This window comes from Quercus lobata, chromosome 11, assembly GCF_001633185.2.
Source record: "Quercus lobata isolate SW786 chromosome 11, ValleyOak3.0 Primary Assembly, whole genome shotgun sequence".
Taxonomy (NCBI): Eukaryota; Viridiplantae; Streptophyta; class Magnoliopsida; order Fagales; family Fagaceae; genus Quercus; species Quercus lobata.
Genome location: NC_044914.1, coordinates 21,132,464 through 21,204,552, shown reverse-complemented (window position 1 = coordinate 21,204,552; position 72,089 = coordinate 21,132,464). Strand labels below are relative to the sequence as shown.

Genomic DNA, 72,089 nt, shown 5'->3' with positions numbered 1-72,089 from the left:
GCAATTTTGTCTGTTCAAGATTAATTTTATTGGGTCAATGTTTGTAGTCCATTTGAAGCAAGATGTATTTTTAACATCATCATAAATTTATTGGACTCTTCTTATAATTGAATTTTTTTGATAATTTCTTTGATATCTTCGATTCTATTTTGCTTTTGCATAATTCAGGAAGAATTTTTGACAACTTTTTTATGCTTTCCTCTGCCTTGTCCTTTTAGCAGGATGGTGCTAGTTTCATTTTCATTTCTTAATTCCCCCACCCCCTTGTGATTTTGACTTGTTCTGTTATATTGTTTGTTTTTGCTGTCTTTGGGACCCATTTTTCTCAAGATCTTTCAAAATATATAGTTGAACACTTTTGAAGTACTGATACCAAGGGAGCTTAATTAAATTTATGAAATTGGTAAAACATCTGTTGCAGGTGTCCACACCAGTGTCCTTTAATAGTCAATTGGATCTTTGCTCTCTAATTTAACACAGTATTCTTCATTAAGATGATCACATTCTTTCCAAACTTTAATGAATGTCGATAGGAATAATGCATGTTGGGCTCACCTTCTCAACAAGCTTAAGATGTGGTGTTGTTATCATGAATATTGTATTGATAGGCGGACCACTAAAGATCAATTTTAAAATAGTTGCATCTCTTTTAGCCTGCTCTTAGGGAGAGCCTTGTCTTCACCACTGACGTATATCTGCATAGAAGCTAATTAAATTTTTCTGTAAGTCAGATTGAGTTAAGTGTCATACATACCAATAGAAATTACTGTGCAAAACAGGAAATGTAATTTGGATTACTTAGTCATACAGAGTGTTACAAGCCAGTTATTGATTATTAATAATATAGAGCACCAGAACTACATACTTATGCCTGTTGAATAAACAAACATTTTAGGAATTATTCATGTTTCTCTAATCACAATTTGAGACAAATATGTGAGATGGGAAAGTAGGGAAGTAAGTTATACTGAAGAAGAATGGATCACTCTATAAATGGAAAATTGTTGGTGTAGTTGAAATAGAAATACTATAATATGTTTGATTTATTTTTTTATAATAATTAAACACTATGTGGCCTGAGTGGCAGCCAATGTGACTTCTTATGTAAAGACAAATAAGGTGCACACCAAGTTTTTTTTTTTTTTTTTTTTTGTGCGCGTGTGCATGCGCTTTGTATGGTTTAACTTACTGATGTAGATGCAATGAGATGAAGATAAGTGACCTCCTTTAATGTGTAGGGAAGATCTCTTGATAGTTTTTTGAGTAGAACATAACTATTTTGTTCCTAGATTCAAGTTCCATTCATTGAAATTGTATGTTAGTTATCCCTTCTTTTCAGTGGATGTACCAAACTATAAAACTTGAATTGTTCTTCTCTGGGGACAGCATGTTTTAGCAACCATTGTGTCTGCTTCTGGATATTGCTGCCAAAGTATATGTTTACGAGTTTCATTTTGTAAAATATCTTGCAGAGACGGTATGGTTGTCGAGCAATGATGCTGGAAACAGTGGCAGCTGTTCCTGGTATGGTAGGAGGAATGCTGCTGCACCTAAGGTCTCTCCGCAAGTTCCAGCAAAGTGGTGGTTGGATCAAAGCCCTGCTTGAAGAAGCAGAGAATGAGAGAATGCACTTGATGACCATGGTGGAACTTGTACAGCCCAAGTGGTATGAAAGACTTCTGGTTCTCACCGTGCAGGGAGTCTTCTTCAATGGCTTCTTTGGTGTATATCTTCTCTCCCCCAAACTGGCCCATAGAATTGTTGGTTACCTGGAGGAGGAAGCAATACACTCATATACAGAGTATTTGAAGGATATTGATAGTGGTGCAATTGAAAATGTTCCGGCTCCTGCTATTGCAATAGACTACTGGAAGCTACCCAAGGATGCAACCCTTAAGGATGTTATAATTGTAATTCGTGCTGATGAAGCTCACCATCGGGATGTTAACCATTTTGCTGCTGTGAGTATTACTTTCCTTTCCCATGATCATGCTCTATATTTTTTTTTCACAAATTTGTTTCTTCACATTTTTTATGTATATAATTTCTGAACGTATCTGGTCTCCTAAAATATGTCGTTATGTTTTATTCTCCACTCTATATAGACATATAACTTGCATGGTACATAAGATTTTTTAAAATCTATTGCTGATCCAGAGATAATATGACAAATGAGAGATTTTGCATGGGAAAATTTTTAAAGCATCCCCTGAACTTTGGGTCAAAATCAAATAGACCCCTTGTACTTTGATAATTGTATAATCAACCCTTCTGTTAGCTTTCTGGTAATATAATGGATGGAAAATGCTACACATGCACTGCATCTTAATAAAAAATTATTCAATTAAACTTTAATAATAATAATAAAAACTTATTCTAAAGCTCATTAAAAAATTTCCCCTCTCCCATATTTTTAAATTAAACTTTGATAAAAAAAAATTATTTTGAAATTTCCCAGTTTGTAAATCTAGATTTAGTTAGAATCATATTATTAAAAGAATTAATTTGAAAACAGAATATTTTACACCCAAATATGTATGGAGGTTTTTTTTTTTAAAAAAATCTCTAAAAAAAATCTCTAAAACTGTTTTTCCATGTGTTATGCATCTTTATATCTTGTGAACATGTAGATGCACTTCCTAAAATATCTTCCCAATTTCTGGCATCTTGTTTTGCATAGAAGAAAATGATTTTCTTTAAGAATTCATGGTGAAGTGAATTCATTTTTAATTGGGATCCACTTTTTTATCTGTTTTATTTATTTCTTTCCCATCTTATATTGGCTTAGAATCTGAGTTTTGTCACTGGTTTTCCAATTGCACGTATCAATTCATAGCATCTTGTTTCATACTTTTAGCCTGCCATTTTTAAATAAAATTTTATTTTTCAATGACCTGGATGCTAGCTCATTTTGGCGTTAAAGACTTTTCCTAAGGTTGGTAAACCAATAAGGGAGATTTTTTTAATGAAATTTGTAGGGATATCATGTTCATGGTGTAACAACCCTATGTATTGTATGAAACAGCTTCCTCTCTTTACTTGGGATGGTGACTTTGGTCACGTAGGCTAGCTGATGGGGTATTATGAAATTCTGTACTTCACAAATAGGGGAATTCCGTCATTACAGTCATTATTTTGTAGTGCCTAAACGGTATCAGTTTCCTCCTTTTACTGGATCTTTTCCATAGAACATATAAAGACTTGATAATAAATGTCTTTTTTGTTTGGTTAACAGTTAGTTTTACAAATTTTATCTACAATTGTTTATGATTTTATCTGCATATTTTTACCTACTTTTTTCTTTTGAAGGCTTTGTCTACTTTCTTTCTGAAAATACAATTATGATTTAACTTAATAGCATTGAAAACTGTGTTTGATTGGACATCATTTGCTTTGGTATTTAGTACTGTATTGGTTACAAAGACAGACTAGACTCTCTATGGCTTACAAGTGTGGGTGGAGGGTGAGGCTGAGCTGCTGAGTGCATGTGTAAATTACCAATTAAAAAAATTCACCGTAAACTAAGCGCTGGGTCAGCAGACCCTTGATCAGTATGTTAACATTTTTTTTTTTTGATAAGTAAAAGGTGAGGATGAAGGGGAATAAAACATAAAGAGATGTATGTTAACATTTGAGTTAGGAAATTTGCTGACGTCTTCCAGTTTAGGTCTCTCAGCAATTACTCTGTACTAAGGGGATAGGAAGGCAGCCCAAATGAGGCAAAAAAAGAAGCTGTTTCTTCTTTGTGTTTCATTTTAAATTTCAGTTGTCAAATAACTTACTAATTTTGTCTCTTTAGTATCTCCTAGATTTTGTGTAGAACACAGCAGGAGTTTGTTTGATTACATCTTTTATTTTTCTTTTTGTGATTTTATAATGTTCCATCTTTGTTTCGAAAAAGACAGGTAAATAGAAAAGAGATATGGAATATTGTAAATTTCTTGTATTAGGTTTGACTAAAAGCAAACTCAATTTAACCTATGGATAGCTTTGATGGAAAAATGACTTTGCTTAACTGCATTGAATGTCTCATTGTGAAAGGGTAGAGGTGGGTCTTACGGGTAGGTTTTTAGTCTCGGTAAAATTTATTGTTTTTGTTATTCTTGGAAGTGTCTAATACAATATATCAAGCATGTCCTTATTTTATTGAAAAATAATCCTGATGCTTATCTTTCGTCTACTTTTTATTATTTGAGTTATGACTGTACTTTCTCTGCAGGACATTCACTTTCAGGGAAAGGAATTGAGAGAGGCACCAGCCCCTCTTGATTATCATTAAGATGTATTCTGTGAAGATTCAAATAGATAAGGGGGTGTTTGGTACATGTGTTTGAAAACATGTGTGGAAATACGTGTGAGTGAAAAAGTGTAAAAATGCGTATAATGTTGTTTAAAAACTGAAAACATGTATTGGAGTTTGTCTACCAAACAGCCCCTAAATGTTCAGACATGTATAATCTTGAATTGCTTATGGTGAGGACATTTGTGTCTATAGGAGCATGTATTGTTTTGTCAGACAAGTTTGAGAGGATGGAATATATGGTATGTGGATTTTAAATCCAATTTGGTTGGCTTTAATGACAGCTTCTCTATAATGGTGATTTGTAATTGCATGTTTTTGTTGTGTCTATCAAGCATGTCAGTTTTTTTTATGGAAGCATGTTAGTTGTCTGCAATCAAGATGGAAAGGCATGTTATTTACTAAAACAATTGTAAGTGGTGATTAGTTGTGCCTGTGGGTTGCCTTTAAATTCATTCTCATTTGCTTCTGCTTTATATGTACGGCATTCGTGTTATTATCATAATTCATTGAATGCTTTAAAAGTTAAATGTCTTCACATGTACCATGTCAGGGCTTCTCAGCATATATATATATATATAGAAACCATTCAATTTAACTATCTGTTTAGAGAGTATTACACGGATCAGTGAAGGGCTGAAGGCATTTACTTTCGGATTACAATTTTTGGTCCCATGGTTGCTCAATGATTAGTTAAATCTATCATTTCCTGTCTTCGCGCAATTTTTCTGAATTTTACATTATCCTCTGGCTGTTTAAAGGGTTTTTTGATAGGAAAATACACTCACATACTCGTGTATTGGATTGAATTCATGATTTCATTTCCACTTTAGCGTAGAGGGGCCTCATACCTATAGCTAAATGTTTATGATAATCGGACTATTTTTTATTTACTGTGTGCTATCAAGTCATTCAAGTATCCCAACCGGAGGAAAAGAATGTTGATGCTGGATTTGAGATTGAGCCCTGGGTGGTCACCTCCCAACCAACCACAAAAAATGACAACGATCGAATATCCTAGAAACCAAAAAGGATGTGCTGCAGGGTTCTTCAAATCTGTTTGTCTTGTTGTGTCATGAGTTTATGCAATCTTAGCCTTATTTTTGTCATAATTTAATGAGCATACGGTTGTTTACCTAATAATCACGTAGGATCTTAGGCAAACAGGTCTTTGGTGTTAACCTATATAATATGCAGGAGGTGTTCCCAGAACTAGAAGTAGTGATTGATCATATGAGCACACTTGTAAGCATCTCGAACATCAATCTTCAAGGTTAATTTTGATTTCAAGTTTGGAATGTCGAGTTTAATGGCTGAATTGTACTTTTGAACGCGTGCAAGCGCACCACGCTGTTCTTGGCAGAATTCTTGAATTCTATAGATAATATTCAACAAATGCAAGAACTAAATTTATTTGGTTAACAAAGCAAGTACATGATTTCTGTTCAACAAAAAAATAAGCTAATCTAGCTGCGATCTAATCCCTCGATACAACAGTAGTCAAATCATCGACTACACTGATGAGTTCTGTATCACTTCCCAAAGATCAAAGTGAATGTCCTGGCTGATTTTGATTCTGATTCCGATTCCCGCTGTATCGAAATGAAAGTAATAAGAAAATCCCCTAGTCCCAGCAGTTGAGTCACAAACAATGTTTTGTAGTAACTTATTAAACTTAATCATATTTGCATAGCTTGAGGAAAGGTCTTCAACAAATCGATGCCAGAACCAATGGTCTTGCCAGATTTTGTCCATTTCTTGTAAAGGAAGCCCCTTATTCTCCGGCAAAAAGAGCCCCACAAAAACGGTCATTATCAGAACCCACCCGGCGTAGAACAAGAACACCCCATATTTCATCTTACATAAGATGGACAAGAATGCCTGAGACAGGATGAACGTCAACAAAAAATTGCTGGCAATGCCTATGCCTTGCCCGGCTGGTCTGACTTCCAACGGCAAGATTTCACTTGGCACAATCCACGTTAGAGGTCCCCATGACCACCCAAATCCGGCGGAGATTATACACTATCAATATAGATAAACTGCTAACATGTCTAGTAAGGTCATGAACTAAAGAGTTACATTGTCTACGAATATGAAAAAAACTAAGAAAACAGAAGATATATGTAAATAATTTGGCCTCAACAATAAGGTGACCATATGAGGCAAATGACTCATCATCACTACTAAGAGCTTTGATGGTCACTTCGAGTCACCCTCCAAAACAATGGATAAAAGACTGAATTCCTAAACATAACTTAAAGCTCTCACTGCGGCCATTGCTTCTACATAAGCTACACTACAGAGTGGGGTAAAAGTATTTTCTCTACCATGAACGCCAAAACCAAACCTCTGTTTAAGGGTAAAATTATCATTTCATGACATAAGGTTAAAAACATAATTTTAACTGTTGGATTTTCAATAGTTCGTTGAAATAATTTAGAAATCCTTACGGTCAAACCCATATATCATATACTTCGATTAGATTACCAGACTAAAAGTTATAGTTAGAAACAAGATTTAACATTTAATACATTCCTACAATTAAGACGGGATACATATGATTGTGATTAGTTAATTTTGTTTGGCCCTTTAAAGATTTAATTATTATTAAGGGTGCACCATTAAGAATAGATTATTTAATTATAATGGATAAATAGTACAGCTTTTGTTTTTTTATAATTAAATTAAATTTCTTAGAAATATGTATTTAATTAAAATCAGTCATATCCTAAATATCTGAACCTGAAAAGAGTAAATTTTAGGTCCCAAAGTCGGATTAAACTGAAAAACTAATGTCTTCTGAAAAAACAAAAAAATTGAAAAACTAATGTGGAAAAAGTTAAAACTGCAATAAAATTGAAATTGATCTAGATTGGAACCCTATGTCCAAATGTCAATTAACATTTGGATTTGGGCATGAGGGGCGGAGCTACCTTATTGCTTGGGGGGGGGGGGGGCATGCCTTCTCCCCAAATTTTAGGATCTGTTTGGTAGTATTGTTTAAACAACAGTTTTCATTGTTTAAACGACATAACATGTATTTTTACAATACTTTTTCATCCACACGTATTTCCACAATACTTAAATAACGTTATTAGAACAACATTACCAAACGGACACTTAATTTTCTTCTACTATTATGGTAGTTTTAGGTTATAGGTCTAATCCAACAAGAAAGTAATAGGAAATGGGCCCCCTCAAAAAATATGACCGGCCCCCAATTATTCCTAAGATCTCAACAAAGTCCAATAGATATATGATTCAAAGTCCACAAATCCTCAAATAATATACTAGCTAGCCCCTAGTTGTCCAAATGATTTGTTGTGTACCCAATGCATAATAACATACTATTTCAAAAGAGCATCATTTAATCACTTCTTCAAACAAAAACTTACATTTTTTCGATTTTTTTCAAATCTCAAGAAGCTATCTTTAGAGCATTAGCATTGGAAAATTCCAATTCTACTCTATTTTACTATTCCAAAAAGTCACTTTATCATTATACCATACCATTTTACAATACCTCAAGTATCTCAAAACTCTATTTTTATTAAAATATTATTTTTTAATCTTTCTTTATTATTTCTTTCCAACTGTCACTTTTTTTCAGACTTTGGCATGATTTGATTTTCCTGGGCTTTCCAATAGTATTTTTTTTCCTCTCTTTCTCCCTCAACCTCTAGCATCAGTTCAACACACAGAGCCACACACACAAACCCATGATACATCGATCAACCTATCCAAACCCATCACCACACACACAGAGCCATACACACACACAAACACAAACCATCAAACCATCAACAAAGCCACACACACAAATACAAACCATCAAACCATCAACAGAGCCACACACACACAAACCATCAAACCAGTTGGAGCTAACAACGGCCACCACACCCACCACCCAAGCCACCAATTAGCAAAACCATGCCATCGATCAGAAACCCATGTCGCCGATTTGAAACCCATTGGAGCAAACCCATTAAAAAAAAAATCACAGGAGCCACCATTGGAGCTACCGATGATCAACCCAACTGATCCACCCACCGATCAACAGATCCACCATTTCAAACCCACCATCAACTGATCCCAGCCCATCGATCCAAACCCAACTCGTTGATCCACGATGAGAGATGAGAGAGAGGCTGTGTGAAGCTTCAGCGATGAAGATGGGTGAGGGTGAATCAGGTGAGAAATTTCGGAGATGGAGATGGGTGAGAAATTTCGGAGATGGCTATGAAGCTTCAGAGATGAGAGAGCAGATGGAGAAATAGAGAAGGAAAAGAGAGAAGAGAACATAAATAATGTGTTGATGAGAGAGAAATTTCGGGGGAAAACATCATAAAATATATATATATATATATATTTTTACAATACTGCTACAATGCAATTCTATGCTTAGAATTGCACTGTAGCAGTATTGCAAAAAAATTTGCAATATTACTGTTTACAATTCTTTGATACAAGAGTTTTTGAGGCTGCAAATTCCAAATTCTCATTACATTTGGCATTAACATTCCCTAATGCTAATGCTCTTAGTACTTCTCCCTATTGCTGCTAGCCTACATTGGCCTCTCTCAAGTCAATATGTTAACTCACTTTTCAACACAACCAAATAAACTCAAGCATATGGGCATTTAGATTTAAGTTTGTTATATATATGATAATGGTCATATTGTTTTGTTTTTTTTGTTTTATTATTATGATATGAATCTGACCATATGAGTTTTTGCCTTTCTAATTAGTTTAATGAATACGTTTTGTTTATCAAGATTTTGTTCTTCAATTTTTGTATTGCTATATTATAATATATTTTATCTCTCTATGTCATCATTTTTTTAAGTTGATTTTTTTTTTTTGAAATTAGGTGTTAAATAATTCATTAAAAAATTAAAATATAGGAAATTTTCAATATTACAAATAATGATGGGTTGATAGTTTATAAAACAATAGTGAAATTTTTTGTATATATCTATAGTGATCTAAATAATTGTTGAGAATATGATAATATATCAAAGTTGATAATTCTGTATTCAATAAAATTTTGAATTATGATTATTGTATTAATACTACAATTTTTGTAGTATAAATATAAATTCCTAGCTACGTCCTTGTTGGGCACTGAGTGCCATTGACATTTGGTCACCCAGGACAAGTGCTGATATTTAGTGCTCATTACCAGCCAATAGGCACATGCGTCTCTGGCTTCAAATTTCCAATGTCTTATCATATGTATATATTTTGTTTCCAAACATCATCTTATCAAAATCTAATTTGATAATCCATTATCAACCTTGAGGTGTTAGAAACTCATTTAAACTCATCAATTCAGGCTTCAATCACTAAATTTCTTGCTCTTTAACTAGGTCAAAATGCAAAACTCAACTTCTAAGTTTCACCACTTTTCATTTGAATTCTCTAAGTTTGCATTCTATCATTTCAGTCTTCTAAGTTTTAATCCTCCTCAATTCAGTCCTCTATTAACATTATATCTATTCCTACCATTAACTTGCCCAAAAACTATGTCGTTTTGGCCTTAATTTAGAATTGGTTATTTCACTACTAAAGCATCTTTGGTAAGAATTGTGATGTACTACAACTACTTTGAATGTTCAATTGAAAACCAAAATCCTGCTCTACCAATATACTTCAACCACTCTGGTAAGATCTAGGTTATTTCACATATGAGTTATGACACTTTTCACCACATCAATTTTTTATGTAGTACATATGAGTTGGAAATGGGTTTTCAATTCTAGTTGATTTTCTTCCTAATGTTACTTAGCCATGAATTACGACACTCAAGTAGTGGTCCTAAATTGTAGTTGTATTGTACTTGTTTGAGAGATCTAGAGACTAAGAGGGAGAGCGAGAGACAAATCGAGGGAGAGAAAGAGGACGTATTTCACTAGCTCGACTCAAGCCAATACTCGGCGGCTCCGCTCAATCTGTCTCTTGTTTTCCCTCTTGGTCTCTTGGTCTCTCTTTCTCCCTTTTGGTCTCAATACTCGGCAGCTTTGTCCTCTCTTGTTTGCTATTTTAGGCCTCGTTTGGTACACCCACTCAAACACGTTTTCATTTTTTAAGTGCATGTACCAAACACCCCCTAATGTCTGGGTTTTTATTTTTATTTTTTATAATTAACTTTTTTTAATTAAGAAATAAATAATAAAATAAAATTTAAATATTAAATTAAGGCCAAAACAACGTTGTTTTGGGCAAGTTAATGGCATGGGTGAATGGAATGACTGCAAAGGACTAGATTGAGGAGGATTGAAACTTAGAGGACTGAAATGATAAAATGCAAATTTAAAGGACTAAAATGAAAAGTTGTGAAATTTAGAGAGTGAGTTTTGCATTTTAGCCTAAAAACTGTGTTCAATTCATCCTAAACACATAGTTGCAGTGTTAAGATCAACTTTTTAAACCTAAATTGATTATCAAATCCTTGCATGCAGGTAGAAATACACCAACCTCTGGCTGTTTGATCTTTGATTATTGCTTCCAATTTATCCTAAAGACTATGTTCAATTCATCCTAAACACATAGTTGTAGTGTTAGGATCAACTTTTTAAACCTAAATTGATTATCAAATCCTTGCATGCAGGTAGAAATACTCCAACCTCTGGCTGTTTGATCTTTGATTATTGCTTCCAATTTATCAAATACATGTTTGTCTTTGCGAAAAGCTAAAAGTCTGTGAGTATCTAATATCAGCGGTGCATGGTTTGACTTTGTGATTGTCCATGTTTTAAGAATGCCGTTTGCAAATGAGTTTGATATCCACTCTTTATTGGCAAAGGCTATGAGAGAATAGAGAATAGTGTTCATAAACTTATTGACAAAGGCTATGACAAAATAGACACAACGGTGTTCATAAAAAAAAAGTGGGAGAGGTACACAGTTTTTAGGGATTGGGTGCTAGAGGAATTATACGCATGAGGGAAGTGTAATTATTTGGGTGAGGGCACCAATAACATAGCTAGCCGAGTCTCTCACAATTACCCTAATTCCAACAGCAAAGGAATCACGATGTTGGACCACCAGAATTTACTTTGTAAACTGGGTAGTAAGAGGGATGCCATCTCTTTTCACTATGGAACGCTAAAGGAACCTATCTCTGTTCTTCTTGAGCCAAGAGAAATTCTTGGAGGTAATCAATTAATCATTGGCTTTGAGCCAAATCTGGTGCATTTGCATGTTTTCATTCCTAACTCGATCATAATTTCTTTTGTTCCATCAAAAAAGATATTAAAACTTGGCCCTTCTCAACTAAAATTTTTTATTCCACCTTGATCATGTGAGATACAAAATTAATTATGAGTAATGCCACGGTTGCAACCATTTTATAATATTTTTACAAACTGTTGAAGTGACTAACTTCTTATTGGTTTTCATCAAAACCTACTATTAACATCATTTTTTCATTTACTAATAATCACTCATCACATCAACGGTTTGTAAAAATTTTTGTAAAAAAAGTTAGTATCTCTAACATTACTCTTCTTATATATATAATTTGATCCTAAAGCAATATATATATATATATATATATATTTTTTTTTTGTGGGGGTCAAAAACAACCACTAAGAGAAAAGTAATAACAAAGATGATTTACCCAACTAATTTATAAAAAGATGGGCAAATATTCCACAATGGGAGATCTAAACAGCAAATTGAAAGATAAGAAGGACTAAAGAAGACTTTTATGGATATAGAAATTGGATTTCAGAGATACAAGGGATAGGATAAAAGATTAAAAACTCTTAGACATATTGTTTTATTACAACTTTCTCTCTCTTGTTCTTCTCTAGGCTTACTCACCAAATTTTTTTGAATCCCTTCTCATGTTGTACCTCTCCACCTTTTATAGTCATTTTTCCCTACCCTCTCTTCCTAGCTGGGCTGTTTCCAGCTGGATTTAGGGGATACTTGTCCCAACATCCCTTTGGTCTGCCATTCTTTGATCATGAAATAGGACTTTTAAGGATGTTTCCACTATTCAAACTAGTCAATCAACATTTAAAGTGGTAGAGATTATGTGTAAAACGTTATTAATGTGGAGGTGATTGTTTTAGTGTGTGTTTAGCAAAAATTAAAAAGCCAGCTTATTTTATTATTCAGCTTATTTTTGTTACTGTTCATGGGTCTCATTGTACTATTTTAGCTAACTTTTACTTTTATCTACAATACTTTCAGGAAAAAGTTTTCAGTTTTAGCAAAATAAGTGGATCCCAAATAGACCCTTAGTGGTGCTTATCCCTTTTTTGCGCTTCCTGGGGTGAGTTTAATGGAAGGTGGCACCTCGGTTCAAAGGGGAATTGGTTACTCATAATCCTTTCTTCAACTGTCACGGGAGGGCTTAGTTCTTCACCTCAGTAATTGTAGTAGTTTGGGCCTTTGTGGAAATTATTTTGGGAGGTTCCCTTTTGTCTATTAGATCACTTCATCCTCATTCGTGCCTTTGGGCTGGATTTACCCTTATAAAAATGATCTTATTGGGCTTTTGCACTTTCTAAAAAAAAAAAAAAAAAAAAACTTAAACCATATGATAATTTCATGTAATTTTTTGTTAGCACTTATTTTGAATATTCTATCATACAACTTTAAGGAGGTGTTTTGATCCTAATTAACCTGTGTATAATTATAATTTGGTCAATAACAAATATTTATCATTTTACTGGGTACTAAAATGAAATTTATCATGCCCACACAGAGCTTCTAGCTGGTTACATAGTCCATAAAATGCCACATATTATTCCAAGATCAATTTTAAGGTGGTTTAGATCATAGGTATTTAGAAAAAAAAAGGATTAAATTAGGTGTATGATTGGTTTACTCTTTGTTTTTTTTCAATGAATAATTAACTTGGTGTAATTTTTTTTTTTTTTAGAATATGATACAAAAATAAAATTCTTAAATTAGACACGTGACACAAAATTGGACTTTATATAATTGAAATTATATATATATATATATATATATTTATATATTTATATATATAATTACCATCTTAACAAGTTGTGAAAAAAAATAGTGTTTTTAGCAACATTGTTCATTGCCTGTGCCACTAACCACACAAGAATCAAGATTAGAAAAGCAAACTCAAACCTAGGGGTGGCAATTCATATTCGCAGGTTGGGTTTGTATCGTGTCAAGCCATGAGTATTCGGCTAAACGTGTCAAGAATCCTCAACCCAAACATGACTTGTTTATTAAACAGGTCGACCCTACCTGACACGTTTAATTGACAAGTTATGTAAAAATCAATACAAATAACCCGTTTAATAATCTATTTGATTAATAGGTCATACCTAACCTATATAATTTTTATCAATTTTCATATATCTAAAATTAAAATACAATTACAACCATAAATATAATAATAAACATATAAAAACAACCATAAATTAAGCAATAATATAAAGAAAAACTAATAACTTAATAAGCTAAACAGGTCAGACGGGTTTGCATGTTGAACACGAACCTGACCCATTTATTAAACGAGTTTGCTGTGTCAACCCGAATATGACCCGAACCTATTTAGCCTCAACCCATGATCTGTTTAAAAATGAGTTAGTTGTGTCGAGTTCACAGATCCTGTCAGATTTTGCCACCCCTAATCAAACCATTTAATATTTTTTAAATTTTAATTGAACCTTTATTTATTTTAGATTTGTTTAATTGAACCTTTAATTATTCTAGATTTGTTAATTATTATAAAATAAGTTATGCTGACGAGTGCTCTTAAAGTATTAGTTAATAATTTAATTAAAGAAAATTTTTATTAAAAAAAATAATTAATATTTTAACAATTTTTTTCATTCCCTATAAAAATAATGTCAAAACTTATCATAAATAGATGGTTAATTAATACTATAAAAGCACTTCTTAACTTTTCCCTTATAAACTTTCCTTAATTAAATGCATGATTGCTCCTAACTCCTAAGTCCTTCCAAACCCCTTAGAAGTCAACTTTGGTCGCCTGAGCAATTAATTTCCTGACAACTCCTTTTTTTAGTAACACCTGTGGCATGGTTTGCCTGCCACGTAACAATCAGCACTGTAATTTACACTTTACGGGTCTTGACCTCGACAACTCCTCCAATCAAGTTGGAATGAAAATGAGAGTAGTAGAGTTGTAATTTCAAAGAGAAGACAAGGGTACATACTATATACTCGTACAAGGGTATATTGTCGGTTACTCACCGAGAATGTCGCTCTCAGTGTTTTATAGCAGCTCTACTAGTCTACAACCCAAAAGCATTCTTCGTCCTATACAACTCAATCATTTGCCCTAGTGGAGCCTGCAGGAAACGATTGGGTCCCACATAATCAATCAGTTGGATAAATTACTTGCTTTCTTCTGTAATTATTTTCTTTCACACATTAGGTAATTTATTTATTTATTTTATTATTTTAGATAATTTCAACTCATATCGTCGGTTCTTAATAATAATTTTTTATCATCAAATTAAGATATTAGTCAGTTTTTGGTATAAATAGTGATTGAATCCTGATTTCTTATTCAATCATTAGAGATTTTATGCAATTTTGTAACTCATAATTTAGTTAAATATGCAAAGCATGTTAGTGATTATTTAATATAAATAAAGGATGTTCCTACACAATTTCATGACGTTCTTCTTATTGAGTATAGCTAAATTTTCATGAAAGTTTGAGGTTTTTATCCTAAAAAGAAGTTATTTATATTTGAGTGATTTATTTATTTTTTCGTATGTAATTATGGTTAGAAATATGACCTAAATTTACCTCCACCTCAACCTTGGGGTCTTGAACCACAATCTTATTATTTATGAGTTTGGATCGCGTTTATAAGCTAGTTTTTCTTTGTTTGTCTTTATGTATTGTTTTTGAGTCACACTACTTTTCATTGCAAAGTAATATAATTTTGAGCTTTTTGAAAATAAACTAGTTTTTTATTTTTTGTTTCATATTATGCAAACAAATTATTGGAAATACGCAATTTTCAAATGGACTATATAGCCAACTCTTAGAAGTTGATACTATGTTCCTAAATGATCCACATAATAACATTCCACTTTTTTATTTTAAGGTGAAATGTCAATTATTTGTTCGTGTTAGCTTGAAATATGGGGAGGAATGTTAAATATTTTGATCATTTGAAAAACAGAGTTATTTCTTGAAATTTTGTTATTAACTAATTTAATTTTGTTGTACCTTCCTCAATAGTCAATGGGGGTAAATTGATCCTCTCAATTTGAAGTCTTGTTTGATTTCTTGATTCAAATCAAATTTTATAAATTTATAAGTGCACAGACTATCAAGTTATTTAAAATTTTAAAATGATTTGAGAGTCTATACATTATTTTTTAAACCCAAAATGTGTTTATTGAAAATCTCAAGAGATACTAAATAAAATAGAAGTGTAAAATATGAAAAAAAAAAGAAGAGAAAAAGATGGATAGAATAAAGAGGATCCTTATAGATGGTCTGAATGTTTTCTAAACAAAGAAATTAGTGAAAGTGGAGAGTAGAGGTAACAGAAATAGAAACAAAAAAATCAGTAGCAGATAATCCGGTTTTCCAAAAGCAACCGTCACACTCCACTCAGATTGGACGATACAATGTATATATTTATATGATATCGCCTTTAATCTAATCATCTAAACTCATCTAAACCGACAAATGCTTTGCCTAAAAAAACCAAACCAAACCAAAACCCATACAACGCGAAGCACATTACACAAACCCCGAGTCTATGTGAACGTTTGGATAGCTAAAAATCTCATGTCTGCGTTTTGTGTTGCATTTTTTTTTTTTTTTTTGGTTAGTTGTAGCAGGGACAGCGGTTACTGTTTATAAACAGTAATGGTACTTTTCTTACTTTTTCGTCACTTTTATCAGTTCTGTAGGTCCCTTGAACAGTATATAGGACCCACAAACATCACTTTTAGCATATTTTTCATTAAAATGAATTTCACAGTACTATTCACATATTTAAAAATTATTTTATTACAGTATTTTCAGTTTTCAGTTTCAATCAAATAAGAATGCGTTTGGATTGGGATGAAAACTTCTGCGTTTGCGTTTGCGTTTTTTTTTTTTTTTTTTCACGCGTTTTTGAGCGTTTTGAGTGTTGCGGCTACTGTTCATGCACTGTTCAATGAACAGTAGCTGCAAACTTTGACTTTTCAAATTTTTTTATCAATCACAGCATATCGTGTACTGTTTATGGACCCACAAATTTCACTTTTTAGCAACTTTTTCATTAAAAATAGGTCCCACGATACTATTCATACATTTAAAAATAATTTCGCTACAGTATTTTTCAGTTTTCAATTTTCAGCAATATTCAAACAGACTCATGTATCTGTTTGGACCCGCGTTTTGCGTTTTCTTTTTTTAGCGGCATGTTTTGATTTGTGTTTTCACTTTTAAGTTTCAGCCAAATAAGTTCAGTCCAAATGGTCTCTCTCTCTCTCTCTCTCTCACATACATAAACACAACTGCTCAGACATCTCTCCGAACTCTGAGGAAACAAAAGAGATGAAGAGGTTTGTGGCGGGGAGTCTGGTGAGTGGGCTGATCAGCTGCGGCGGCGGCGGTTACATGTCGGCGGCTGAGATGATGGCGAGGCCTGGTAGCATGCAGGGCGTGATGATGAATAAGCAGCAGAGTCAACAGTACTACTACTGGAGGAGTAGAATGATGAGCTCGGGGGCGGAGAAGAGCAAAGAGGTTGTTAACGGAGGAGGAGTGGGAGCGATCAAGGAAGAAGAGAAGAAGAAGAATGGTGATGAGGAGAAAGGAACGGTGGATAGCTATTGGGGGCTGTCTAGGCCTAGTATCAAGAGACCAGATGGTACCGATTGGCCTTGGAATTGTTTCATGGTGATAATAACTTTTCTCTCTTTTTCTTTGGGTGATTCTATGGATCTTTGTGTACTTGTGAATGAATTTTTTTGTGAGTAATTGCATTTTTTTTTTGTTGTTGTTGTTGTTGTTGTTTTGACTTGCACTTTTTAGCCGTTGTAATTGACTATAGAGGTTACTGTTATTCTACAACAGTTCTACGCACTTTTAAAAAAAAAAAAAAAATTTATTTATTGTAAATCTTAAAATGGATTGTTGATTGTTCTCCTTTTTTTTCCCCTTCTTTTAAGAGATCTTTCAGATTTTACAACTTAAAAAAAAAAAAAAAAAGGAAAATCTACCATGTGTTGTTTTAAGTGAATAGGAATAGTGTTGAAATTTTAGTGGAAGAACCGGTCATAGTTAGTTATATCAATTTTAGACCAGCCTTCTTATTCAAGCGTGGTAGCATTTTGGTGGTTCTAGCTAACTCAATTGGTAAAATTTTTGATAATTGAATAAGAAATCTAGTGTTCAATCTCTGTCTATATCAAAAACTGATTAATGTCTTGATTTGATGATAAAATAGTGCAATTTTTAGAAACGGACGTCATAGGTTAAAACTCTATTAAAAAAAAAAGGTAGCATTTTGAGTCTTCAATTCATTGACTGACATAGATATGTTACTCATTTTTCTAACCCTCTGTTTTCAGCATTTCTTCAGTGAGATAATTTTCAGCTGCAGATTAGGATTTACTCATTTAGTCAAAGTGATCTGAAGAGTCAATCTACAAAAATGACAAGTATTTTAGATACATTTATAAAACCATCTATTAAGTTTGATAATGCAACAATTTCAATAACCAATATATGTGGCATTTTCCCGAATGTTGTTGTAACATTTAATTTGGAGATGTTTTCTATATTTCGTTATTCCATTCTTTCCATGCAAAAACAAAAAATTTACTTGTCAGCCACATTACGTATTATTCTATTCTCTTGTGAGTTTATATTACACGGAACTTCAAGAAATTTTTTTATAAAGTGTACATACTGCTAGTTTCTATTGACTGATTTTCTTTTCTTTTCTTTTCTGATGTAGCCATGGGACTCTTATGAGGCAGACTTGTCAATAGACGTGACAAAGCATTATGTGCCAAAGAAGTTTTTGGATAAAGTTGCGTACAGGACCGTGAAACTTCTTAGAATTCCATCGGATATGATTTTTAAGGTAAGTCACCTTTGTTGTGTGTTGTATTGTATTCATCAAAAAGCATACTTAACTTTTACTCGTGTTTTGCTTTTAATTCTTTTTTCCTAGTGAAATATTTTTAACACTGGCCGTGTATTTCCTAGAGTGTAAAGACTCTTCTCTTAGGTAGAATCCAAATTTTGCGAACTCAAGAATTCTCTGTTGGATGGTGCTAGTTTCATTTTCACTTCTTAATCCCCCCACCCCCTTGTGATTTTGACTTGTTCTGTTATATCGTTTGTTTTTGCTGTCTCTGGGCCCCATTTTTCTTAAGATCTTTCGAAATATATAGCTGAAGACTTTCAAAGTACTGATACGGAGGGAGCTTAATTAAATTTATGAAATTGGTAAAACGTCTGATGCAGTTGTCCACACCAGTGTCCTTCTTTAATAGTCAATAGATCTTTGCTCTCTAATTTTACACAGTATTCTTCATTAAGATGACCATAATCTTTCCAAGCTTTAATGAATGTCAATAGTAATAATGCATGTTGGGCTCACCTTCTCAACAAGCTTAAGATGTGGTGTTGCTATCATGAACATTGTATTGATAGGCAGACCACTAAAGATCGATTTTAAAATAGTTGCATATCTTTTAGCCTGCTCTTATGGAGAGCCTTGTCTTCACCACTGACGTATATCTGCATAGAAGCTAATTAAAATTTTCTGTTAGTCAAATTGAGTTTAGTGCCATACATACCAATAGAAATTACTGTGCAAAACAAGAAATTTGATTTGGATTACTTAGTCATACAGAGTGTTACAAGCCAGTTATTGATTATTAATAATACAGAGCACTAGAACCTCATACTTATGCCTGTCAAATAAACAAAAATTTTAGGAATTATTCATGTTTCTCTTATCACAATTTGAGACAAATATGTGAGATGGGAAAGTGGGGAAGTTAGTTATACTGAAGGAGAATGGATCACTCTATAAATGGAAAATTGTTGGTGTAGGTGAAATTGAAATACTATAATATGTTTGATTTATTTTTTTATTTTATTTTTTTATAATAATTAAACACTATGTGGCCTGAGTGGCAGCCAATGTGACTTTCTATGTAAAGACAAATAAGGTGCACACAAAGTTCTTTTTTTCTTTTTCTTTTTTTGTGCGTGTGTGCATGCACTTTGTACGGTTTAACTTACTGATGTAGATGCAATGAGATGAAGATAAGTGACCTCCTTTAATGTGCAGGGAAGATCTCTTGATAGTTTTTTGAGCAGAACATAACTATTTTGTTCCTAGATTCAAGTTCTATATATTGCAATTGTATGTTAGTTGTCCCTTCTTTTCAGTGGATTTACCAAACTTTAAAACTTGAATTGTTCTTCTCTGGGGACAGCATGTTTTAGCAACTGTTGTGTCTGCTTCTCGATATTGCTGCCAAAGTATATGTTTATGAGTTTCATTTTGTAAACTATCTTGCAGAGACGGTATGGTTGTCATGCAATGATGCTGGAAACAGTGGCAGCTGTTCCTGGTATGGTAGGAGGAATGCTGCTGCACCTAAGGTCTCTCCGCAAGTTCCAGCAAAGTGGCGGTTGGATCAAAGCCCTGCTTGAAGAAGCAGAGAATGAGAGGATGCACTTGATGACCATGGTGGAACTTGTACAGCCCAAGTGGTATGAAAGACTTCTGGTTCTCGCTGTGCAGGGAGTCTTCTTCAATGGCTTCTTTGGTGTATATCTTCTCTCCCCCAAACTGGCCCATAGAATTGTTGGTTACCTGGAGGAGGAAGCAGTATACTCATATACAGAGTATTTGAAGGAAATTGATAGTGGTGCAATTGAAAATGTTCCGGCTCCTGCTATTGCAATGGACTACTGGAAGCTACCCAAGGATGCAACCCTTAAGGATGTTATAATTGTAATTCGTGCTGATGAAGCTCACCATCGGGATGTTAACCATTTTGCTGCTGTGAGTATTACTTTCCTTTCCCATGATCATGCTCTATATTTTTAATTTGTTTCTTCACATTTGTTATGTATATAATTTCCGAATGTATCTGGTCATGACCTAAAATATGTCATTATGTTTTATTCTCCACTCTATGTAGACATATAACTTGCACGGTGCTTAAGATTTTTTAAAATCTGTTGCTGATCCAGAGATAATATGACAAATGAGAGATTTTGCATGGGAAAATTTTTAAAGCATCTCCTGAACTTTGGGTCAAAATCAAATAGATCCCTTGTACTTTGATAATTGTATAATCAACCCTTCTGTTAGCTTTCTGGTAATATAATGGATGGAAAATGCTACACATGCACTGCATCTCAATAAAAAATTATTAAATTAAACTTTATTAATAATAATAAAAAAACTTATTCTAAAGCTCATTAAAAATTTTCCCCTCCCTTATTTTTAAATTAAACTAGATAAAAAAAATTATTTTGAAATTTCTCAGTTTGTAAATCTAGATTTAGTCACTGAGTCATATTATTAAAAGAATTAATTTGAAAACAGAATATTTTGCACCCAAATATGTATGGAGGTTTAAAAAAAAAAATCTCAAAACTGTTTATCCATGTGTTATGCATCTTTATATCTTGTGAACATATAGATGCTCTTCCTAAATATCTTCCCAATTTCTGGCATCTTGTTTTGCTTAGAAGAAAATGGTTTAAGGAATTTATGGTGAAGTGAATTCATTTCTAATTGGGATCCACTTTTTTATCTGTTTTATTTATTTCTTTCCCATCTTATATTGGCTTAGAATTTGAGTTTTGTCACTGGTTATCCAATTGCATGTGTCAATTCATAGCATTTTGTTTCATACTTTTAGCCTGCCATTTTTAAATAAAATTTTATTTTTCAATGACCTGGATGCTAACTCATTTTGGTGTTAAAGGCTTTTCCTAAGGTTGGTGAACTGATAGGGGAGATTTTTTTAATGACATTTGTAGGGATATCATGTTCATGGTGTAACAACCCTTTGTATTGTATGAAACAGCTTCCTATCTTTACTTGGGATGGTGGCTTTGGTCACGTAGGCTAGCTGATGGGGTAATTATGAAATTCTGTACTTCACAAATAGGAGAATTCCGTCATTACAGTCATCATTATATAGTGCCTAAACAGTATCAGTTTCCTCCTTTTACTGGATTTTTTCCATGGAACATATAAAGACTTGATAATAAATGTCTTTTTTGTTTGGTTAACAGTTAGTTTTACAAATTTGATCTACAATTGTTTACGATTTTATCTGCATATTTTTACCTACTTGTTTCTTTTGAACGCTTTGCCTACTTTCTTTCTGAAAATACAATTATGATTTAACTTAATAGCATTGAAAACTATGTTTGATTGGACATCATTTGCTTTGGTATTTAGTACTGTATTGGTTACAAAGATAGACTAGACTCTCTATGGCTTACAAGTGTGGGTAGAGGGTGAGGCTGAGCTGCTGAGTGCAAGTGTAAATTACCAAAAAAAAAAAATTGAATGTAACCTAAGCGCTGATTCAGCAGACCCTTGATCAGTATGTTAGCATTTTAGTTAGGAAATTTGCTGATGTCTTCCAATTTAGGTCTCTCAGCAATTACTCTGTACTAAGGGGATAGGAAGGCAGCCCAAATGAGGCAAAAAAACAAAAATGCTGTTCTTCTTTGTGTTTTCATTTTAAATTTCAGTTGTCAAATAACTTACTAATTTTGTGTCTTTAGTATCTCCTAGATTTTGTGTAGAACACAACGGGAGTTTGTTTGATTACATCTTTTATTTTTCTTTTTGTGATTTTATAATGTTCCATCTCTGTTTCAAAAAAGACAGGTAAATGGAAAAGAGATATGGAATATTGTAAATTTCTTGAATTAGGTTTGACTAAAAGCAAACTCAATTTAACCTATAGATAGCTTTGATGGAAAAATGACTTAGCTTAACTGCATTGAATGTCTCACTGTGAAAGGGTAGAGGTGGGTCTTACGGGTAGGTTTTTAGTCTCGGTAAAATTTATTTGTTCTATGTTTTTTTCATTCTTGGAAGTGTCTAATATAATATATCAAGCATGTCCTTATTTTATTGAAAAATAATCCTGATGCTTGTCTTTCATCTACTTTTTGTTATTGGGTTATGACTGTACTTTCTCTGCAGGACATTCACTTTCAGGGAAAGGAATTGAGAGAGGCACCAGCCCCTGTTGGTTATCACTAAGATGTAATTTGTGAAGATTCAAATAGATAAATTTTCAGACATATATAGTCTTGAATTGCATATGGTGAGGACTTTTGTCTATATGATCATGTATTGTTTTGTCAGACGAGTTTGAGAGGATGAAATATATGGTATGTGGATTTTTAAATCCAATTTGGTTGACTTTAATGACAGCTTCTCTATAATGGCGATTTGTAATTGCATGTTTTTGTTGTGCCTGTCAAGCATGTCAGTTATTTTTATGGAAGCATGTTAGTAGTCTGCAATCAAGATGGGAAAGGCTTGTTATTTACTAAAACAATTGTAACTTGTAAGTGGTGATCAGATGTGCCCGTGGGTTGCCTTTAAATTCATTCTCATTTGCTTCTGCTTTATATGTACGGCATTCATGTTATTATCATAATTCAATGAATGCTGTAAAAGTTAAATGTCTTCACATGTACCATGTCAGGGCTTCTCAGCATATGTATATAGAAACCATTCAATTTATCTATCTGTTTAGAGAGTATTACACGGATCAGTGAAGGGCTGAAGGCATTTACTTTCTGATTTCAATTTTTGGTCCCATGGGTGCTCAATGATCAGTTAAATCTATCATTTCCTGTCTTTGGGCAGTTTTTCTGAATTTTACATTATCCTCTGGCTGTTAAAAGGGTTTTTCTTTATAGGAAAATACACTCACACACTCGTGTATTGGATTGAATTCATGATTTCATTTCCACTTTAGCGTAGAGGGGCCTCATACCTATAACTAAATCCTAAATGTTTATGATAATCGGACTATTTTTTATTTCCCATTTGCTATCAAGTCATTCAAGTATCCCAAGCGGAGGAAAAGAATGTTGATGCTGGATTTGAGCTTGAGCCCTGGGTGGTCACATCCTTTTTGATGCTAGAAACCAAAAAGGATGTGCTGCAGGGTTCTTCAAATCTGTTTGTCTTATTGTGTCATGAGTTTATTAAATCTTAGCCTTATTTTTGTCATAATTTAATGAGCAGACGGTTGTTTACCTAATAATCACGTAGGATCTTAGGCAAACAGGTCTTTGGTGTTAACCTATATAATATGCAGGAGGTGTTCCCAGAACTAGAAGTAGTGATTGATCGTATGAGCACACTTGTAAGCATCTCGAACATCAATCTTCAAGGTTAATTTTAATTTCAAGTTTGGAATGTCGAGTTTAATGGCTGAATTGTACTTTTGAACGCGTGCATGCGCGCACCACGCTGTTCTTGGCAGAATTCTTGAATTCTATAGATAATATTCAACAAATGCAAGAACAAAATTTATTTGGTTAACAAAGCAAGTACATGATTTCTGTTCAACAAAAAAAATAAGCTAATCTAGCTGCGATCTAATCCCTCGATACAACAGTAGTCAAATCATCGACTACACTGATGAGTTCTGTATCACTTCCCAAAGATCAAAGTGAATGTCCAGGCTGATTCTGATTCTGATTCTGATTCCCGCTATAGCGAAATGAAAGTAATAAGAAACTCCCCTAGTCCCAGCAGTTGAGTCACAAAGAAAGTTTTGTAGTAACTTATTAAACTTACTCAGTCAAATTTGCATAGTTTGAGGAAGGGTCTTCAACGAATCGATACCAGAACCAATGGTCTTGCCAGATTTTGTTCATTTCTTGTAAGTGAAGCCCCTTAGTCTCCGGCAAAAAGAGCCCCACAAAAACGGTCATTATCATAACCCACCCGGCGTAGAACAAGAACACCCCATATTTCATCTTACATAAGATGGACAAGAACACCTGAGACAGGATGAACGTCAACAAAAAATTGCTGGCAATGCATATGCCTTGCCCGGCTGGTCTGACTTCCAACGGCAAGATTTCGCTCGGCACAATCCACGTTAGGGGTCCCCATGACCACCCAAATCCGGCGGAGATTATACACATTAGGACCAGTACCAGAATGGCTGATCCCTTTGAGAAACTTGATGTGCCTGCAGTCCCTAGTTCTGCTGAAAATATATATGCCAAGACCAACTGCACCACGTACATAATAACACAATTAATTAAGTACATATCAATAAAAGTTAGGGGAAAGTCCAAAATAAATAATCAAAATTTTTATTTATCATGAATGATGCTACGAGAGATTGAGCCTGAAATGACAAATGAGAGTTTTGTATAATGGATAGGATATTTATGAGTGATACTAGTAATTACTACACAATAAATTTAGTAATATCTTTAACATATTTTTAATTGAAAAATTATTAGTTTATATTCTACACTGTAAACCAATAATTTCCCTTTTTAACTTACTATTTCCTTGTGACATTAATCATGTTTATTACAACTTTAGTTTGTAAGTGGTTTTTCAATAAATTGTTAGTGATTATTGAAATTTTATACAATAAATTTAGGAACACAACATTTTTTATAATTTAACCTATCGTAATCACCTTCTCCAAAAAAAAAAAAACTTATTGCGATCAATGCTTTCCCCAAAAAAAAAAAAAAAAGGTGCATCCTAAAATTGGTGTCCATGACAATCTTAGTAAGGGGTTTTTTTTTTTTTGTAAATAATCTTAGAATTTGTTTGGAAATAATTTATTTAGCTGAAATCAAATTTTTGTTGTTGAAAGTACTGTAGATAAAACTAAAAAGTAGCTGAAATAGTATAGTGAGTCACATGAATAGTACCAAAAAGTACAATAAGACCTATAAATAGTAGTAAAAATAAGTTGAATAATAAAAAATATTGAATTTTTAACCCAATGCTAATCACAACCTTAATAAGTTATTAAGTCACGGTCAATGTTGCAAAAAAAAAGGGGTGGTGAAAAATGTCATTCGATTCCCTAACCTGGCAGAGGATAATCTGGACACCAGCTTCCAAGAACAACAGTCTTCGTCCAAACCTATCAACAGAATAAGCTGAAACAAATGTAGACGAAAAATTGATGAAATTAAGTATAATAGCTCCAACCAAAGAACCATTCAAACTTAATCCAACAGAACGAAACAAAACAGGCGCATAGAAGGCCACAATGTTGATCCCTGTCAACTGCTGAAACGATGGAATTGCTGCTGTCATCACAAGGTGTGGACGATACTTTCTTTGGAATATGGTCTTGTAAGGTTGCTTAGTGGCGGCTTTGGCTGCTTCATGGTAGTTGATCAGATTGTTGAGCTCAGCTTCAGTGTCCGAGTCCACGCCACGGACTTGGTTGAGGGATTGCCTGGCTTTTTGAAGCTGACCCCGTTGGATGAGGCTACTGGGTGTGTCTGGAATGAAGAATGCACCCACTGTCATGATGATGGCAGGAATTCCGGCACAGCCGAGAGAAAATCGCCACCCGTTTTCGCCCATTTTAGATGCAAACCAGTTTATTATTGTTGCAAGTAGCGCCCCTCCGCCGAGGAAGGATTGGAAGGCTGTGGTAAATGCGCCTCGCCATTTTGGTGGTGCCATCTCTGTTATGTATATTGGGGCTGCCTGTGTACATATAGATTAGTCTCATAAAATGTTTCTAAAAATAGTTTATAAACTGATGCCCTTAGTATAGAGGGCAAAACTTGAAGGGATGTTGACACATGTCTAACTCTTGTCATTTGTCAGCAAGTGTGCAGGACACTGACCCAAATCCAATTCACGTGTAAAAAGAAACAAGAAAAATATTTACAGGCCGTTTGGTAACGTTATTCTAGTAACATTGTTAGTGTTTTTTTGAAAATACGTATGAGTGAAAAACTGTGTAAAAATGTGTGTAATGTTGTTTAAAAACTGAAAACATATTGTCAAACTTCTATTCTGAACGACTCCTTAATTTGTAAGAAAGTATACAATAAGCATTTTAATTAAGTTGGGTTTGGTTTGTAGTCGACTAAGAATGTGTGGATCTTACAACTGTACGTACATGCTGACATTACATGCATGTTTTGATCTTGTATTCTAATTTTATACATTGGAATATTGGATGGAAATGTTGTCCTTTCACATTTACACAAGTCATGGCTTCACCTCACCTTTGTTTAATACATGGCAAGTAAGGGTTGTTATTGTATACACGTTATAAAAGATAGGCTATCATTGGTTAGAGGGTGACCTGATTTGTGAAACCAACCCCAAATCCAAGGAGGAGGCGTCCCAAAATGAGCATTGCAAGATTCACGGCAACAACACCAAGTAATGTACCGATCATGAAGATGATGCCACCAATAATCAAAATGCCCCTACGCCCTGTAGTTGTGGTGACACGACCGGCTATAAGAGATGACACCAAACCAGATATGTACAATGAGGACGTAAATGCAGTAAGGGCTTGACTGTCGAATATACAATATTGATTTGGCTTTGCCTCTGCCATTTTCTTTGGAATTGATGGGAAGAACTTCTCCAGAAATGGTGGCATTGCTGTTATACCTCCTGCAATTCAAAACATATACATATATTTTGGCTTTAATTCAAAATAGCACAACTGGAAGTAAACTGAAAACTCAATCTTTGTGTACATAAATCCTAGCTGATTAAAGTTACAAGTTTGTGATTCTTGTGAATTAGCATGAAGAGAAATCTTGGAAAAGATGAATGATTAGATATTCAGTAATATATTGTTACAACTAAAAGATAAAAACTACACATTATTGTACAAGTTATATTGGTTCGTGCAATTTCGTACGAAAATCCAATGCCTATGGTGGGTTAGTTCAACTAAAAGACTTGTGTTTGAATCTCACTCAGACAAAAAATTGATTGACGTTTTGGCCTGATCATAAAGAATTATTATTATATAACAAGCGTCATTGATTCAAATTCTAGTTTAAAAAAATCCCATGCATGTGTAGAGAGAGAGAGAGAGAGAGAGAGAGAGAGCTGTAATTAACCAGAAATGCCAACATCGTAGCCAAAAATCAACCCAGCTGAAGCCGCAACAATGCAGATTATGACTACGGACCCCGTTATAGCTCCATCTGCTGCGTGCCTAGGGTGACTTCCTTGGGTGGCAAAAGTCCCTCCTGCCATTTCTTCAGTTTCTTTCCTAACTTGCTGACTCTGGCTAGTATGGAGACCAGAAGTTGCTAATAGAAAAGTAAAAGAAAAAGAGGAGATCGATTGTCTAACTTCAGAAATTTCTAACCACAATTTTTCCTATTTATCACACTCCAAATAGTTTGGAAGACAGGTGGTTCAGCCAAGTATATATATAATTCTATTTTCCGCATTTTGTGCAGCTGAAAAAGGTCACGTGTGGATCCTAAGGGACCTGAACTTGCTACCAAAAAAAAGAAAAGAGGATGGGAGAAAATGGTGGCCTCTAGCATAATTGGATATTTCTAACCATCAATTTTTTCTTGTTGATATCCAATGTTTCTAATTGAAAAAAGTTGGTTCAGCATTTTCCAAGAATAGAGTTTAGTTGTAGAGTAGTTCTAGAACTACAAATTATTTCACAATTTTTTTTTAATTACCACAACTTTGACGTGGTAGATTATGAGTGGTTAACTATCATTTACACATAGACCTATTTTTTTATTTATTTACCAATTACACTCTGCCACGTTACAATTGTGGCAAGAAGTCGTGAAAAATTTTGTGATCCTAGACTTTTCATTAGTTATATTTCCATTTAACTGTTTTCGCAAATTCCGTAGGTGGTGGATCATGATAGGTGGTGGATCATGATTAAAGTAGTACATATTATTTTCACTTTTTTTTTTTTGAGGCAAACATTATTTTCACATGAGTTCACCGTTAGTGTTACTTCATTATACACCAATTAGTCGATTACAACCCACAATGTCGCCAGTAGTTATGAAAATTTATGAATTTTCTGATTTAATAGACTAATATTAGTACTCCTTTTATATCAAGGACTACGTTAAGTATCCTCCTTACTAAAGGTAGCCATCGTGAACTTTTTTCTGATTTAGCTAAAAGAAGGAACAATTAAGTGGAAGTTAAAACTAGACAGTTACATGTAGCAACTAAACAAAGTAAAATGAAGTATTAACAGAAAAGTTGACCAAAAAAACCGTTATAAGACTTTTTAAACTGTCAAGTTAAAAATAACAAATAAACTAACTATAGCAACAACAAAAAAGACAACATATATTGTATCAAAAAGAAAAAGAAAAAAGGACAACATATATAAACAGAAAATTTGACCCAAAAAAAAGAAGAAGGGTTTTTTAGAAATTTAAAACTAATATCCTGAGGAACTTATTGTTTGTAGTGCTGTATATAGAACATTTTCTATATAAAAAGTAATTGGTCATTCTTATTCTTGTTGGAACCCCAGGTCCATTTGTTTTAAAGACTTTTTGTTTATAAAATTGAAAAATAATACATTTCAGCATATGACAAAAAAAAAATGTTTTAAGACATTATAAACTGTGTAGTTAAAAATAACAAATAAACTAAGTAAAAAGCAAAACAGGAAATATAAACAGAAAAGTTGACCCAAAAAAAATTTACTTTTGACATTTAAAACTAATTCTGAGGAGCTTATTGTGTGTAGTGCTGGCATATAGAACATGATCTCAATATAAAAAGTAGGGTAAATTACAAATTACATCTTTAAAGTTTGGAGGTGTCTGAATTTTATATTCTGAAATTTCAGAATTTAGAATTTATCTTTTGAAGTTTGGGGGTGTTTGGAATCCAAATTCTGAAATTTCAAGATGTAAAATTCAAACACTCCCAAACTTTAAAAGTGTAATCTGAAATTTAAAAAGTAATTGCTTACATAGTTTCAGTTGTCTTGGCCCTAATTTTTAGTTAGGGGTCATTCTTATTCTTGTTGGAACCACAGGTCACCAAGTGTTTTAAAGATTTTTTTAAAAAAAAAAATCTAAAATTGAGAAATAATACATTTATGAATGTGGCTAGATAGCAATGAGGAGACCAATGAAATTCGGTCAATAAAAGAAGAAATTGACCAAAAAAATAATAATAAACACAGGCTATACATTCAACAAATTTTATTAACTTAATATTTGTAAAACCTGAATTTGTTTTATTTTGGTCATCAGAACATGTCTTTATAGCTCTCTTCATAATGCATTCTTTGTAAGGGAAAAAAGAATTTGTGACATTTGTATAGATCAATGATGCAAGGACAAAATGGGCTTCTGCCCTTTTTGGGCAAATTCTTTCCAGAATTTTTTTTTTTTTTAAACTCGATTTTGAGAAACTCGATTTTCAAAAAAGGGGCATTTCCCTATTTAGTTTGGGAAGAAGGACAAAAGACTAATTAATTTGCCCAAAAAGGGCAAAAGCCCATTTTGTCCAATGATGCAATCTTACTAAGACCACATTTGAAGAATTGGTATCCATGCTCATAACCTTCGACGTTAAGGTCTAATCCCCATAAGCATTTTATCTTCAAAGTACGATTACTTTTTATTTAAAAAAATGCTACACTTATCTTTTAAATAGCCTATTCTATACATGATTTTGAAACTTGAACCATTTAATGAACTATAAAAGGGAGAAGTTCAAAATTTTAGAGGTTAGACTGAGGTTTAACCAAGGTTGGATCATGATGACATTATAATTAATTAATAATTAACTAAATTATTAATAAATGAAGAATTTATAATAAACAAATGAGCTGTGGGAGGGAGGAATCCGAGGAGCAAAGATACGAGGCATTAGGACATCTCGAGGAGAGAATTGGGCCTCATTCTTCATCAGATTAGGCCCAGCCCATATGAGGCAGCCAAATGCCAAAAACTGAATAAAGTGTTCAATTCGAGGAGCAAGCTTCCCCCGAGGAACTGAGGTCCCAATCCAAAACCAACGTGATAGGCGATTGAGGAAGAGAATAGAGACATGCAAACAAGATAAGAAGGAAGTTTCTTGATAAAGCACCTATAACCTCCGCATTAAATACACTGTATCAATTCAGTTTGCCGCATTTAATGACAGAACGATCCCCAAATAGTGTTTTTATAGCTTGCAACCTGCTCTACCACTACCGGCAAGGTATTGATGGGACAAGTATCCAATGAAGTATCTATATATAGTGGCGGAGGCAAAATTTTAGTCTAGAGGGGGCAAAATTAAAAGATGATATTAAAAGTGAAATTAATCTAAAAATTATTAACCAACAATAATAACAAAATAAATAAACAGTTGTAAGCAAATATGAATATATTTCATATTATTAAAATAAATAAACAAAAATAACCAATTCATAGCTACTAAAAAATTTATAAACTGATGGAGTAAGAATATGATTAGTGTTACTTAAAAAATATAATAAATAAATGTTAGAAATTATTTTTTGTGATTGGTGACATGTCAATTTGTAAGATATAAATAGTAAAATTTGTAATATCTCTAGCATCATTCAAGAATAAAATGCTATGAAAAGGATCATAAATATTAAAAATGGTGTAAATAATGATATAAAATAAAAAATAGTGAAACAGGTGCAAGTTGCAGTAGGACAAGACAAAAGCAATGGTTTGGTGACTTTCAAACAAGTGGAAGTCCTTTTTTTCAATTTTTTTTCTCCATGTCAGAATGTAACTACTTTTTTTTTTTTTTTTTTGAGAAAAGAATGTAACTATTTTAAATTACTATTACAAAATTTTTTTAGGAGAAGTCAGGGGGGGCAGGTGCCCCCCCTCGCCCCCCTCTGGCTCCGCCAGTGTCTATATATAGCAGCCCAAGTGGAGGGCTGGGATAAGGCACCAGCTACTATAAAAAGGAAGGAAGCTCCATTAAGAAGAGGGATAGAAAATTGATAAGGAGGAGATAAAGTGTAATTAGAAGCTTTGTAACCGAGAATTGAATATTATATGAACTAGCGGTCCTCGGACTAATCCGAGGAAGAATTAATACAAAAATCTTTGTCTTTCTTACTGTTAATCTCTTGTATATCTGATGACTTAAGCATTGGATCTCTTTTTAAATTACTTAATGAAACCATTAAGGCTTGAAAAGGTTGACCTTGACAACCTACCTCTAAAAATTAATTGTATTGGGTCATCATACAATATCTATCCATCTAACTTGGGTTGGGCTTCTAATTTCTGCCCCTACATGAGCAATCTGGAATTATATATATATATATATATATATATCTAAGCAAAATAAATTATTATTTTTACAACTTATATGAGAAAGTTTATAAAAATAATAAGGCATAAAAAAAACATTAAACGTTATAGTTAATTATTTAAGTATAAAACTATGAATATATTTGAAGGATTTTAATTATAATTATTTCAATGTATATTCCCCCTTTTGAGATGTCTAATTAAAATAAATGATATAATAAAATATTATTAATCTTGGTTATAATATAAATATATAGTAATGAAAGTTTAAATTATTCTTATTGCATTCTTTTTAATATAGTTCAAATAAATTAGTTTGCTCACAAGGAGCATAAATAACCAACCTTAGCGTTGTGGTTAGGGGGTTGATTAAAAATTGCTCTACTAGGGTCTAAATGAGGTGCAAGCAAATTATTTTTTTTTTATGACTTAAAAACCAAGCTTTGACCGTGGTTGAACTGTGATCGGTTCTGTCAAATTGTTTAGTCTAATCAGGCTTCAAGAGGTTCATTGATTATTTAATAATTGCAAAATTTTTTTTGAGAAAGTAAAAAAGAAAAAAAAAGAACCGTAATTATTAAATAATAAGGATACGTTTGGTACATTGAATGTGGATTACAACATGAATGGTAATTGTAAGGACTCAATTTGTAACGACCCCAAAATGATATTGGGTCCGCACGTTAAGGGCCCAAACAATATTATTTGTAGAGCGTGGGCTTGAAAGGCTAGGCCTTGGTCACCGTACGGTGGGTGGTCATGGTACTCATACAAAGATGGACCATGTTTGCTCAAGAAGTCTTTCTCCTCAGCATAGCCTGGGAGGCTCTAGTTCTTAGCCCTTATTTCCTAGCTTCCTTTTTTTCTGGATTGCTTACTTCTCCTTTTATATTAGCCTTTACCCCTCCTCCAACGTCCACGTGTAGGTTCAACTTTCCAGGGCTGATACTTGTCCCATCAGCCTATACCCAAAGTGGTTGGGGGTGGTAGTAAAAACTGAAAAGTATTGCTCTGTCTAGCGCAGAGTATTTAATTGCAGTAATGGCAGTCTTTCCTTTGTTCTTTGTCGCCAAATTGTCTAGGGGTCCTTTCTCCATCAACGTGGATGTGTTCGATTTTTCCCTAAATTGTTCCTATACCGTTCTTGCTCTTTCTTTTAGGAGTGCTTTGGGATGCCGAGGACAGAATCATTCTCAGCTATGTCTCAAGGCTATTTGGACTTTCATTGTATGTCCTCGGCAATGCCTTTCCTTGGCTCGGGCCTTGAGCCCTAAAGCAAAGTGGGTCGGGGTCACAAGCTCTTTGGCCCCACAGTAATCTTTATTACCGGGAATAAAACGTGTTGTAATGAAATAATTAAAACTATTCATTAGTTTGGTTGTGAGTTGTAACATTAGAATAGAACTTATGATCTATTTTAGGAAATATCTCATTCATACAATTATATTTCCTAGAAAATAATATATTTTAAATTTTAGAGAGATGAGTTATTTTTTGATGATTTTTTATTTCCATAATTGTTAGGTGGATATAGAAAGTTTATTTATTTGGAAATATATTAATGTTAGAAGTTATTACATCTACTAAAGAATAACTATTACAACCCTTTTAGAGAGGAATGGTTATTCCTCATTTTAAAGAATAACTATTCATAAGGAATGACTATTCCTTGTAATAAAAACATAACCAAACTATTGAATAGCTAAATCATGGGAATAACTATTATATTACAGTGCCTATTACAGTCTACCAAACGTGTCCTAATTACGGTTCTAAATGCTTGAAAAACTAGATTTCAATCTGGTTCTCAATTAACCCGGTTGTTAAGGGCCATTTGTGAGAATTCAAGTAGACAGAAGAAAAGCCCAACAACAAGGGTAGCAAAGAATTGGCAAGCAGATAGCAAAACCATTAGGCTCAAGCAGCAGGAATAATGGATCACAGGCCCATGAAATAAACAAATGGGCATTGAAGAGGCAAGTGGGCTTAAAGAAGCCCGGAAAGAGAGAAATAGCATACCCATGGGCAGTATATGAACCCCAATGATGAGCATAAGGTAATTGGGTCAGGGAAGCCCAATTAACTTAGTAAAAGGGTCAAAGAAGCTCAAAGAAAGCAAGTGGGCCAAGGATGCCCAAGAGAAAGACAAAAGGGACACAGGAGCCCATAAGTAGGAAAACCAATGGCCATACCAAGCCACTGGGGGAAAGAGTGAACGGCTGGCCTAAAGAGGCCCAGCAGGATTGAGTCATTACAGCAGGAGTAACAGAATAATATGGCAGGAAATGAGGACAATCAAGAAGTGGGCCAAAAAAATATAAGGCCCATTATCAAATAAGGCCCAGCTCCTGAGAGGAGCGGGAAATCGAAAAGCAGCCCACATAAAAGGTCAAAGAAAACAAACGGCAGGTTTTGCAGGCAAGCCTCCAGACCACGACAGACGAATGAGTAGCAGACAGATTTTAGACACATATGGAAGGAAGGCACACGCAAGGCCCAAGCACCACCAGCCTGTACCCAGCCAATACAGGGCATGATGAGGTCGGGGGTCACAGATTCAGAGGGCATGGTTTGGTGGTGAAGAGAGGGGAAAAATCTATTTTTGAGGTTCCGACTCAGGTTCTTTCGGGTGAGTGTCCTGTTGGGATGACTTACTACCCAAAAGAAATAAACTGAGTTGGAACCACTAAGTGCATGTCATGAGGGATAGGGAGGGAGAAAGAACTTAGTCCGTAGTAGGAAAGGGTGCCACGGCAGACAAACAAACAAAATACCCTTCTTTGTCTGGTGATGGGGGGGTGGCACACAAACGAACCAGTGGTAGTCGACTAGTACACCCAGACCAGACAAAGGAGGTTAAGGGCTAAAACAGTAAAATTTGGTCACGGCAGGCACTATAAAAAGAGGATCTTGCCGTGAACAAAAAAACAGAGCAACAACAAGAACCATAACTAAGAAATAGGAATTTGAAAATAAATACCAAGAAATAGGAAAGAAACAAGTGGGAGGGAAAGAAAGAAAACAACCAGAAAGAAAATAAAGTGAGAATTAGAACGGCAGACATGCACCGGTAGATTGTTTCCCTCTCTCCCTCGTGAAATCCTGCTCTCTGTTAAAATCAAAAGGGGTCTCTGTGCATAAACCATTCAAGTTCGTTTCTCTCAGAGCAGTTAATCTCTACGGCAGGACTTTTCCTGAGAGATTAATCGCGTTGAGAAGAAACTTTCTTTCCTCTTTGGTTTTGCTCCTGCGGACCAGATTTTAGTTGATTTCTTCATCTTCCGATTAACCCATACATATTACTATTTGTCCCCTTTTGTTCTGTTCTTTTATTTTTGTAAAAATGATTATTATTATTGTGATTTGTGTTTGGGGATTGGTAATTTCCTACTGAGTAGCCAGATATTTTATTTTATTTATTATTATGTCTGTCTACCACAACTTGTCTAAAACAGCTCTGCCTACCGCGAGCACGTTCCTGGCAAACCAGGCTTAGTTTGCACACAAGCCGAACCAACTTGAGTTGCAGCTGGACCGGTCCCAACTCCATTATCCAGAAAAACTTGGGCCTAGTGCAGCAGGAAGCAGCCCAACACTACTAGCATAGCCCACCACTTTACATCGGTTAAACAGCCTAATTTAATCTGAGTTTCAAAGCAATGATTCTGTCACCCCCCCCCCCCCCCCTAACTCTTCATTGGCAAAATCCTACCCTATTTGGGAGTCACACAAAACCTCTCCCTTAAAGTTTTAAAAGACCTCTTACTGATTAGAGTTCGAGGCATTTCATATAAAGCACAAGACCTTCCCCTACCTGGTGATGTGAGACTTTATCAAGATTTAATTCCCCTTCAACTAACCCCACTTAAGAGGTCTTTTGGCCTTTTGGGTCCCTACAGTAATGACAGCAACTACTTAAATAAGAGTCTGAGACTGTGTTTGTTTCGGGTGTAAAAAGAATTCGGAAAATATTTTCCACCACCAGGGGTGTTTGGTTTGACCGGAAAACTAAGTCAAACGGAAAATCATTTCTGTTGACTATAAAATATGAAGGCCTGAAGTGTAAAATAGATTACACATCTATTTTACCTTCAAACCATTTCCAAAAAAAAAAAAAAAAAAAACCGAATAGAGAAAGAGAGAGGCTGGTCACTTGAACTTGAGATCGACTCCACCACCGTCTGGGCCGTGTCTTTCACCACCAATCAAGCAAAGCTCGACTCCACCGCCGATTTTCCCAGTTTCTCTCTTCCTCCCTTTGCCAGCCATGTCACCGATCTACCATTTTTCTCTCTACCCATGTCAAGCAAACCACCGCAAGACGAGCGACCCACCGTGACCCAATCACTTCCACCGCGCGATCTTGCCTCCGCCACCTCTAGATCGAACCCAGTCGTTTCTCTCTTTTCCTTCTTCTCTCAATTTGATCGGATTTGATGAATTTTTTTGTTTGGTTTTGTTTCTTTTGTGTTTATCTATTGAGAAATGATATTATATATTTGTTTGGAAGCTGAGAAAATGTGAGTATCAAATAGAAAATGTGTTTTCTATAGTATTTTCAAGAACACAACCAAACACTAAAAAATATCTTTCAAAGTATTTTTTAAAATGTCACCAAACACATGAAAATATTTTATTTCCTAAAAAATATTTTCACCTGAAAATATTTTACACTTGAAAAATATTTTACATAAAACCAAACACAGCCTGAGTAATAAAAATATTTTCGTGAAATTACATGCTCAAATTTTGGGGTGTAAATAGAAAGGTCAAAAACTTCATTCTCGTTTAGATGAGTCATCAAACACAATAACAATTAATTATGTTCAAACTCCTGATAGGAAGAGATATCTCAATTGGCAAATACAATTAACTTTCTTGTCTTCTGCATGGGTAATCAAACATAAATAATGGGCATTTATCATTTCCAAATCCATGTAAATAAAGATACCAATATTAGGATTGTCCATGGTTCAGTCCGGGTTGGATTTGGGCTCTACTCAGACTTACCTCGATTCTAGCGGGTGTCAGAACATAGGATCTGCCGCTAACCGATAACTTCAACGAGTCGAAATAAGTTGGTTGTTCCACGAGTTGGATTTGTTTCGGTTGAAATCAAGAGAGGTAGCGAAAAACAACAAAGATCCAATGAGATCTTGCCGAATCTAGTGAAACTCACCAGATTTGGCGAGATCTAGCCAAAATATGGCTGAGATCTTGCCAAAGTTTGGTTGGGTTTTTTTATAAGCAAGAGGAAAGAAACTGAGACTCGACCTGTCAGAATCGAACTCTGAAGCCCCCGACCTGCCTTTAACCACTATAGTCACTAGATCAGATCGGTTCTTGTTGGTCACTCTGGGTGGGTCGATTTGTCAAATCCCTTGGACAGCCCTAACCTAAACTTCAAAATAGATAAAAATCTTTCCCCAAGAGCCTAACGACCTTGATAGTCGATAGACACGTTTTGCTTTATGGAAACTTAGACATTCCAGTGTCTGTGGGCTCTCCCATAAACTAGAGTTCATGGAGAATTTATAGCTAAATAATTAAAGAATAGAGTTTCATTTCAAAAAGCAATGAAAAGGGCTGTTGAATTAATATGAGAAACTTTCTAGTTATGAATCTGGAATAGAACCGATGGGCGATGCTGGATCAACATAAATGCCACTTCTGCCTCCCTGACTTGATTACTTCTCAAAATTAAATCCTAGTCAAGCTAGTGAGATTCCTCACTTTGTGACGATGCTTGAATTTGACTTTATTTATTCTTTTCCTCTTTAACTAAATGGATAGGATTCATGTCGGGAGAGAAGGATGAAGGATTCTTTAGAGTCACATAAGCCTTCTTGTAATCTGGTCTTGCAATCAAGCGCCCCCCTCTCATCTTTTTCTTTCCTCGCATATTTAGTGTCCGTACCTTTTCAACTTCGCAACCATATACTGATTCCAGAACCCTCTTGATCTCAGGCTGTTGAGAAATAGCATAACAAAATCAGGTTAGACAAGAAACATGGAAAATTGAGAATAACTAGAGACTGAATTTGAGCAATGGAAGAGACAGTAGACTTCCGTCTAAAGTACCTTTGATGCAGAAGGCATCGTTTTGATTAAAACATCTCTGTTGTTGTTAGAAGAAGGCCGCATGAGAAACTCAATAGGGAGTTTTGGGAAATGAACAACTTTCTCCATCTTTTTTCTTTATTAATCTGTCGCTTACTCTCTGCAGATAACACCATTTCTTTTGTTAGAAGATGGTGTGGTAGAAAAATTTCACCTATAACAATAACAAAGTTCTATTGACTATCAAGTAAAGATGGTATGACTCATTACTATTATCAGAGGCAATGGAGTAATTTGGAATATCTTATCCTATGTATTTGGGATTTATGTGTGCTCAAATCAATTCTACTTTTGGGATAATTATAGAAGTTCCAAGCGGTTCTCCATAAATGCAACTATGGCTAAACAAACTCCACTCTGATGATGAAAAATAGGGTCACAAATTTTCTATGGTAAAGAAAATTATACCCACCAAATAGTTGATTAAACAAGGAAAGGGGAGAAATTTTTGCCATAACTTGGCAAGAGAATGGCTAAGTTTGTATTGGACCTTGAAATATTTAATACCTAATTCTTCAACATGGATTTAGGGATCATAAATATTTCTAGAAAAGCTGACCTCCTTTCAAAAGGTTATAGAAGGTCTCACTTGAGAAAAAGAATTCACTACAATCAACTAAAGTTCAAAGGACCCCAAGTTGAACAATTCTGCATTTTTTTTTAAAGCTCAAGATACATATAAGGTCCAGTAGATAATATGTAAACTAAAAGAGATAGATATTTTTTCTTTAATAAATGAGATTTATTATTCAATAGAAGAAGTGAAGTACAGTATACACAGAGGCTTGGAAACAAACAGAAAAAACCACAAGCAGCTTATTGCTGCAGAAACATTTTGAAGAGCTGGCTGACACAGAGTAATTAGCTCCCTATTTTTTTTTTTATTGGTATGTTATACATGTACCTAGTAGGTCTTGAACCCATGCCCTCACCCTCCACCTAGCACTTGCAAGGGGAGGAGGTGCTAGTTGAGCTAGAGCTCTATGGCAACACATAGTAAATAGCTCATTTTTTTTTCTGGGATAACATTGGGAACCTTTCTAAGGAATAGCCTTTAGACTTGCCTTTAGCTAGTAAAACGTACAGGCAACTAATCCCACCCGCCAGATTCAGTTGTCGGGTAGTCCAATGGATATTCACCCCTGACAAGCTAAGTAGATAAGCTCATGCCCAGGGGCAACACAAAGTAAGTAGCTCTTAAAGCAGAGCAAGTAACTTTATAGCAACAAATCAGAAACTAATGACCCAAAAGCTACTGGGAAATTAGTCACATCTAACAGATTTTTCTGTTGCTATTAGAATCAGAAATTTTGTTCGAAATAGACCTCCTTCTATAGCCAATAATTGTGATAGAACAAAGCTTCCTCGGCTTTAAGACTATTTCCATGAATTTTGGAGTTCCTTTCTATTTAGACATGATAGATGTGAGCTGACCAAGCCACCTTAACAAGGACTATAGTGAAGGACTTCACCTTTCCAATTCTTAATGGACCACTCTGTCAGCATTCCAAGAGATGGACACTTCCTGCTATTTCACAAAAAATCAGGATCCTACAAAGATTTTCTTGAAAAGCTACAATCATAGCAGAGATGATTTCTACTTTCAGTGGCTGCTCCATAATAGCTAAAAAATAGTAGCAACCAACTCTGCCAAAAGCATATATTTCCAATACCCAAAGTAAGTTTTGTTTTTAAGAAATTAGTAAGTTACACATACACCCAATGGATCTTGAACCCACCACCTTGGCATCCATCCCATAATTGAGGGATGAAGAAGTATCATTTGAGCTAAAAGTCATTGGCCAATCCCAAAGTAAGTTATTGCCTTATTGGAGATTATGTTCCAAATTTAACAAATTTGCAGAGAGCATTCTAGGAAGTTGCCCACTTATCTAAAATTGTTAAAACTTTAAAGGGGATGGGGAGAGAGGCAAAGAGCAGCATGTAAAAACAAAATCTGTACACACTAAAATCTCTTCTGCACTAAACCAAGAAAATATAAATAATATTTAAGATCATTCTACTGCATGACAAACCCAGCTCACAAAAAGACTTGTAGTATACATACTGCAATAGGCATGCATAAAATCAAACACCCCTAACAAATACGACTCTTCCTACCATGTCATAAATCTTCACTTCCACGTTTTAAATTTACTTACAATGGTCACTCTTATCTGGTATTCAACAAACAGACACACACAAGACACGGGATTTCAACAATGTGTTCACAAAAGCCCCACAGATTTCGTATGAAAGCTCATCGACCCATTAACCATTGGAACAAAACTTTCCAAAAAAACTAAATTCCATTCATAACTTTTAACTAAATGAACTTTCAATGTTCAAAGGTTGCAATGATTCTAACTACACAAAAACTCAAAGTAACACCAAATGTTAAAGAGCCCCATAAACCACAACATTTTCTAGGTACAGATTTTTCACGCAGACCATTTTCAAAAAATTACGAAAAACAGATCTTGCAAGGCACTCTTTGGTTGTCAAGAATAATAAATAATCTGTTATGTTTCAGTTTTCCCTATTCACAATTTTCTCCCTGTTATCCTGGGAACCAAACAGAATACACAAAGGAGAAATTTTAAAAATGAACTGATCATAGACATATTTAGCCCTTTTTCTGAAATCTCAATATAATCAGATCAGTACAGTGAATCCCAAATTCAGAAAAGAACAGAACAAACCAAATTTTCAATGAATCAATTATACGTTTCTGTTTGGTTCAGAGAAAACGAGGGAAAAAGAAATGAAACCAGAGTTTTAAAAAAACCCATCAAGCTCCTATCAAAATAACTCATTTGTTTCAATCAAGATTTTTTTTTTTGAGGAAAAACAAAGCATCAAATAGAATGATGAGACTATTTCAAAATTTTTTTTTTTTTTTTTGGATTTTGTTTATAATTTTCTTTGTAACCAAACACTAAATAGTGGGTGAAGCAATTTAATCAGAACAAAGAGAGCTAAGAGGGACCAGAGATACCTTGTCACTGCAGCACAGAGAGAGAGAGAGAGAGAGTAGAAGAGACTAGTATAGGGTTTTAGAGAGGGTTTAAGAAAAAGCTGGCTGGGTCGAAGTTGTCAAAATAAGGAGTGGAAAATGGAGTAGTTATTTGGTATTTTACTGGATGTAAGAGCATTCTTGACGAGAATGTTAAATGCTATTTTTTAATATCAAATTTGTAAAAAACACACTCCATCAAGAATGTTAAATGCTATTAAGTTTGACATCTTGTTACAGTGCGCTCTCATTTTCTCTCTCCTCTAATCTCTCTTTCTCTCTACCCTTTTTTTTTTTTCTCTCTCTCTCTCTCTTTCTTTCTCTCTTTTTCTTGGCCTCTCCATCTCCCTCTTTCTCACATGAAGCCTTTTTTTTTTTCCTCCAAATCAGCACCGGTGTGGATTTCTCACATCAAGCTTTTTTTCTTTTTCTTTTTTTGCTCCAAATCAGCACCGGTGTGGAGATCGGCATGCAGATCCTGCTCTTCGTCTCCCTCTTTCTCACATCAAGCTTTTTTTTTTCTTGCTCCAAATTAGCACCGGTGTGGAGATCGGCATGTAGATCTCACTCTCAAATTGACTCCATTCGAAGATTTTTCCTTCGTGTGTTATCGTATGTTGATTGTCATTGGGTGTTTTGTCGTGTGTTGTTTTTGGGTTGGGGTTTGGGTTCAATGTTGGTTTTCCTCCTTGTTATTGTTTTTGTTTGATTGTCGTTCAGTGTTGCGATGCATATATTTGATGTTTTTGTTTAGTGCTTTTGTTTTTGTTTTTTCTGATTGGTGGATGCTGTTGTGGTTTTGGGCTTGTGATTTTGTTGGTTGTGGTTGTGGTTGTGGTTGTGGGTGATGGTGATGGTGGTAGTGATTGTTATGGTGGTGGCTGGTGGCAGTGGGTGTGGGTGTGGGTGTGATTTGTTGGGTTGAGATGGAAGAGTTTGAGTTTGTTGGATAGACGGGTGGGTATGGTGGCTGATTTTTTTTTTTTTGGTGGTGGTGGATATGGGTTTGCTGGGTTGAGATAGTTTGTGTGAGTTTGCTCGGTTAAGAGTGACAGAGAGGAAGAGAGAGAAAGAAATATATATTGAAGAATAAAGAAATAATAAAAAAGAATATTTAAATGAAGTGGTAAAAATATAGAACTTTTGATGTTAGGTGTATTGTAAAATGAGTTATTAAAATTGATAAAGTGGTTTTTTAAGATGATAAATACTAAAAATTTTACAATCTTTGATGAGAATGCTCTAAGAGTTAAGAGGGGTGTGTGTGACATACTTTTGTGACATAAAATAAAAAGAACAAAAACTTGGGAAAATTTTGATGATAGAGAAAATTATTCATTTTTCATCTGCTATGTTTTGGAAGAACTTTTTTTTTTTTTTTTGAGAAACATGTTTCGAAAGAACTTAAAAGAACAGAAAAGTGAAAGAATAAAAAATTTGTCTCGTTTCTTTGTTGGTATTAAAAAAAAAAGGAAGAGAAGAAATAATGAATTGGAGCAAATTTTACTACTATTAAAGATAATTTTCCACCTTCTGTAAAGATAGTTTTCCACATTTTTTTAGTGTTTGGTAACACACAAAAAAAAAAAAAAGGTTAATAGAAAACTATTTTTATTCATTGGAAAACCTTAATAAAAATAAGGCTTATTTTCTATAGATTGTTTTCCAATTTTTTTTTTTTTTTTTTTGGAAAACAATCTCTCTCTCACGGTATGCTCTCTCCCTTTTTCTCTCTCGCTTTTTCTCTCTTCACACCCTCATTGTCACTAATTCTGGTCTCTCCTCTTCCCATACAATCTCTCTCTCACGATATGCTCTCTCCCTTTTTCTCTCTTTCCTTTACTTTTTCTCTCCTCACACCCTCTCTGTCACTAATTCTGGTCTCTTTTCTTCCCATAGATCTCTCTCTCTCTCTCTCTTCTCCATGTTTCTCTTCCCCTCTATAACACAGTCCTCTATTTAGTTTTTTTTTTCCCTCACTAAACGGTCAATAGTTCCGACTTGCAAAGGAGAATAGATTTGCAGCGGTAATTATTTCATTTCTCTCTACTAAAATCCCAATTATTTGCTTTGAATTTCAAGCTTGATTTTCTTTTTTCTCTAAGAAATTTTCGGTTTGATGGATTCTAGGCAGAAGTTACTTATTTTTTGCACATAAAAGTGCAAATTTAAAAAAAAAAAAATAAGAAGAAGAAAGAATGAATGAAGTAAAAGATGAAAATTTTAAACATAGTACCTTTATGGCTCTAAATTGCTTTTACATAGGACAATCTTTACAGTAAATTAATAAAATTGTTATATAATAAATGATAATTGTTTAGGGGAATTGCATTTGTTGGTAGATACACTATGCAGATACTATGCCATGATGATATATTATGCAGATACATTATGTAAATACATAATTTAGAGCAATATTGAAGACTTGTGGTTGACCATAGTAGACAATTAGTGTACCAGCAAAAAGAGTAGATAATTAAAAGTTATTGTTATTTGTACTTATTAAAGATGTATTGCCCTGTTAATTTTATATATATAGACAAATGGTTGATATGTATAGTGGCGGTTCTAGGATTTTTTTTTTGGGTGTCAATAGTATTGTAATTTTTGTGAGCTAAAAGTTGTATAATTTTTTGCTAATGAAGAAGAAAAGTGCAGGAAAAACAATTTCATTTCGTGGCCAATGGCAAAGTAAGCCAGAGTCCAGATAGAAGATTTATTTATTTATTTATTTTTAAAAATGAAGCAGCAGTTTTAAGAGTAGAGTTGCTAACACAACACTTTCACAACAAAATTTAGGTGGTAAGTTGTTAAAGATATGTAAAAAAGTGATGTCATTTGTGGGTTTAGATAAAAACCAATTAAAACTTGCCACTTAACCTTTATTGTAAAATTATTGTGAAAATAGCACTAAAATGATCACATTGAAGCTATTTCAATTGGGATTAAACAAAATTTAGGGTTAGGATGTTCAAAATTTTATTCAAGGGGTCAAAAAAAAATTATATATAATTTTTGGTTTTTGGCCAAGTCAGGGGGTTCATTTGAACCCTCCGGGTTGGCTGTAGAGCCGTCTTTGTGTATATATTTGTGTGTGTGTGTGAAAACTATACAACTAATTTTGATTGTATCTATTGTCAAAATTTTAGTATGAAAACCAAATTCATTTTTGATATTTTTATTTATTTATATTGATTACATTAGTTGTTTTACATAATACAAATGTTTTAAATTATACAAGAAATATATAAAAAAATTGCATATCAAATACCAAAAAACATTTTCAATATTATTTTCAAGATTGTTACCAAACACCAGAAAATGAGATAGTTTTTAAGAAAATGCTCTTTAATGAACAATTTTCCAGAAAACTTTAATACTGAAGCAAATAGAGCGTATTATGAAAATAAAAATTGTGTCTAGCCAAGTGTGATTTCTTTTACATTCTAACTTTATAGTTTTAGTAAGCCACACCGGGTTTGGTAGGATTTGGGTTGGGTCATAAATGAGTTGGGTACATAATTATCCAATTACCCATTTATGACCTATGTAAATATAAATTAAATACCCATTCTACTTTGTGATTGCTTGATTTGGCTGAGGAGTAGGAATGGAAATTACACTGTGAAGACCGGGTACCACTTGTTGCTTGATTTGGAGAGGAGGGATAGAGCCTCAAGCTCAATTACAAATCCCCCAAAATCTTTTTGGAATTGTATTTGGAAACTGGGTGTCCTAAGCAGGGTTAAAATTTTCCTATGGCATGCAAAGGAGGAAGGTTTTGGATAATCCTCTATGTAGCCTTTGTTCTAGCTCTCCGAAAGATACCTACCATGCACTGTGGGGTTGAGTGGATTTTCTACCTATTTGGGAACCAATCTTTGGCTGGATTAAAAAAGACCACCCTCAAATTAATTCTATCTCTGATATAGTATCCCTGGTGGGTTAGCAACCTCGATAGCTTAAGACTTTTGCTATGGTTGCTTGGTCGGTGTGGTATAGAAGAAATAAGATCCACTGCAATGAGCCCAGCTTGCCACCCCAAAAAATATTGGAATTAGCATGCCGCTTGCTATCAAATTTCCAGATGAAGCCTCGGGTACAGATGCAGCATAGGACTCGGGTTCAGTCACGGGTCAGGTGGTCACCACCAGTTCAAAATGCAATAAAGGTAAACTTTGATGGGGCTATGTTTCCGAAATCTAATGAAGCTGGGGAAGTTTTGGCTACTTTAGCAGAAAAGATCCATCAACCATATACAGTGGAAACTCTGGAAATTATAGCAGCAAGAAGAGCTGTGTTGTTTTCAGCGGGGTTGGGTTTTCTGCACCCTATTTTCAAAGAAGACTCAGAGGTTATTATAAAGGCTCTTTCTGAAGATAATTTGTCCCTCTCCAGTATTGTAATGCCCCGATTTTTATTTTATTTTGTCATAATCACCGTCATCGTTATTATTATTATAGAGTTAAGTACTACATTTGTGTGCATAATAAGATGAGTGTGGACAATTTTGTGGTGCTATAAAATAGGTGAAAAAATTAAAGTTTTAGTGCATATAATTTTGTGCAGCAATTAAAATAATAAATAAAAGAGGAAGATGTAATGTGGAGTGTTAATTTGTGGGACTGTTTGTATAAAACTTTTGGCCTCCTTATCCGTTAAGGAAAAGGATTACAGAATTAAAACCTATTTGGATTAGAAGTTTAAGAGTTATTAGGATCCTTAGGAATTTTGGCTTATCTAAACGTACAAATAAACATTAATTTGGGATTATTACGTTTTTCTTTTTATATATAGTTGATAGGCCATTAGTACTTTTTGTTAGTAACTCCAACCCACTACCCCACCAAGCCCTTATCTTTGATGCATTAAATACAAGGTAGAGGAAGAGATAAATTAGGGTTTTCATAGGAAGGATTTTATCACTAAGGAGGATAGGAGGTGTATTTTTTTCCCTTGGAGATTAGAACAAATACAATTAAAGAGGCAAACAATTGTACCAGGTATGATTTTCCATTTGTTATAAACAAAGAATTAAAGGGTTATGATTTTATCTTGGGAAAGTTAGTGATGTTTAGATTATTTTTTTCAAAAGGGATGTTTCCTAGAATTGTTGTTTATACTTTTACATTATTGCTTACAGACTTCATTCTAGAACAAAATCATGGAATTACAATCTTAATCATGAATATGGCCTTAACGTTTGGGGTTATACATTAGGATGGTTTAACATTTTTCATTGGTTATATATATTAATTAGTACGATTTAACGTTTTCATTGGTTATATATATTAGGATGGCTTTAATGTTAACAAAAGCCAGGGTTATAAAGCTTAAATCATGTATAAGGTTTTACTTTTTCGTTTAGGACATATATTAAATCCTAAAGTTTTAGCTACTGCTTATCATTTTTGATAAATTCAAGGAAACATATTTTGGGTAGAGATGCCTTGCATCAGTGTTATTATTTAGTTTAACAAAGTATAATCCTAGTGAGTCAGTTTGTATAATTCGATAAGTTTTATATTTTGTAGAGGATATTAAGTAATTTCCATGGTTGATTATAGGTCTTATTTAAGAGTGTTTTAAGACTTTTTGGAGGTCGTTTCGGCTGGACTTTTAGAGTAATTCAAGTGTTGTCAGTAATTTGCATAATATATACAAGTTTGTTCATTAGGTTCCTAGAAGCCAAAGCTTTTTCAAAAGTTATGTTTTTAAGTTCATCAAAAGCATTTTTATGTTATTGAAAGAGAAAATTCAACTTTTAAATTATGTTTTAAAGAGAAATTTTGAATTTTAAATAACGTTTTGAATGTCTAAATCTCATGTAAAAAAATGATTTTTAAACTAAACTATTTTCAGAAAAGAAATGAGTTTCAAGATAAGTTTTCTAAAAAGGTTCTTGTTCTTTAAATTTGTTTAAAACCAAGTGATTTCAAACTCATATTCCAATTTTATAATGGTATTAAAAGATTTCTTTTACGCAAGAATTGTAAAATACTTGCATAAACTCCTCAATTCCTCTTCGTTCCCTAAGAGAGTCAAGCATCCTTTGATTTATGTTTCAATTTGATATGGTGATCTTTGATATGCCTTTGTATTTGGAATAATTGTTAATATTAAGTAAATTATTCTATTTTGCATAAACTTTGCTTTTGTGATATGTGACTCAAAATAAGTGTTTTTAAAATTGATTAGATATATGTGTAAACCCGCTCATAGGGTTGTATGTGAGAATAAGTGTTGATCCCTCACCAGCAGGGGTTAGATGTTGATATCCGCTCACAGGATTATATGTGAGAATATGTGATATGTGTATATGTGACACTGTGCTTTGATCAATTATCTGTATGTGTTTTCAAATGATTTTAAGATTTGATTACATATGTATTAAGTGGTTCATTATATTTTTTGGAATAATTACATTTGAAATCATTGAATGAGTTTGTGAAAAATCAAAATACTTGTGCTCTGCTTGACTATATTTTGTTGTGTATTATGTATAATTGCTTACTAAATGTGTGGCTCAATCTATCAATTACAATTTTTAGATTAAATTTTAATTGGGAAACATAAGTTTTGGATCTCTTTGTAAGGTGCAAGGTAGAGTGTGGGATTTTTTAGGTGATGTCAATAATGCTTTAAGCCTTAAAGGATTTTTAGTTATTTTTATTTCACTTGAGATTTTACAGTATTTGGAGATTATTTCTAAATTGTGGATTTTAGTTATTGTAGGAGATTTATTAAGAGCATTTTTTATTTGGAGTTTATTGAATTTTGGAAATTAATTATGTTTATTGTGTCATGTAAGATCAACAAGTTAGTCATGCATCTAAATTCATGTTCCATGGATTTGGGTCATGACAAGTATAGGTAATCTTGTCAAAGACACTAAGTCTATTTAGGGTTTGTTCCAAACCCATGCCTTTTCTCACGTTAGGAGGCAGGGCAACGTTGTTGCTCATGCCTTAGCATAGAGAGCTAGGCTTTCTTTTCCTTTGGTTTTCTAGATGGAGAATGTTCCATCAGACGTTTTGCATTCTATTGTTTCTGATTTTTACACTTGATTTGAATAAAGTACCATCGAGTATGGTTTTCTCAACAATTTTTTTTTTTTTTTTGACACCCACCCAATTAACCCATTAGACAATTTGGAGTTTAGGACCATATTTTATGGGAGATAAATAGTCTTTTTTTTATAAAAAATGAAAAAGAAAAAAGAATAAAAGATAGAAAATATTCCAATATTTTAAGAGATTGAAAGCTTCTAGTTGTCTTATCATTCCTCAATTTTCTCTTGAACATGTTGTAGCTTATATTTTCGTCTATTTTCTTGTGAAATAAACAAGATGTAAAGCAAAGTGAGAAAGAAAATGGATAGGGTTTGGGGTTGACCCTCCCTCTTATTTGATTTGAACTTCTTAGCCACCAAGATAATTTCAGCACTGATTCATGGTTAAAGATAAGGGATTTGCTTAAGGAAATCCATAGATTGATCCAAACACATAAATTGAGAGCAAATGATGAAGAAAATGAACCATGACATTGAGATCTAGATCAAAAATTAATGAGAGAAAAAGAAAGGAAAATCTTGAAGTCGTTGCCATACCCAAGAGTGGATCTCAATGTTTGGTAGGAGGGAAAAGAGGATTCTGGCATTTTACCCCTAATTTTTTTAAAAAATTAGTAATATGCCCCTGTTTGCAAACTATATAGGAGCGTGCCTTTGTTTCGATACTCGATTATCCTAAAATCGAGTTCAATTAAATACTCGATTTGTAGAAAATCGAGTTATGCCCGATCAAACTTAAAAAAAATATAAAAAAAAAAATTTTTCCATGGAACTCGAGTTTCAGGAAATCGAGTTCCATGCAAAATTTTTTTTTATAAGTGTGATTGCCCTATATTCAGGGAGCCCTATAGTGGCGTTTTTAAGCCTTATAGTGATGTTTTAAAGCCCTATAGCGGCGTTTTCCTGCAAAATTTTTTTATAAGTGTAATCGCCCTGTTCTGGGTGCCCTATAATGGCTTTTTAGGCCCTATAGTGACGTTTTTAAGCCCTATAATGACGTTTTAGAGCCCTATAGCGGCGTTTTCCTGCAAAAATTTTTTATAAGGCCCCATACCAAGTTCAAGGGGCCCTATAGTGGCGTTTTTAAGCCCTATAGTGATGTTTTTAAGCCCTATAGCGGCGTTTTGGAACTCGACTTCCCTAAAATTGAGTTCCATGCTTTTTTTTTTTTTTTTTTTTTAGTTTTATTTGGCATAACTCGATTTTCTACGAATCGAGTATTTCATTAAAACTCGATTTTAAGGTAATCGAGTATTGAAACAGGGGCATATCCCTATATAGTTTCGAAATAGGGGTATATTGCTAAATTTTTTAAAAATTAAGGGCAAAAGGCTAGAATCTCCGGAGGGAAAATGAGAGGAAAACTTAAGAAAATTAACAAGAAAAAGAAAAAGGAGAAAGGGAGAGAGGAACTAGGCGTTTGGAAGGTTGGAAAATGAGAGGGAAACATAAGAATTAATCAACAAGAAAAAGGAAAAAGGAGAAGGGGAGAGAGGATCTCAAGTTATGTTTGGTAATAGTTTTTGTTTTTTATTTTCAAAAACTTGTTTTTGGGAATATAAAGAAAAAACAATTTTCTTGTATTTTTGAAATCAAAAATATGCTTGGTTAGTTGAAATTAAAAAAATAGCTTTTTGAAGAAAAAAAATATAAAATATTAAAATATGTTGTTACTAGGATTTGAACTCTAATGCCAACTCATTAAATAAGATAGATAAATTAAATTAAATGCGTGTTTTCGTTAACTTTTGAAAATTAGAAACTGAAAACATCATTTTGCATGTTTTCAGTTTCCTTCACAAATTGAGTTTTGAGAACAATTTTTGTTTTCTATCTATTTTGGGTTGCCAAACAAGTTTTTTAGTATCAAAAGTAGAAAATTGTTTTTAAAAATAGAAAATAAGGGAAAAAAATAGTTATCAAACATACCCTTAGTATTTGGAATGTGGGAAAATGAGAGGAAAACCAAAGAAAATTAACAAGAAAAAGAAAGAGGAGAAGGGGAGAGAAGAGGGCTAGGCACCTACATTAGGGAATTAGGATTTTGATTTTGTTACGTTTTTGTTCATAAATGTAAATGAATAATCCACAAGGTATCTAGTGGCGTTTATCCATTAAGATCATTTAACTAATTTACCCAATATGTCTGTATCCATTCAACCCAAATGTTTAATTGAGTTGGGTCAAGACTTATCCAATTTAAATGGATAATGGGTGGGTTAGTGTGTTTGGGTAAAAATTGCCACCCTATCTAATACCATGATAAATTATTAATTGTTCCAAAAGTTTTTAAGTGCTTAATGACAAATCACCTAATTTTTATGGTGACAATATATTAGTGAATTTTGAATTATGTAAATGTAAAAATTTATGTATTATTAAAAAAAAATTTCACTTTATATTTTTGACCTTTAATATTTTTTTTTTGTTCGTTTATTATTATTATTATTATTTTTTATTTGAAAAAAATATGAGTTGATCCATAGCCCAATTAATTTGATCCATAACCTAAGGACTTGGTTTTGGTCCAATGCACTAGACCCGATCAGATGATAACACATGTCTAAAAGTAGACATATATTACCATCTAAATGGGTCCAATGGCACTGGACACTGAACCCAAAAACCCCACCTAACATGCTTGCAACCCATTTAGAATGACATGTCTTTAACCCAAATTCGATTAACTTAACCCAATCCGACCGTTTGCCAAGTCTAGGTTTCACCAGGTTTCATCTATACTATTATTTAAGGGGCTTCCTCTGTTTGAATTCCTTATTTTTTAGTTCAAAAATACCCCTACACCCCTATGTTTAAGTAGAAATAAAATTAAAGGACAATCCTGTAAAAATGCAACTCTAACTCCCACTAAAACATTGCCTAAAAAATAGGACCACTATCCTATTAATTTTCAAATTGATTTATTCACTTATAAATTAAATTTTCAAAATAAAAATTATATATATATATATATATAAAATAGGACAACTAACCAAAAAAAAAAACTCATCGCACGCACGAAGCGCGTGTGACGAGGCTAGTTATATAATTACAAATTTCTCCCACTCCAAAGTTGGAAAGGGAGAGAAACGTTTTCCAGTAGAAGGCTATTTAGGGTTTCATAAGGGTTCACTATGTAATATAAATACAAAAATTCACCTTAAACATCCACCAAACTTGGTAAAAGGAGAGGAGGAAAAGTTGAGAGGAAAGAGATTTTCTCTTGAGTTTTACAATCATTCAATCAAGAGGTATGCTCCCTCAAACTCTATTAGATTGCTTTTAACTACGGTTTTGAATTTGTTTAAAATCAAGTATAAGTTGATTGCTTTCCCAATAAGAATGATTATAATTTACATCGATAGTGTACAGTGATTTTAAATTCTCATCCTAGCAAGGCTATCCGCACACCTGTTCGCCTGACAGAAGCAATGCTTAACGCGAATCTGAGGAATGCGGAAAGCCAACAAACTGCAGTCATCCAAAATAGGAGAAATGGTATTATTTACATAGGATGGCTTGTTTAAAATATCCACAATAGCTTTGGCATCATGTTCAATCTCAAGAGAAGTAATATTAAGATTCCAACACAAAATAAGGCCCTCCCTAAGCCCCCATAATTCTGCAGCAAAGCTACTGGTGATGCCGATACACTTGCTAAATCCAACAATCCACCACCCTGCATCATCTCTAATCACACCCCCACACCCTGCCAAACTGAGATTCCCATTGACTGAACCATCAGTGTTCAGCTACATCCAGCCTTGTGGCAGTCTCTCCCATCGAACACCCTTCAACACTTTACGAGTTTGTAGCCTTGGGGAAGCAACACAATGATAATATTCAATTGCTTGCTTCACAATCTCCATAGCAATGCTCGAGTTTCTGTTCCTCCTATTGAAACCATATTGTTCTTGCTCTTCCAAACATTCCATATAGCTATCGGAAAACAACTTTCCAAGGGGGTTGTGTAGCACAAAGACTGCTCATCATCCTGCCATTAAATGACAACCAACTCTGAAGATCACTCCTCCAGAATTCATGATTTGAAGAAGAGATTCCTAGCTGATTCCACATACATTTAAGCTGATGGCAGTCCCTTAAAGGATGTAAAATGGTTTCAAATCCTCCCTGGCATATTGGACACATAATATCTTGAGTTATATCCCTTCTCTCTATTGATGCCCATTTTCTGAATTTGTACCCAAAAGCCCATACAGAGGAAAGCCCAATGAAAAGCAAGGCACAAAGACCCACCAAGAAGACCGAAGAGCAAGAAAGGTCCAAAGAAAGAAGTACAAGGGAAAGCGATCTACAGCAAAATGCAGATCTGTAGCAGAATATAGATCTGCCGCAGAATACAGTTTTTTAGCAGAATGACTTTGACAGATCAAGGCAAATTGGGCCTAAGACCCTTTTGATCCAGTCAACATTATCTGGCCCACAAAGGCCCAAATTCTTTTGTATAAAAGGATAGGTGTGAAAACTAATATGAAGAAGCACGATGAAAAGAAACAAGGAACAATAGGAAGTGTCAGCAGTAGGAATCACATGAAGAAAAGAAAAGTCAAACCAAAGGAAATGACAAACATAGTAGGAAACGCATAAAGAAATAAAACAAAAACATGCAGTAGAACGAAACAGAACTAATCTGCTACAGCAGAAACGGCGTGGGAATGAAAGAAGACAAAAAAAGAAAATAGTGGAGCAAGCACAGCAGGGCTGGAGTACCACTAACTTGTACTCAGCCAATACAAGGGAGGTAGGCCCATGGGTAAGGGATTCAGAGGGTGTGGTTTGGTAATGGAGGGAAAATGAGATTTATATTTGGTTTCCAACTGTGACTTCTTTTGGGAAAATACCTTGATGGGATGGTATCTTACCTAAAAGAAGTAATAGATGGTTGAGACCATCTGATGCATGCCATAGAGCTAGGTGGTGAGGTAGCCCAATCCTTATCTATATGAACCTAGAGGTAGAGGTATATAGTAAGAATAAACAAAAGGGAATTTTGTCATGAAATGAGTAGTGGTGCAGCAAACATGTACTAAGCAATGGTAGTGGTCCGGGCAACGAATGAGTTGGTGGGTAGTCCTGAAGGGATGGCCACAACAAAAGGAAGAGGTAGCCATGGATGAAAGGGGGAAACATCTAAGGGAGGCACTTAGAAAGAGAGAGTCACCTAGAGAAAGGGACCCAAGAAAAAGAAAAGACCAAATGGGGAACAACCCACGGCAAGAGAGTAATAAGAAACCAAGAGTAAAAGAATGGAGAGAAAGAAAGAAAGTGGTAAAACGAAGAAAGAAAACACGGTAGGAATAGGGGCATGCATCAATAGATCATCTTTTCCCTACCTCTTAGCAAACCCACTCTTTGAAGTACCCCAAAAGTAGTAGTCAGTAGCTATTTAGACCTATTCTCCAAAATGCACAACTTTGATGGCAAAATCCTATGACAAGGTTGTTCAAGTTGGGGTTTGGTTTCCTTCTTGGTTTAATTATTCTATGGGAAGATTCAATATTTGATTTTGACTACAAATATATTTGATTTCTCTCATTATAACTTATATCTATTGTATTTAGTCATTTTGTTGTAGCACATTTTTTTTATCACGTTTGTTGCATTTGTTGTCCTATTGTGGTATATTTACTTGCTGTACTAGTTATTCTATTGTAGCTCATTTTGATTATGTTTACCGTAACTATTATACTAGCTAAACATTTTCTGTCGAAACTTTCTTCTTTCTTTGTTATTACGTATTTTACTTTTAACACGAACTAATCATTATCTTGCCATAAGTATACATACATATACCTTGTATCTCATGTTCTGCAAAATATATTTTATATATGTATATGTGAATACGTATAAGTATATATACGAATATATGTATGTATATATTTTAGAATATGCTAACCCATGCAAACTAACATTTTCTTGATTGGTATTTTCTTTAGGTTGTAGATTTGTTTATGTGCAGGAAGTAGCAAAGTATTTCTGCAGTAAAAAATGAAGAGTAGTCATTCACATTGCAGAAAAATGTAGAAAGCTGTATTGCACAGCAGAAGGTGTTACTGCACAGCAAAAAGTTTTCTTTTTCTCTTCTTTTCTCAAGGCTTGCTTCTGTATTGTGATTCTCTCCTAGTGGTTACTATTACCATGATCCTTCCTTTCCCTGTGCACGGCAAGGGTCCTTTATATAATGCTTGTCGTAATAGGCTTTTACTATGTTAGCTTTTAACTACCTTTGTCTAGTCTGGGTGTCTTTGTTGACCACCACTGGTTTGTTAGTCATCCAGCTAGCACCACTTATCTGTGCTGGTTGTGTCACTCCCCATTACTAGGCAAGAAGACTATTTTGTTCGTTTGTTTGCCGTGGCACTCTTACCTGCTACGGTGTGGGTGCTCTCTCTCTCCCTATCCCTCATGGCATGTCTCTAATGGATCCAACTCATCCTTGTTTCTTTTAGGCGGTATGTCATCTTAATAGGACATTTCCACCAAAAGAGCCTGAGCAGGAACCCAAGAATAGGTTTTCCCCTCTCCCCACCGCCAGACCATACTCTCTTACCTCTGACCAATGACCCACTACTTCCTGTATTGGCTGGGTATAAGCTGGTGATGTCTGGACCTTGCACGTGCTTTGCTTTTGTGTATGTCCAAAACTTACCCGTTGCTCATGCGTTTGCCGTGGTTTGGAGGTTTGTCTACTCAGTTTGCCGCCCACCCTTGACTTCTTATGGCTTGAGCTATTTTCTGATTTCCTTTCTTTATGACCTGCTCCCTTTAGGGGCCGGGCTTTGCTTGATTGTGGCATTTTCTTCCTTCTGCTTACTTTTTTGCTCTTTTTTGCAGTCTTGCTTCCATTTCCTGCTGTACTGCTCTGCCATTCCTATTGTAATGTTATTCTTCTCTCAATGACTCAATATGGTCATTTGGGCTTTTGTATTACATTGCTTGTGAGCTCTTTTGTCCCATTTATTTTCTCCTGGGCATCCTTGGCCCATTTGCTTTTCTTAAGCTTCCTTGGCCTTTTTTCTAACTCTGCATTTCCATGGGCTTTTACTAACTCCTTTAGGCTTTCCTGGCCTAATTACCTTATCCTTCATCTTTATGGCTCATGAGTTTGCCATCAACCCCTTACTTTCTTTGCTTGCATTACTTCAGGTTTGCTGTGGCCCATTCTCACTTTTCTACATCACATACTGCTCACAGGTTTGCTATTTCTCTCTCTAGGCTCTTTTAGGCTCGTTTGCTTCCTCAAGGCCTATTTGTTTATTTTATGGTCCTATGATCCATTATTCCTGCCACTTGGGCTTAATGGTTTTTTTATCAACTTACTAACTCTTTTCTACCCTTGTTGCTGGGCTTCTTCCTTATAATGGGCTTCCTAAAATGATCATCAACATTTAGCCTCCTGAGTATATGAAGCGTTCCTGCTGTTCATATGCGAATAAAAGACTTCCTTGTCCTTCTTGTCTTTCCTTCTTCTTTTCCTTTGCGGGCTTTTTTGAACAGTGGACCCTAACTTATACATATGTATATATATATATATATATATATATATATTTGGTAAAGATAGTTTTTAACATTGGTGGATTAATTTGATGAATAACAAGTGGTGAGATTTGGTTAAAAGAGGGAAGAGGAGGGGTCGGAGAGTTTTCAGTTGGGTTGAAAACTTGAAAGTGAAGGAAGAGGAGAAAAGAGAGTTGGAAGCCATAAAAGTCGCATGGCTTTGATACCAAATTGAAACACAACGCTTGTTTGAATAAATTGTCATTTGTATTCTTGGAGTATTGTGTGCATTGTATTTAGGCAAAATATTCTCTTATGTACATTTTACATACACTTGTTTACACTTTACGCAATATCTATATGGACAAAGTCTAGCTACAAAATTGGTTGTAAGTGTATCCTAAGGCTACAACCTTAGTTGATATCATTAGCATTACAACTGTGCATGCCTAATTCTCTGCTAATGGGCCAACCTAGTAATTAGGCTCACAATTTACTTATATTGGTGGGCTTTTGAGTATCCTACAATGGGTAGTTCCTGAATAGATTGACTAAAGGCCCGTTAAAGTAGCTAGCCTCTCTAATCGAACACCTTCCTGTCTATGCTCGATTATTTTCCTAGTCCTTCCTCTTTAGTGTCTAATCTCTTGCTCTCATGTCATTCTCATATTTATAACTTCGCCTCAGTGGACCATTAATGATTACCTTTCCTACCACTCATGTGGAAGGGGCCCATTTAGATTATTCCTGACAAATGAGGGTCCCACTCTGGGAAGGGGAATTTTGGAACTTGCGCTAGACGCCGAATGTTGATTGGTAGCGATATTACCCAAGGCACTACTGAGGTTCTTTGGATCGACCTCAAATAGAACTAGACTTAAGGTCGGTACAACTACAATCCTGATCTGCCAGGCAAGGTGTACTGCCCTCTAAGTAGAAATATCTATTCCTATTGTTTGGGCTTATTGATATTGGGCCAAGGGTAATAGATCATGACTGTACAATAGCCCCTCCTTGATTTCTTCCCTGTGCTCGGGGAATAAATCAAGGACCCATGTCACACCGCTGGCCATTCCTTGGAAACGCTAATCGTCAGTTATTAATTAGAGATTAGACAACGGTTACTTTATGGGTAAAGGTGGTGACAGGCTGTTCCATCAGACGGTCACCATGAACCGACGGTTTGTGTATCGAGGCTGCGTGTGCAAAAATTATAAAAAAGGAAATCAAAGGTTTTCCTACTTTAAACATTCATTTAATGCTTCTTTAATTCTCTTCTCCTATAAACTATAACTTCTCCTTACTTAGACCATTTTTCACTTCCTTACTCTCTGTGTGTTCATTGTTCTGGAGCACACAATTTCCTACTGAAAGCATACTTCCTAGTGCCTACTGTAAGTTCCTTTACTTATCTCCTTTCCTTTGTTAGTTTCCTTCTTTTCTAGTACAAAAGATGGGTTTCTCACACCTTCTTAGAACTGAGGCTGCTCTAGCCAATTTTAGGGCTAGATTTTCCATTCTTGTAGATGTAGATATAGATGTAGCGTATTTCCATGAGGATAATATAGCACTTGAACGGTGCCCTTATGTAGTGTTTTTCCTATTAATGTCCATATTAGAGGGTGGGGTAAAGTTCCCCGTAGATCCATTAATACTTAGAACCCTTAGGTTTTACGATTTTTGTCCCAACCAGTGTTAGCCGGTTAAATAACTTGTATGGATTGCATCTTAACCAACATGATATGTATAGCTTGTGTGGTAACAAGAGGTCGGGGTATTACCTTAAGGTTAGGGACATGCTGGTATGGTTGATATCGTGCCTCCCTAATTCTAATAGAAACTTGGCTGAAGAATATGTTCGGGTGAGCGGCGATTGGCTTGCTAATGAGCTCACCTGCCCGACCTCGTCCTGAAATATTGGTCGGTACTGCTCACATTTAACTTACTATTGCTGTCAGTGTTTTGTCAGTTATTTAAGGTTATCTTTATTATTACCTGAATGCTAACAACTACTTCTGATTGTGCAGATGCTAAAAGATTTTAACCTAACCGTAGCACTATTCATTATCGGGATCTTAATTTCATACTTCGGTCCAAGATCTTTGTACACTTCGATGGCCACTTGCGGGCCTCTTACCTTATCCTCGATTGTACTTCCGCATACAAGCTTTCAACCTCGAACAAGCGTTGACGGTTGGCAGTCTCTTATGATAGGCCAAAAATGTATTGACCTATTGTGATAAATTAATTGATTAATTAGCCAAGTTTATTAATTAATCTAATTAACATGCAAACGAGTGGTAGTACAAACAAATCCCCAATTAAACTAAGTGCAGGGGAAAATAAATTGACACGGTGATTTGTTTACGAATGGGGAAAACCTACATGGCAAAAACTCCACCAAGTGATTTTAAGGCCACCACTCCCGAAATTTCACTATTATCACAACAAGCGGTTACAAGTAAAAGAATCCCAGTACCTTATACCAACCTATAGTTGAACCCTTACCCCAATACCCAATTGGACTTGTTCTGTAGTGAAATTCCTTTTAATGCACGGCTCCCAGTATGTGACTAACCAATTGCGCGGATCCTAGTACGCGACTTCAATCACCAAGTAGAGAAGGTTGTTGGCTATAAGTTCTTCAGTTCATCCCAACGATGAAGATTAAGAAGATGCTTGGTCACAAAACCCTACAGTGCACAAACACAGCAGCTTCTTCACAAGAACGATGAACTAGGGCAAAACTGTGTCTCCGATCACAATTTGCTTGAAAAAACTTTGCTCAACACTTGTGCAACTTATGAATACTTTGACGGCCCTTAAAATAATCATTTTATATGTCTAGGGTTGTGAGAAAAGAAAACCCAAACACATAATCACGGATTAGAGTCAAAACAAATGTGAAATTTTGTTTTTCATAAACCTTGATAGATACCCTATCTGTCGAGCTGCTGTCAAGCCACGGGGCTGAACAGCTCTTTAAGCTCGATAGATGGGTAGTTGTTGAGCTAGCTATCGAGCTTTAATGATAGACACTTTTCAGCTTGAATTTTGTACAGACTTGCATGGCTTCAACACTTAATCTTGAAACAAAGTTTCTTTAAGTATTAAACACATCCTAGATCTGCCCAAATACAAGTAAAGTGCGTTTTGTCAAAGGATTAGCCAATTATATAAAATAGTGACATATGTTCCTAACAAGTGAATCTCATATGTCCTAACAATTTCTTCCTTTGGCAATCCGTGACAAAATCACAACAAACAAATGAGATATGAGAGAAGTCATAAATCACTCAACTTATATTCACTTATTGAATACAATAAAATCTATCCTAACACAAACTCTTGAAAAACTTTGTAAGAAGAGAGTTTATGACTAGAAGACTTTGACAACCTGTATTTCTAAAACACTTTAAACAAAACTCATCAAGGCATCTTTGTGTGAAACAGAAATAATAGATTGCATACAAGTAATAAGAACCATGTGTATAAAGAAAGAAAAGAAACAACACATGCAAGGATAGGTGAAAGAAACATACATTGACATATAAAGAAAATAAGTACAATATATGTCAATAATGGTCACAAGACCTAAGGTATAAGAATAAATGTATCTAAAGAAAAGAAAAGAAAAAGATACAAGTAATCCTCACTACATCCCTCAATATGCACTTTCCCCCTAACAAAAATCTCCTATGCTAACCCTCCCCCTAAGTATGACTACTCTCATAACCAAAACTATTCCCTTTTTTTGTCATGAGTGACAAAGGGTAAGAGTGTCAAGTAGACATCTCGTCATCACTAGGTCAGCTACCATTGCCATCTTCCTCATCATCAGAATCAGCATCATCATCACATCATCAACATCACTCTCATCCGCAGGGGCCACAGGAGTGGAAGGCATGGTATAACCACCCATCTCAGCTTGATGTCGAGCAATGCGTCCAACATGGGTGTTCACCTGACACAACTCATCACTGAGAGTGTCGAGGCGAGCATCCATGCACTAAAACTGCGCCATGATGTCCTCGAGAGTCACTCCGCTCATAGAAGAGGAAGGAGCGGATGTGGATGGAGTAGAAGGAGTGGGAGGAGCTGCTGTATCGGACTGCTTCGATCGAAACTGCGCTTCGCTTCGTTTAACGGTAGCATAGTCAATGGCACACATAACAGAGAAATGGTTGGAAGAGGGAAAAGGAACAAAAAAATGGTATAAAATTCTCATGATAGCCGAAAGGAAAATGAGCTTATCACGGGTAGCCGTATCCCTATATACATCTATAATAGAAAGAATGAAATGTGAAGGAAAATCTATAGTGAGGTGCTCTAACAGAGAAAGAAAAAATCGAGCACGAGACTCTGTGATAGAGTTATAGTGAGAGAGTGGGTGCAAAACAAAAGTCATCACTATGTTCATGAATCTAGGACCTTTAGCAAAGACCTTACATGGTGTAAACTAACGATCACCCCAATTAGAAGGGCGTTCGCAAAAAGCGGAAATCATCTCGTCTTTGGACACAGTTCTCAAATGCTCATAACCAGGGTAGTTAGGATACTCTACCCTCGGGACAAGGAGCACATCGGATACCAACTCCGGTGTGACAACAATGCGCGTACCTCGAATGCGAGTATGAAAGAGAGGTACTGAAGAATCAATTCCATGCATGTTGGAGTAAAACTCCTGGATTAGCACGGAAGGCCAAGTGACCGGGATGTCACATAGTGACTCCTAACCCCGACTGTGAATGACAACGAGTAGGTCAGTGTCGGCGAGGTCCGCTAAAATGACTCAATGTTCCGAATGAACACCTCATCGAGAAAAGTTCTTTGAGAAGTCCTTTTGGGCATCTTTATCATGGAACTGAATAGAAGAAGGGGTAGGATTAGAAGATGAAGTGGAGGCCCTGGAATGCAAAGGGTTCTAGGACGGAGTAGACTTACGCTTTGGTGCCATTGACGCACTAACGTAAACAAGAGAGTGAGGGGGAAAAAGAGACAATCAGAAAAGCTTCAAACAGTTCAAATATATAGAAATATACTGAATGTCAGGTACGTATGCATGAAAATGCATGAGTATGTGATGTGTAAAGTAAAAAGTATCATGGGCTTAGCCCAATCCAAACCTACCAGCACACAAACAGTTCAACATGTATAACACACAACTAAATGCATGAAAATACGGTTATAATGCACATGTAATGCAATGCATGAAGTTTTTAAGATTAAATCTTCAAAACTCATCCCAAAAATTTCACAAAAACCTCTTTGATTTTGAAAAACCCCAATTTTTGCAAAAATCCCAAAAACTTAGGTTTTAAAGAATGAGATGCATGAAAATGAGGGATTAAAGACTTACAAAGTGAAGAAAAACTTGATTAATCTCAAAAAAATGCTTGAGGAAGAGGTTTAAGGGAGAGAGAGGAGTGTTTGGGAGGTGAACAGCCACAGAGAGATCGAGAGAGATCGAGAAAATGAAGTCCGGATCCCATAGAACCTATATATAACTCCTCAGTAATTTTTGACAGATAGAGGTGTCGAGAGGTATCGAGACAAGTGTCGAGACAGGTGTCGAGGAAAAAAGGCGTCGACATATGAAGCTATTGAGGAGCTGTCGAGGGACAAATCAACAAACGCTAAAAAAAAGATCGATTAATCCACCAGCTATCGAGAAGCTATCGAGCGTCAAGGAACTTTCCTGATCAACCCACCAGCTGTCGAGACAGCTATCGAGATTGCGATAAGAAACAGTTAAAATCTCAACAGATAGGCCAGATGTCGAGAGGTGTCGAAGAGGTGTTGAGATTACTTAAAAACAGTTTTTCAAGAAGGGAAAAACACAAATATGAATGCAATCAAGCATGCAACTCAACCAATGATCCAATCAACATTTCAACTTTCAAAATCATCTCTCAACAATAAAATGTTAATCACATCAATCCCAAAAACTCACACACACACTAAACAAGTCTTACCACCAAATCACATTGTACCTGCACATGTATCAAGAGTAGCAAAGAATATTGCGTGTTGTGTGTGAAAAACATTGCAAGATTGCATAAGTGTTTATATGTTATGACGATTTGAGATATGAGAAAATCACTTTAACTCACACACAATCATAACTGTTTGATGGGGACTATCACCTTCGAGGTACATCCTATAACTCCTACATTTCCTAGAATACACGCTTGCAATCATATTTAAAGCATTTTGATCTTTTTGCTTTTTATTTTTCTTTGCATATTTTTATTTTTAAGCAAATCATGCATGGGTGTATAAGAGAGAAAAAAGAAATACCCAATTATGTTAAGCATTTGACATTCCAATTTTGCTATGCCGAAGCACACAAATGTCATTTCATGATTGGCAGGCAACAGTGGTGAGATGGTTATTTATACCTTTCTTTTAGAATTTTCTAGTTCTTTCCGTCAAAAAGTGTGATACGAGTGTTAAGTACAAGAGATTACTTAATCTTACTCATCACAAACAAGAGCCATAAAACTCACTTGCTTAGTTGTGCATAGAGATGCTTATCTAAGTTACAAGAGATACAAAGTTTAGAAAATTTTGTTTCAATGGCCATCCAAGGTACATAAGTACCAATGTACACAAAACACACACTGTTTTTGTATTTTTCTGATTTTTCAATTTTTATTTTTATTTTTATTTGAAAAACAAAATAAACAAAATTGAAAACAAACAAAAACATGTTAACCAAAGCAAAGCATAAAACTAGACTGACTCAAAACTTGAAAGCAAAACACATAAGTAAGGCACACACAAAAACAAGAAGAGAGAAAGAGAAAAGTGATAGAATCACTTGCAGCCCTTTTTCTTCCATGCCTTGGAAGAACCTTTCCTTTGAGTGAACCCTTGAACCTGCGGTGAGGGGGAAGAATTGAAACTGTTCAAGTTTGAAAGGAACATGAGGGCTTTGAGAAGATCTCCAAGGGGAGCAAGAGAGGATTGAAGCTGATTCTGACTTCTAGATGCGATCATGCCGTTGCTCTATTGAGTGGCTAACCACTTATAGCAATTTGGTCAACTATGATCGACAACTCCACAATAATGACAGAGATGTTGCTTCTTTTGTTTAGTTTTTTGAGAGTTAGCCTTCTTAGCCCTAGGGTTTTTAGCTTCCTTCTTATCTTGCTTAGGGGGTGCTCCTAAGATAGATTTACCTTTGTCTATGTTCTCATTAGCTAAATCAGTTTTAACATCATTGTTCTCAATTTCAATATTATTGCTAGGAGGAACAAAAACAATAGTACTAGTAGAAGCAGTATTATAAGAAGAGAGACCATACCCTAAACCTGTTCGATCAGAAGCAAATTTCTGAAGACTGAGCATCTTATCAAGCTTTGCACTTGACGTCCTTTCCAGTTGAGCTTTGACTTGGAATAGCTCCGTTTCAAGCTTCTTGGTCTTTTCAGCCAAGAAATTATTTTCAAACCTCAATGCTCCAATAGTTTGATTAGCTTCATCAAACTTTGTGGAAAACTTTTCACGATCAAGTTCCACATCACTGAGCTTCTTGGTGGCCAGCCTATAAGGTTTCTCATGTTTCTCAGAAAACTTTTATAGTTTCTCATAGGCTATATGGATATCATCTTGATCATCCATCTTCTCAAACTTGGACTCCATCAGGTCCTCTTCTTCATCTACATCTTCAAAAATCCCTTCAGTAGGATTGACAGTGGCAGTGAAGGCATTCAGGATTCTGTCATCCTCATTGTCAGAATCATCCTCAAGCTCGGTGTTACTCAAAGTAGCAGCAAGTGCCTTGCTCTTCCCAATGCTCTTGAGATATGTAGGACACTCCTGTTTCATGTGACTAAAGCCTTGACACCCAAAGCACTTAGGTCCTGCGGGAACAGTGTACTGACCACTATCCTTAGCATCCTTCTCCCTTTGTCTTGACTCTTAAACTGAGAAGAACTGGATTGCCTACGGTCCTTGTCGAAGCCCTTCCCATTGGCATTCTTCATGAACTTCTTGAATTGCCTGGTGATGTAGGACTTCATCTTAGAATTTTCATCATTTGAGGACTCATCTATGTCACTGCTCTTGGCCTTCAGTGCCATGCTCTTGCCTTTACCCGATTTGCTGATTCTAGTTAACTCTAGCTCGTAGGTCTGTAGATTGCCAACTGGCTCTGTCAAAGGAATCTTGTCAATATCCTTTGATTCCTTGATAGCCGTAATCTTGGCATGGAATCTCTCAGGAAGAGATCTGAGCACCTTTCTCATAATCTTGGGTTCAGAGATGATTTCCCCAAGATTGAAAGTTGAGTTCACTATGTCCTTGAGCTTAACATAGAACTCATCGAACAACTCATCCTCCTCTATCTTGATTTCTTTAAAGCTTGTAGTGAGCCTCTGAAACTTTGAATCTTTGACCACCTTGGTTCCCTCATAGGTTTTCTGGAGAATGGTTCATGCCTCCTTAGCAGTTTTAGTAGAGGATATCTTTTTGAACTCCTCATTAGTGACTGCACTAAATAAAGCATTCAATGCCCTGTTGTTGAAGTTTGCTGCCTTGATCTTGGCATCATCCCAATCGGCCGGCACTTCCTTTGGCTTGGTCTAGCCAATCTCTACAGCTTGCCATACCTTCTCATTTAGAGACTGCAAGAAAGCTCTTATGCGTACTTTCTAGTATGCATAGTTAGTGCCATCAAATAAAGGAGGTATAATTAATTACTATCCTCTATCCATGACAAACAGGGTTCAATGGATCAACACAGCAAAGATTAACCCTAATCAGAGTGTGCCTGCTCTGATACCATTTGACAGGCCAAAAACGTATTGATCCCTTGTGATAAATTAATTGATTAATTAGCCAAGTTTATTAATTAATCAAATTAACATGCAAACACGTGGTAGCACAAACAAATCACCAATTAAACTAAGTGTAGCGGAAAATAAATTGACACGGTGATTTGTTTACGAATAGGGAAAACCTACACGGTAAAAATCCCATCGGGTGATTTTAAGATCACCACTCCCGAAATTCCACTATTATCACTACAAGCGGTTACAAGTAAAGGAATCTCAGTACCTTATACCAACCTACAATTGAACCCTTACCCCAATACCCAATTGGACTTGTTCTGTAGTGACAATTTCTCCTTTTGATGCATGGCTCTCAATACGTGACTAACCAATTGCGCGGATTCTAGTACGCGACTTCAATCACCAACTAGAGAAGATTGTTGGTTGCAAAATTCTTAGTTCATCTTAATGATGAAGATGAAGAAGATGCTTGGTCACAAAACCCTACGGTGCACAAACACAGCAACATCTTCACAAGAACGATGAACTAGGGCAAAACTGTGTCTCCCGTCACAATTTGCTTGAACAAACTTTGCTTAACACTTGTGTAACTTGTGAACACTTAGACGGTCCTTAAAATAATCATTTTATATGTCTAGGGTTGTGAGAAAAGAAAACCTAAACACATAATCATGGATTAGAGTTAAAATAGATATGAAATTCTGTTTTTCTTAAACCTCGACAGATACCCTATCTGTCGAGCTGCTGTCAAGCCACATGGCTGACTAACTCTTTAAGCTCGATAGATGGCTAGCTGTCAAGCTTTAATGATAGGCATTTTTCAGCTTGAATCTTGGATAGACTTGTATGGATTCAACACTTGATCTTGAAACAAAGTTTCTTGAAGTATTAAACACATCTTAAATCTACCCAAATATAAGTAAAGTGCGTTTTGTCAAAGGATTAGCCAATTACATAAAATAGTGACATATGTTCCTAACAAGTGAATCACATATGTCCTACCACCTTACTATCATACCTAGACGTTTAGTTGCATGGTTTCTTGCCTCCGGACTTTACTAGGTGAAGCCCATAGGCTCGGTCCTCAACAAATTAGAGCAGGTTCATTGTTGCTTGTGAGAGACGATTTGGTGGATATAGTGTTCCATGGTCAAGCCAAGCATATCCCCGTTAAGGAGCCTGACGAAGAGGCTTGGGTTGAGGAGCAAATGGAGATTGAATCAGTAGACTCTTCTTCTGAAGGAACCGAGCCCGAGGACTTTGATACTGAGATGGTGGTCAGAAGGAAGATGATAGCTGATTGGTTTTTGCTTGGTGGGCGGCAAACTCCTCCACAAAAGGCACCTCCTCCCCCAGCTCCCCGCAAATGCAAGAGGTCTCGCAGCATGGATGAGTCGGTTGATCCCCAGGAACATGCTCCTTCTTGGACTCCTCTCGTTCAGTCTACAACTCCCATTGTCATTTGAGAGTCAACTCAGGGACCTCGTCCTTCAGCCGTTGTGGGATCGAACATTGCTTCATCCTCGGCACCACCTGTGGCGGGATGGCAAAGCATGTTCAGACTTGGCAACTGGCCCTTGCCAGCTACATCTAGTGTTCAGAATTGGGAGAAGGGGTAGGGTGGCTGGGTAGCTCGTAGCTTGGGCTAGGCCCTTCAATTACCAAATGACGTGCAGTACTTTTTCGAGGGTAGTGATGAAGTAGTGACACTCAGGCTTGAGTGGCATGCTATCGCGGTAATGAGCATTCGTTGCTATCATTTTATTATTATAATTTATTTATTATTATTATTATTATTATTTTACAGTGTTCATTAACACTTAGGGATCTCTTGCTCTTTTGCTGGGCTGCCCAACTAGCTCACATGATGCAGGATCAGTTAAGGAGCTCGGTTGAAGATGCTGAAAAAGAGAAATCCCTTAAGGAGGTGGCTGAGGCCACTATCCTTGAGAAGGAAGTTGTGCTACAGGTTGCCAAGGGAAGGGTTAAGGAGCATGAGGGGGCCCGTGTGTTGGTCGAACAAAGGGCTGCAGATTTAGAGGTTAAGATGGGTGAAATGGAGTTGAGGCTGGCCGAGGCTGAAAGTATAATCTCGGCCAGAGATAAGGAGGTGGTTGACTTAAAGGTGGCATTGGAGAAGAGTAAGGATAAATTTTATGATATGGGATTTGCCGATGTCGAGAATTCAAGCGAGCCAGTTATGTTTCAATCCCAGCGATATGGCTTTAGTGAGGGATGGATGGCTGCCGTGAATGCACTAGGCGTACCGAAAGAGTGCCCTTTCAGGATCCCTAAGCAAATCTCTTATCCGGAGCCCCCACCTCCTCCCGTTCAAAGCCTTGCTCGCGCTAAAGAAGAAGAGAGTCAGAGTATGAGGGCGCTAGTTGAGGAGATTGATTCATATGCTGAGCTCATTGATCTCGAGATCTCCAATGACCCTAATGCAGGACAAAGGCAAGTGGCTCAACCTTTCCTCCCAAATCTCGACCAAGTCACTGCAGATGCCGACTCCCGCCCGACCGAGCAACCACAAGACCCGATAGCCTGATGCCTTACCCGTTTATTACAATTATTGTTTTGTTTTTTCCCTTTCTTTTTTGGTGTGTTGGGTATTACTCTATTTATTTTCTTAGTTTGATTTCCCTAGGTCACCGGGGTGTGGTGACATTACATTAGTTTCAGAGTCATCGTGGTTTTGGTGATAAACAATTGGACTTTTCTTAAAAATTATATTTGAAATCACTGAGGTTTGGTGATATGACATTTGAATTTTGTTTTTATAAAAACCTTCTCTTTATTTTTCATGCTTGATACTTTTAGGATACTTATGATGCGTAGACGATATCATCAATTCCCTAGGAATTTTTCTTAAGCCACTTAGGTTAGACTTTTTGTCCTTAGGAAATTTTTAACAAGGTTTCCACTTGGTTGGTGACCGGGGTCAGACTAAGCCTCGGCTTCTGTCCTTAGGAAATTTATAACAAGGTTTCCACCTGGCTGGTGATCAAGGTTAAATCGAACCTAGGTTTTTGTCCTTAGGAATTTTGTAGCATACAGTCCTGAATAGCAAAATTCATATATTACACTACAGAATTCATATATTACACATACTTTACAACCTACATGTTAGTTACTGCACATAATGACCTTCTAAGCTTTACATACTTAATGATAATACTTTTTCAAGTTTTGTACATTCCATAGCCAGGGAAGTGGTCTCTCCTCCATATTCTCTAGATAGTATGCTCCTGTTCTAGCTATAGTTGTGACTCTGTGTGGTCCTTCCCAATTCGGGGCAAACTTCTTGACATTGGCATCCCAAGCACTCCCCACTGCTTTGCGCAGCACAAGGTCACCAGCATCGAACTCCCTTGTCTTCACACCCTTATTATACCGCTGAGCCAGCTTCTGTTGGTAATCTGATAGGCTAACAGTCGCTACCACTTGGCGTTCTTCCAACGAATCCAATTGTTTTACCATTAACTCCTCATTTGTATCTGGAGAAAAATATGAGGTCTTTGTACTAGACATTCTTATTTCTACTGGTATAACTTCTTCCACTACATACATTAAGGAATAGTGAGTCTCACCTATCGATCTCCGTGGTGTTGTTCGGTATGCCCACAGCACGTTCAACAACTCCTTGGTCCACCTTCCCTTTGCTCCATCTAGCCTAAGTGAAGAACTTTGCAGCCAACATCTTCTTCAAGTTGGTGAGTGAGTCACGTATTGGGATTCGTGCAAAGAAGTTAGTCACGTACTGGGATCCATACATCAAAAAGGTGGCGTTCATATATTGAAGAGTTTAGAGGTTCTGAAAAGGTAGAAGGTTTTTGCTGTAAGTTCATCTACGGAGATTGTAAAGTCTAGGGACAAAGGTTTTGTACTAGATTTGAAACTTCTCTTTACTATAGTGGATTGCTTTTCGGGAAGGTTTCCCCCCAGGTTTTTTACTGTGAAACTAGTTTGTTTCATTGGTTTTTTTGGGTCATCATATCTTGTCTTATTTATTTTTTCTGCTGTGCATGTTTTTGACATGATATTGATGTTTGTTTATTTTAACAAGGTCTATTCATAATTAATCTAATTAATAACTTGAGTTTAAAACTTGTTAATTCTATCAATCGGGGTCTAAATTTCCCAACAAGTGGTATTAGAGCGGGTACACTCTGATTGAATTAATTTATTAAGTGTGATCCTTGACCCCCATTGTCATGGATCATAGACAATCTCCTTTGATTCCTCCTTTATTTGATGGCACTAATTATGCATACTAGAATGTTCGTATGAAAGTTTTTTTGCAGGCACTAGATGAATAGGTATGGCAAGCTCTTGAAGTTGGTTGGATTAAGCCAAAGGAAGCACCAGTGGATTGGGATGAAGTAACAATCATAGTGGCAAATTTCAACAGTAGGGCCTTAAATGCTTTGTTTTATGGGGTGACCAATGAGGAATTCAAGAAAATATCATCCACGAAAATTACCAAGGAAGCATGGACCATTCTTGAGACCACCTATGAAGGTACCAAGGTAGTAAAGACTGTGAAGTTTCAAAGACTCACTAGTAGTTTTGAAGAAATAAGGATGGAAGGGGATGAGACATTTGATGAGTTCTATTCTAAACTCAAGGATATTGTGAATTTTGCTTTCAATCTTGGAGAATCTATAGCAAAATCTAAAACTGTTAGGAAAATCCTTAGGTCCCTACCTGAAAGATTCCATGCCAAGATCACTGCCATTGAAGAAGTGAAGGACATTGATCAAATTCCTTTAACTGAGCTTGTAGGGAACCTTCAAACCTATGAGATGAGATTAGGTTTAATGGGAAAAGGTGGAAAGAGTAGAAACTTGGCTCTTAAGGGTATAGAGGAAGAGATTGAGGACTCTTCTGATGAGTATGTGGATGAATGTGGTCATTTTATGGCTTTTGCTGCCACAACTGATAAGGTGATTGTGGAGAGTGCTAGTGATAGTGAGGATTCTTTTGATGATGAAGTACCCAAGAAGATGATCCTTCAGGAAGCCTATGATAAACTATGCACTAAATTTATAAAATCTGAAACGACTTCTCATTTTTGTAGAAAAGAGCTTAATGAGGTAAAACCTGAAAAAGCTGATCTGTTAGTCAAACTAGATTAGACTACAAGGTTAGTTGAAACTCTTGTTGTGGAAAACACCTCATTAGAAGAGAATGTCAAGAATCTTGAGCTTGAGCTTAGTTAAGCTAGAACTCAAATAGAAATGATGTCTAGTGCAAAGCTTGATGAGGTCTTGAGTGCTCAAAAGCCTAGTTCTGATAAGACTTGGCTTAGGGTATGCTGTTTCCTCTAGCCCCTCCTCTTCCACGACTTCTGGATCAAGGACTGTCCTTGTGCCCCAATCTGAGAAATGTGATAAAGGTATGAAATCCAAAACTGATTTGGCTAATTCTAAATCCTTTGTTAGACCTCATGTTTGTCACCATTGTGGTGTTTTTGGACACATCCGTCCTAATTGCTTTAAGTTGTATTCTCGAAAGCAAGTGTCCAAACAATCACAGGTTTTCTCTCAAGGACCTATACCTTTGTTTGGAGAGTTATTAAAAGTTTTAAACATTTTAAATCAATTTAAGGAGAATTTTAATTCTTTTATGTCTTTTTGTAGACATACTAGGACACGTGCCTTTTCATCTTCACGGCCAAAGACTCGTGCTGTGTGGGTGAGAAAAGAGCCTAAGATTTAATTGTTTTTTTTGTTGTCCTTTTTTTTTTTTTTTTAATTCTTTCTATCTAAAGTAGGACTCTCTTTGCTTGATTTCTTATCTGCTTTTGGAATCATACTTTCATGCATCTGCACCCTTCTATCATGCCTTCATGCATATGCATCTCTCTTTCATTCTTTCATGTTGTTTGTCTGTTTTTGTCTGGTTGTTTAGTTTTTATTTTTTATTTTTTGTTTTAAAAATTAAAAAAAGGGAAAAATAAAAAAAATACAAAAACAGTGTGTGTTTTGTGTACATTGGTACTTGTGTACCTTGGATGGCCATTGAAACAAAGTTTTTTAAACTTTGTATCTTTTGTAACTTAGATGAGCATCTCTATGCATAACTAAGCAAGTGAGTTTTGTGGCTTGTATTTGTGATGAGTAAGATTAAGTAATCTCTTGTACTTAAAACTCGTATCACTTTTTTTGACGGGAAGGACTAAAAAATCCTAAGAGAAAGGCATAAATAACCATCTCACTACTGTTGCCCGCCAATCATGAAATGACATCTGTATGTTTCGGCATAGCAAAAGTGCAATGTCAATGACATCTGAATGCTTCGGCATAGCAAAAGTGCAATGTCAAAAGCTTAACATCATTGGGTATTTCTTTTCTATCTCTTATATACCCATGCATGATTTGCTTAAAAGAAAAAAAAATATGCAAAGAAAAATAAAAGCAAAAAGATCAAAATACTTTATATATGATTGCAAGCGTGTCTTCTAGGAGATGTGGGAATTATAGGATGTACCTCGAAAGTGATAATTCCCATCAAATAGTTATAATTATGTGTGAGTTAAAGTGATTTTTTCATATCTCAAATCGTCATAACATGTAGACACTTATGCAATCTTATGATGTTTTTCACACACAACACGCAATATTCTTTACTACTCTAGATACATGTGCAGGTATAATGTGATTTGGCCATCACAAGGTTTACATGTGTTAATGTATGCTCACTAAACTGTCTTGACTTGTTTTTGAAATATAAAATTGATTAGACTTGTTTAGTGTGTGTGTGTGTGTGTGTTTTGGGATCTATGTGGTTAACAATTTTTGTTGAGAGATGTTTTTGAGAGATCAAAATGTTGTTTGGATCCTTGGTTGAGTTGCATATTTGATTGCATTCATATTTGTGTTTTTCTCTTCTTGAAAAACTGTTTTTAAGCAATCTCGACACCTCTCGACAGCTAGGCTATCTATCGAGCCTTTTTGTGTTTTTTTTTTTTTATTGCAATCTCGATAGCTTCTCGATCCATGGAGAAAGTTTTTGTCTCCTTGATAGCTTCTCGATAGCTGTTCGATACATCGAGGTCTGCTCGATAGCTGCTTGACACCTCTCGATCCATCGAAATCCTCATGCATGCATTGTTTTTCACATGTTTTGCATGTGTCTCTTATCTTGTCATCCATAGCATCTTGTTTCATTATATTCATGCATTTATATGGATTCCTTGTGCTCTCTTGATCATCCTTGATCATCTTTATGTTTCTCGAGTGAAGTTTTCTAGTTTCTTGTACCCTTTGTCAATCATGACAAAAAGGGGGAGATAAATTGTGGAGAATATGTGGTTTCTTTTTAAGATTAAACATGTTAGGGGGAGAAATACATGTCTTTGTAAGGGGGAGATGTGTTTCATCTTGTTAGGGGGAGCTTCTTTTAGCTTCTTCTTTTTGTACATTGGTCTTGTGACAATTTGACATACTTTGTGTTTATCTTTGATATATATATATATATATGATGATGATGTATGTCTTCTTCACCTACCTCTACATGTATTGTTTCTTTTCTATCTTTATACACATGTTTCTTTATTGTATGCAATTTATTATTTCTATTTCACACTAAGATATTGTGATGAGTTTTGTTTAAGTGTTTCAGAAATATAGGTTGTCAAAGTCTACTTGCCATAAACTCTCTTCTTGCAAAGTTTTTCAAGAGTTTGTGTTAAGATAGATTTTTTTGTATTCAACAAGTGAGTATGAGTTGATTGATTTATGACTTCTTTCACATGTTCATTTGTTTGTTGTGGTTTTGTCACAGATTGCGAAAGGGGGAGATTGTTAGGACATATGTGTTTCACATGTTAGGAACATATGTTACTATTTTATGTAATTGGCTAATCCTTTAACAAAACGCACTTTACTTGTAATTGGGTAAATTTAGGATGTGTTTAATACTTCAAAGAATAAGAGTTCAAGTTTAGTATTGAAACCATGCAAATTTGTCCAAGAA

At 35.3% G+C, this 72,089-nt stretch overlaps 3 protein-coding genes and 1 long non-coding RNA gene across 6 annotated transcripts in view; 2 read left to right on the top strand and 2 right to left on the bottom strand.

Moving 5' to 3' along the window:
- The window catches only part of LOC115969363 (ubiquinol oxidase, mitochondrial-like), a 6,925-nt gene extending 2,312 nt beyond the window's left edge, over positions 1-4,613 (top strand). Inside the window, exons 3-5 of one of the 2 annotated variants that reach the window (XR_004086953.1) lie at positions 1,473-1,961; positions 3,026-3,151; positions 4,220-4,613. Coding sequence is in view for 1 of the 2 variants with exons in the window: in XM_031088991.1 (XP_030944851.1) it covers positions 1,473-1,961; positions 4,220-4,279 (549 nt within the window). In the remaining variant the exon portion in view is untranslated. The remainder of the gene's footprint in view (positions 1-1,472; positions 1,962-3,025; positions 3,152-4,219) is intronic. The other variant, XM_031088991.1, reaches the window with a different exon arrangement.
- A 12,153-nt stretch (positions 4,614-16,766) lies between these two features.
- On the top strand, positions 16,767-22,864 carry LOC115968829 (ubiquinol oxidase, mitochondrial-like). The gene is made up of 4 exons (XM_031088341.1): positions 16,767-17,182; positions 18,246-18,374; positions 19,830-20,318; positions 22,494-22,864. Exons 1-4 carry the CDS (start codon positions 16,838-16,840, stop codon positions 22,551-22,553), a joined length of 1,023 nt encoding a protein of 340 aa, XP_030944201.1. The 5' UTR covers positions 16,767-16,837; the 3' UTR covers positions 22,554-22,864.
- A 969-nt stretch (positions 22,865-23,833) lies between these two features.
- On the bottom strand, positions 23,834-27,618 carry LOC115969471 (sugar transport protein 5-like). Its single transcript, XM_031089132.1, has 5 exons — positions 27,401-27,618; positions 26,623-26,942; positions 25,380-26,012; positions 24,111-24,553; positions 23,834-24,023 (listed from the first exon to the last, which is right to left on the bottom strand). Exons 1-5 carry the CDS (start codon positions 27,537-27,539, stop codon positions 23,978-23,980), a joined length of 1,581 nt encoding a protein of 526 aa, XP_030944992.1. The 5' UTR covers positions 27,540-27,618; the 3' UTR covers positions 23,834-23,977.
- Positions 27,619-37,134: 9,516 nt separating this feature from the next.
- LOC115969388 lies at positions 37,135-40,806 on the bottom strand. Of its 2 annotated transcripts, none has more exons than XR_004086958.1 (3): positions 40,704-40,806; positions 37,667-37,805; positions 37,135-37,553 (listed from the first exon to the last, which is right to left on the bottom strand). It is a non-coding gene; the product is annotated as an uncharacterized LOC115969388 (long non-coding RNA). The 2 variants fall into 2 exon arrangements; XR_004086959.1 differs by lacking the exon at positions 40,704-40,806 and adding an exon at positions 39,178-40,543.
- Positions 40,807-72,089: the final 31,283 nt, after the last annotated feature.

What these genes read in the sequence shown, in the direction of transcription:
- LOC115969471 (XM_031089132.1), bottom strand. Translation starts at nt 27,539, where the DNA reads ATGGCAGGAGGGACTTTTGCCACCCAAGGAAGTCACCCTAGGCACGCA. An exon ending in TCCAGATTATCCTCTGCCAG is followed by an intron (nt 24,554 to 25,379) that starts GTTAGGGAATCG and finishes TACGTGGTGCAG; the next exon opens with TTGGTCTTGGCATATATATT. An exon ending in AACTATGCAAATTTGACTGA is followed by an intron (nt 24,024 to 24,110) that starts GTAAGTTTAATA and finishes ATTTCGCTATAG; the next exon opens with CGGGAATCAGAATCAGAATC.
- LOC115968829 (XM_031088341.1), top strand. Translation starts at nt 16,838, where the DNA reads ATGAAGAGGTTTGTGGCGGGGAGTCTGGTGAGTGGGCTGATCAGCTGC. An exon ending in GGCCTTGGAATTGTTTCATG is followed by an intron (nt 17,183 to 18,245) that starts GTGATAATAACT and finishes TTTCTGATGTAG; the next exon opens with CCATGGGACTCTTATGAGGC. An exon ending in CATCGGATATGATTTTTAAG is followed by an intron (nt 18,375 to 19,829) that starts GTAAGTCACCTT and finishes ACTATCTTGCAG; the next exon opens with AGACGGTATGGTTGTCATGC.